At 40.4% G+C, this 72,089-nt stretch overlaps 1 protein-coding gene across 1 annotated transcript; it reads right to left on the bottom strand.

Moving 5' to 3' along the window:
- Positions 1–45,426: 45,426 nt before the first annotated feature.
- Positions 45,427–68,935, bottom strand: Mtpap (mitochondrial poly(A) polymerase). Its single transcript, XM_069998218.1, has 9 exons — positions 68,753–68,935; positions 61,579–61,751; positions 60,311–60,544; positions 58,348–58,572; positions 51,641–51,852; positions 49,381–49,607; positions 48,420–48,512; positions 48,259–48,332; positions 45,427–46,141 (listed from the first exon to the last, which is right to left on the bottom strand). The coding sequence occupies exons 1-9, from the start codon at positions 68,904–68,906 to the stop codon at positions 45,791–45,793; spliced, it is 1,743 nt and encodes a 580-aa protein (XP_069854319.1). The 5' UTR covers positions 68,907–68,935; the 3' UTR covers positions 45,427–45,790.
- Between the last annotated feature and the right edge of the window lie 3,154 nt (positions 68,936–72,089).

Raw genomic sequence — 72,089 nt, 5'->3', positions numbered from 1 at the left:
GATTCTCAAAGCCTTTCCCCACCTCTCACTCCTCATGGACACTTTGCAGTAAGTAACATAATTCTTAATTGGGGATACCACTGCATACCATGGTTGTCAGTTCTCAATATTCCAATAGCAAGGAGCTCAGCATTCATTTCCAGAATAAAGTCAGAGTGAAATCAATTTTGAATTTCTAGCTTTTGAGGTCTGTGCCTGGACCCTGCCCTGCTTCTAGTACCCTAAGTTTAATGTGGATCAGGTTCTAGTCAAGAAAACCGATAGCACATTAGATAGTTCCATGCACAGAATCACTCTATCATGCCTTGGAAGGCTAAATGAAGAAAGAGCAAATGCTCAGGTACAGAGATGACTTACAGCAGAAAATAATTTACAGCCAGAAATAGTGACCATCGAGGGTTGGGAGAATAAAAGAGAAGGAGATGGTTGGAATTGAGTTGGGTTCTACTTAGAATATATAGTTGGTGAGGAATCTCTGTACAGCTAATAGTTAACCTCTGGGTTCCATTTGCTAGAGCTTGGATTTTGAGGGGGGAGCTCTGTCCTGTGATGTAGAGAGCTCTGAGTTGGGGCATTCAGGGTAGCTGACACTTGTGTTCTGAGGTGGGCCTTCATTCTGGTGGGTATTTGTGCCTTGAAGGAGGTCTGGATATGGCTTGGATCTTTGAGGTAGAAGCATAATCCAGTGGGTTATCTGATAACCAGTGGGCCTACAGATGCTCAAATGATCCAGAGGGCCTTCCCCAAAAAGGAAGCAGCACAGCTGGAAGACTAGCCACAAAGGGAACACAGCCCAGCTGCCTGGAATCTCTCACAGGCCCAGCATGGCCTGTGTTGGAAGTTGTAGTAAAAAGGGGATATCTGTGACTATTGTCGGTGGTGGCTCCAGCAATGCTGATTGGAAATTGATAGCAGGAAGGGAGCCCATTTCACCCCTCTCCAACATCCACAGATGTCTCCTAACTGCTTCCCATTGGCAGGACCTAACAGGGATCCAGTTGTCAAGGGAATGTGCAATATGGTGATTGGACATCTCCAGCCCCAAATACAGAGGGTGGGCTCAGACCAGAGAGCCAACAGGCTGATGATGGAGAGCAGAAGATGTGGACCCAGAGACCTGGATTCTGCTATTTATTGGCTAAATGGCCCTGCAAGTCACGGGACCATTCCTAGGTCTTCATTTGCTCCTTTAGAAAGGTAGGCAAATCCATTGTATGGCAGTGAGTTAAAATCGAGACTTTGGCACAGTACTTATTTTTCTACCTCCTAAGAACACATCTTGGTTTACTGCCCATCCTGAGGTCAACATATTTTTAGTTCACTCTGGAACTTGCTCTGTTTTCGCAGCTTTTCTCATCTACTTTCATTTCCTACCTACTAACATCCTGATCCGCATGATTTATAGATATCAAAAATAAGGAGGTGAATCTGGATTCAGAGAACCTGCCTACGCCAACCAGAACATAAATGAATTCCCAGTTTGGATGTTATCACCAAAGCATAGAGACAGTGGGTCTTGGAATAGATTAGAATTTTAAAAAATGCTTTAGAATAAAAGGTCTCATGTCATGGGTGCCTTTGTGAACATTTTCTATGCTCAATTACCAGGCACCTTCTATTTTCAAACTGTGTTATCCATCTGGTAAATTGCGTATTACTTAACATTAATGATAGGGGAGAATGGGAGAAAGAATGCATACAGATGCTTTATGAAAAGATTAATGTGCTTTTTCCTGCACTAGTGAATTTTAGTCTTAATTCCTGACAATGGCCTGTTTGATGTGTTCTGATTCTCATGAACTGACAAACGTGAGAAAATAAAAATTCCCATTTAAGAGCCAGGCACTGGTGGCTCACGCCTGTAATCCTAGCTACTCAGGAGACTGAGATCTGAGGATCACTGTTCAAAGCCAGCCTAGGCAGGAAAGTCTGTGAGACTATTATCTCCAATAAACCTCCAGAAAGCCAGAAGTGGTGCTATGGCTCAAGTGGTAGAATGCTAGCCTTGAGCTGAATTGCTGAGGGACAGAACCCAGGCCCAGAGGTCAAGCCCCACAACTGACCAAAAAAAAAAAAATCCTTCCCACTTAAGAACATGAACTATTTTCCATTTGTCCATACTTTGTTTTAGCATTCAACAATATTTGGCAGTTATTGTTGTAAGTATTCTGAACCTTCTGAAAAATTAATTTTTAAATATATTGTGATCTCTTCATATCCAAATGATATTTCAAAACTTTTCATCTTTTACCTCTGGCATCATAAGTATTCATTTTGTGGGTTTACTTTGTTCTGGCTAGCTTATAACATTCTCTTGGTAGGATCTCTGCTTATCTGGATTCCCTGAAACTCTTTTTTTCTGCCTTCAGAGTCATGGAGTCAGCCATGAGTACCTCAGTTTTAGTTGTTTTCATACTGCATGGGACAGGGCAACTTCTCCTGGCATAAAAAACAAAGAACAAGTCTCTAAACAGTGTAGGCATCTGCTTTGAGAAATGGGGGCTCAGGGACAGTAGTTCCTAGAACAGACAATAGGATTCGAAGTGAGGAAAAGCTAAAAAAAAAATCAGGAAAGGGTGGTCAGAACAGATAGGAAGACATCTTTAAATACTGAGAGAGGAAAGTTGTCACTAACAAATTCTCTATCAGGTTTACTTATGTGTCTGGAATCAAGGAAAAGAAAAGACACTTTCAGATGAAGAAGGGGGTGGGGGAGGGGCACTTACTGCCAGCATATCTTGACTATATTAAATGGTAAATAAGGGAAATAGGAACAGAAACCTGGATATTCAGAAAACAACAAAGAGTACTGGAAATGATCAAAGTCATAGTACTGTTGTTTATCTTTATTTTATAAAATGCATCATTGTTCAAAACAAAAACATATTTGAAGTGTATAATAAATATAATAAAGTATTATATAGAGCAGCTGTAGCCTAACATAGGGCTAAGAGGAAAATTTTAGGACAGTTAGCTATTCCATTTATGACATGGTACAATAACAATTCTAATGGGACCTATGGAGTTGCCCAACCCAGCAATGTTGATCTTGACCATGTGACTGTGAACAATTTCAGACACATCCCCTGATTCCACTCACTCCCCTGAGACTTTTTGACCTTCGTCATGAGAATAAGATGTCTAGGTTGCCACAACCTTTCAGTAGAATAAAACACATGGGTCAAACTACATTAATTCTCAACCTGAAGCATGCCTACCCAGCCTACCTACAACACCTGTAAGAGAGGAAACAGATGTTTGTTGTTTCAGAACACTGATATTTTATAGTTTGTTATAACACCAAAAGTTGACTAACTAAGTTGACTAATAGTATTTGAATAGAAATAGAAGCAATAAAATTCAGGTAAATCTCTTTAGGTTACTGGCTTTACCAAACATTAGTCTACTAAATAAAACAAAATCTGAGGCCTACACGAAATAAAATCTGAGGCCTGCTAAGATGTAAACCCATAACTAGTGATTTTTATCTATCACCTCTCTGTATGTCCTCAGCATTTGGAAGAGGGCATGTAGTCTGTAGAAAGCACCTGTGCAGTGTTGTGGGTTCTCTTTTGGCCCAGCTCTTCTCTTCTCAGTTATAAAGCCCATTTGTCAAGATTCTCCTTTTGATCTTTTTTTTTGTCTTGCTTTCCAATGTCATCTTCTCTCATGATTTTGGATTTGGATCATATCAGTGATCTGCAATTCCTGGGTCCATTTAGAAGCTATCTCTGGAAATCTGAGCTCCTAGCCTGAACTTTACACATGGATGTTGTGGCTAGGGTATTACAATCAGCATTGCCTAAAACCACCAATGCCCTGGAGATCTGCTTCTTGGCTATCTCCAGCCCTGTGACTAGATTTGCTTTCACCCACTACTTTTTAATCTGTTGTCAGGAGAACTGATAATGTCGGTATAAGGTCTGTCTTTCTCTCTGTTTGCACTATTTTGACCAGATCCCTTTGGCTACTCTCTCCGTGGGTCTCTCTGCCTTGGGTGTTTTCATTGATCTCTCATATCTTGTATTTCTTAAAGACTTCCATTGGTCCTGTGACACCTCTGCTCATAGATCTCATTATTATGTGCAGAGAGTCTACTTTCCTTAGTAGTATTTTCAGGGCTCTTACAATATATCTCTGCTCTATCTTAGGCTAATTCTTCAGACTAGCCAATCTCTTCTCTGCCTAGTCAGCAACTTACTCCATTAAAATTCCTACTTCATTGAACAATGAACTATTGCATGCCTCTTGTAGACTACACACTCTCTTCCAAATGCTACATGTATATAGCACATCTGAGACATGTATGTCACATGTATAAAACACGAGTGTGGCACATGTGACATATGTCACACTGTTGCATGTATTGACACATGTGTGACATGCATGTGGCAGGCAGGCAATCATGTGTGGTGTGTGGCATACATGTTGCATGTATAGCTCATATATGATCTGTATTGGCATGTGGGCAAGTATGTGCCATGCATGTGTCACATGTGTGGTGTGCTGCATATGTGCCATGTGTGGTGCATGTGTGACCTATGTGTTGTATGTGTGATATGTGGTGCTTGTATGTAATGCTTGTGTTGCATATGGCATGTGTGTCATTTGTATGTTGCAATGGGTCATATGCATATTGTGTGTTTGCATGCATGTCATGCTTCATGTGTTACATGTATCTTGTGCATGCCGTGTGTGCCGCATGTCATGTGCACCATTCATGTTGTGTGATATGTCATGTGTGTTACATGTGTGTTGCATTACAGCACATGCATATTAGTCATGTGCATGTGTTGTGTAGCATGTGCCATGTGCATGTGCCCTATGTATTAATTGCATATCATATGTGTACTGCATTATGTCATGTAAGTGTCATGTATGATCCTACATGTGCTGTAGATGTCACTTGCATGTCAGACATAACCCCTGTAAGATATGTATGTGACACACATATCATATATGCCACTCATGCCATGCATGTCTGCACATGCAGTATGTGTGCTGCATGATTTACATATATGTCACATATGTGTAGCAAGTGTGCCACCCATGTGTCACTTGTGTACTGTATGAGTGCCACCTACTTTATGCATGATGTGCATGCAACACATATACCACATGTGCCATATATCACATTGTGGTGTGTATATGTCATATGTGTGGTATGTATGTGACAAGTATGTCACACTATGATGTGTGTGTCATATGTGTGGCATGTTGTCATGCATCTGTAACATGTGTAGTGCATGCATTTTGCATGTACAATTCATGATATATATCACATGTTATGCATGCCACGTGTGTGTCATGCAAGTCATGCTTGACATATATGTCTCACATGCCAGACATGTTATGTGTTATCCAGATGTATGTTACGTGTATGTGTTGCTCATGCCATATTTGTTGTGTGCATGCAGACATAACCCATGTAAGACATGCATATGACATGCATATCATATATGCCATACATGTCATGCATGCACCTATATCACATATTTCATACATTTTTATGACACAATATGCTATATGTGACATGTGGCCATATGTGACATGTGTGTGGTATCTATGTGGCATGTATGTGGCATGTGTATGTCTACCATGTATGACATGTGTAACATGGATGGCATACAAATACTGTGGCACATATGACCCATTTGTGACATTTATGTGGCCCATGTGTAGCATATATGTGACGCATATGTGATGTGCAGCATGTGTGGCATAAGTGTGACATGTGTTGTACATGTCATGCATGCCATTATGTGGCACATGTGACATGCCATTGCCTGCATGGCATGTGTGGTATGTGCGGTACATATGTCACATGTATATGACACATGTGTGACATGGAAGTCCTGCCCATACTTCAAAGAGTAGCTTAAGAGCAGGGTTGGTGGTTCCTAATAGGTCATCTTTTTGTACCATCAAATCTAACCTGAGAGCTGGAACAAAGGAAAAGAAGAGCCCTAATTGACAGCCTTCCACACTCAAAGCTCTGAAAACCCATTCATTCCTACACCCTCTTTCAGCAGGAAAGGGGACTGGTATTGTTCTACCAAGTCTGAGGGCCTGAAATGTAAGTATAGATTTGAATGTCAAAGTCAAAGTCAGGAAAGAAGTTCTTGTTTCCTGTTATCCTCTCCCTAGCCCTGAAACTGCTCTGCAAATCACCCTGGGGATGCAGACCAAGGGAAAAGCTTTCACACACACACACACACACACACACACACACACACACACACACACACACACACACACAAGCTTTTTAACAGTTCCAACAAAAAGACTTAGATTCTCTTAGTGTCTTGCATTTGACCTTGATGTTTTTCCTTGAAGATAAACCACAGTAGCACCAAGGAGCAGAAGGGGAACAGATGGACCATGAGATAAAGGATTTTGGATATGCTTATGAAATATAAATCAACCTTGAAGTAGTGTTTCTAAGTGTGTAGAAACTGCCAATAACTGTTTTAAGTATCAGGAACTATATTTAAGAAGCATTGTCTAAGCCAGTTGCCTGTGGCTCATGCCTAAATTCTTACTAATCAGGAGGCTGAGATCTGAGGATCATGGTTCAAAGCCAGCCCCATAAGGAAAGTCCATGAGACTCTTGGTTCCAATTAACTGTCAAAAAGCCAGGAAATAGATCTATGGCTCAAGTGGTAGAGTACTAGCCTTTAGCACAAAAGCTCAGGGCCAGCACCCAGGCCCTAAGTAAGATCAAGCCCTAGGACTGGCACACACACACACACACACACACACACACACACACACACCACCACCACCACCACCACCACCACCACCACCACCACCACCACCACCACCACCACCACCACCACCACCACCACCACCACCACCACCAAAAAGCCTATAACTTTGGTCTAGATGTCACATTAAGGATTTTCTATGTACCAAGAACTATACTAGTCATTTTACACAAGTCTTCTCAATCCTACTGAGATTCTAAGGCAAAGGTAGAGCTAGCTTCCTTTTCATAATATAAATGAAGAAAATCAGGCTTGGATCCTAAGTGGTGGGGCTGGGATTCAAATTCACTAGTTTGCTACCAGAGCCTGATGTTAAGTATACCAGGAGGCAGTCTCAAGGATATATATTTATCACTTTTCTTCAACATACTGGAAAAATACAAAACATAAATTGAATTTGGTGATCTTGTAAAGCTTTCTATATGATATAACCAAATGAAGATTGATGTAGATAAGTCATTTAGGTCAAAAATATAACTCCGTGACTTACATAGTGTAAGGTCCACTCCTGGATGGTGAGCAGACTCCACCCTCCTTGCAGCAAAGTCTCCACCCAGTACCTGCATTACCTAGGCAACTGGGACACTTAGAGGAGATCACATCTCCATCCACTGAGGTCACATCTGAATTTGATATGATCACACCTTTCCCTGCCCATACCCTAGATAAGGCCTAGCCCAGGCCCAGACGCTCTCTCTGCTTTTCTCTAGCTCTTCTCTAGCTCTTCTCTTTTCTAGCTATTTTCTCTCTTTTCTAGCTCTCTCTCTGCTCTTTTCTAGCTCTCAGCTTTTTCCTTCTCTTCTCTTTCCCAGCTCCCTTCTCTTTTCTAGCTCTCTCTCTCTGCTCTTTTCTAGCTCTTTTCTCTCTCTTTCCCAGCTCTCTCATTCCCAGGCCTTTCCCAGCCACATGGAGTGCCAACCTTGCCTGGTCCCAGCAGGTCTACTGAATAAACCTACCCCTTACCTGAATACCACATGTGTGGTGCTGTTCTTACTCAGCTACCTCTTTTTAAAAACCTAACATAAATGGTGCCGTGACTTGGATTCGAACCGAGGTGCTGCTGTTCTTACTCAGCTATCTCTTTTTAAAAACCTAACACATAGCACATCACTACCATCCTTCTTTCTTTTTCTTTTCCATTTTTTCCCCAGTACTGGGCTTTGAACTTGGGACAGGGCTTAGACACTATCCCTTAGCTTGTCTCTCCAAGCTAGCACTCTACCACTTGAGCCACACTTCCATTTCCAGATTTTTGGTGGTAAATTGGGGATAAACATCTCCTGGACTTTCTCAGGCTGGCTTCAAACCTGGATTTTCGACCTCAGTCTCCTGAGTAGCTAGGATTATAGAGCCAAGTCATCAGCAACTAGCTACCATCTTGTCTTCTGAGTATATGGCATAGAATTGCATGTAGGAAGAGAAGAATGCAGCAGCTGCCACCTATACCCATTGTTTCCTAAACTTCATGGATACACAGAAATAGATTCCTGGAACTTAGGAGCAATTCATCCCTAGAGCAGCAGTGCTCTAAGTGTGGTCTGAGGAGCTCTTGCAATTCACTCACTTGAGGTGCCTGTTTGCAATGCAGATTCCTGGCCTTGACCTACTACTGCCCAATTCTTTCATATATTAGAGAAATGGTACAACCTGAAACCAAGGCTTTGATCATTGCTGTGCCAGCCGTGTCCTGGGATCCCCACACTGAATGCCCTTAGGTTCATTTATCATGCCTTTTCCCAATGGGAAAAAGCAACTTTCAGGATAACTAAGAAGAGAATTTTCCAGCATTTTGTTGGCAGAACAGTGGTTTTCCTTCAATCCATGGACTTGGCCAAGAGTCCCAACCACTGCTCCACCTATTTCTGCCTTTGTGGTAACTTTATCCCCAGAGTCTCCATTGCCCATGTCTGCCACCTAGCCTGAGTCACATCCAGCCTAACTTTTAGCAGTCTGTTCTCTGGGAACGTCTGACATAATCCTTGCCTGAGGAACCCTGATTGCTAATGGACGTTCACCACTCCCACGCTGCATTTCTCCTCTCCACTGGGGTTTTTTGTGTTTTTTTTTCCAAAGATGGAAAATTAACCTCAACTCCATCAGATATTCTGTTATGAAACTCTATTGTCTTTTGGAGTGATATTGAAAAATTACACATACTATTAGAGGCTCTCCTTGAAAACAAGTCTACTGAGTTGTTGAAATTCTGAAGACATGCTGGTAAGGGCTGATATTTTTTTAAAGCCTGAAAATGTGATATACATACATATATATATATATATAATATAGGTATATATTATATATACACCATATTTCAGGTATATAAGATATATATAATATATATTATGTATATAATATGATAATATACCTATATTATATATAATATATAATATATACCTATATTATATATAAGTGGAATTCTATGCTTCCATCAGAAAGCATAATGTTGACCATCCATGAGGAAATGGAAAGACTTGGAAATAATTGTATTAAGCCAAGTAACCAGACCCAAAGAAACATAGATTGCATGGTTTCCCTCATTTGTAATCATTAGAATGTGCCTATAAATCTACAAGTAAACACAATGGATCGTAAAATACCAAAAAGAAATACACTTGGACCTGATAAATTAAACAAGACTCTAAACATTCACACAGTGAAACCAAAGTAAGCTATTCTTAGGAGGAGATCACAAAGACTCAATAGCTATGTGCATATGATCATATAAAATGATCATATAAATGATGCTTATCAAAATGAACTCCAACAAATGGACACAAGAGGTTTTCTGTTTTACTTTTTGTGGTGTTTTTTTTTCCTATTTTGCCCCTTTTGTTGCTGATTTTGATTTCTGTACCTTTTGTTTTGCATATAAGTGAAAGAGAAGCACAGAAATAGTGAGATAAAGGTTAAACTAATTTGGCAGTGATACTCAGTATAAACTACATTAGAAATGAACTATACATCTTGTGGGGAAGGATAGTCAGAAGGGAAAATACTGGGAGAGAATGAGGAAAGGGTTGATACTGTTCAAAAGAAATGCACTCATTACCTGACTTATGTAACTGCAACTCCTCTGTTCATCACCTTTACAACAAAAAATAAAATTGAAAAAAACCAGTCTTCAAGTAAATTGCTGAGTAGAGTGGACTCCTCTAACAGGGCTCCTGCTACTCTTGTTTTTGTCTAGTCTACTTCTCTTGTGTAAAGATTGGCTTTAAGGACTATGTCCTAGCAAAAAGAATAAGCCAAAGTGGACAGATCGTCATCTTTGTTATTATTATTGTTGTTGTTTATTATCACCATCATCATTACCAGTACTGGGATTTGAACTCAAGGTCTTGTGCTCTCAATTGGCTTTTTCACTGTTTCTGGCACTCTATCAATTGACCCATACCTCTAGGCTAACATTTTACTGGTTAATTGGAAATGGAGCCTTGTAGACTTGTATGCACACAGTGACTTTGTACCTCAGACCTGCAGGTCTCAGTTTCCTGAGTAACTAGGATTACAGGCATGAGCCACCAGTATAGAATTGTCATGTTCAACAGTTTGTCACAAAAAGACACTGATTCTTTGTCACCCTGTTTCTCCGTTTCTCTAAAATAGAGGACTATTGAGGGTGGGAACCTGTAGGATGGAAAGGGGGAAAGGCTGAAGTGGAAGGTTGACTATAATCAAAAGTACTTCAAATGCATATGTAAGCATAGAACAATGAAACCCATTAAAATCATTTCAAGGGGCTGGGAAGGTGGCTCAGTGGTAGAGCGCTCGCCTTGCATGCCTGAGGCCCTGGGTTCGATTCCTCAGCACCACATAAGAAAAAAGAAAAAAGCTGGAAGTGGCGCTGTGGCTCAAGTGGTAGAGTGCCAACCTTGAGCTGAAGAGCTAAGAGACAGCGCCCAGACCCAGAGTTCAGGCCCCATGACCAGACCCCAAAAAAAAAATCATTTCAAAAGGAGGGAAGAGAGGTCAGAAAGAGTCACAGAGGAGGTGAATTTGATTAAAGTACTCTACATACATTTATGGGAAATCCTAATAAAATACCTTTGTATAGGTATTATTAATACATACTAATTTTCAAAGGAAATAAATAAAATTAAACTGGATTCAGTGACTTCATGCCTGTAATCAAAGCTACGTAGAAGTTTGAGATCAGGAGAATGGCAATTTGAGTCCAGTAATCCCTAGGAAAAAGTTTCCCAAGACCTCATCTCAGCCAATAAAAAGCTGGGCACAGTATTGTTCAACTATCATTTCAGCTACATAGAAAGTATGAACAGTAGGATCCAGGTCCAAGCCAGCCCAGGCAAAAGGTGAGATTGCATTCCAAAAGTAACAGCAAAACCATAATTAGGCTGAGGGCATGGATCAGGCGGTAAATGGCCTTCCTAGCAAGCATAAAGACCTGAGCTCACAACTCCAGTATTGCCTGGTATTAATGAAACAATGGTCAGGGTCCCTGGCCAATACCAGCTAGGCTCTGAGGCCTACTGACCAGCAGCCACAGCCAAGGCTTCAGGTGTCTAGAACCAGAACCAAGACCAAGCTCCACCTGGGCCACCCTATTTAGCCTGAAAAGCATGATTGGTTGAAACCACCCAGAGAGCAAAAGCCAGGGCAGAAGTGCTGTACTGCAGCATGAGTTTTCAGAGTCCTCCCTCTTCCCCCTCCTCCACCATCTCCTCCAGAAAATCTTTCTGAGGATGTCTTGGCTTGTGGTGATGAGCACTTCCCCGGAGCACGGGGGTGGGGCACAGGCGGAGGTCTTTCCTGCTATTACCAATCCAGCTGAAGCTGCTTGTCTGCACAGTAGACAAAGACGCTCCCCCAGGACTTCCTGTGTCCTGTTCTCCAGGGTGTCATCCTTGTAAAAGAACGCTGAACTTCCAGAGGAAGTGTGTCGACTAAAATAGAAACAATACTTAAGTTATGTAAATCAAAAAGCAAGATACGGGGAGAAATATGAACAATAACAAATCCAATGAACCTAGGCTAACTACAATCACATTCATATTTGGTTAAATCACAAGAACAAATGTATTTTTTCTCACTTTTTTGAAGTGTCCAAAGTGAACTTGCCATATATTGGTGATGAGGAATGGAGGGGAAGGGTCATAGTTCGAAGCCAGCCCAATCAGGAGACCATAATCTTGTTTTATGGACTCTCCCGATCGGGCTGACTTCCAACTATAAGACTCTTATTGCCAATTAACCACCAAAAGACCAAAAGTGAAGCTGTCAAGTGGTAGAGCTCTAGCCTTGAGTGAAAAAGCTCAGGGACAGCACCCAGGACCAGAACAGAGACAGACAGACAGACAGACAGGAGAGAGAGTTCAGTTTAGAAAGACTTCTACATAGAATGCAATTTATTATTTTATTTTTTTCTTTCTCTTTTCTTCTTTCTTCATTCGTGGCAAGCTTGTATCACCCACTAATATCAGAAACCATTTCAGATGCTAAAAGAAACTAGTCCCCAACTGTCACCTCTGCAACATTCTTATCAAAATTATTTAAGATTAATGTATTCATGCTTTTTATGTATGTGCTGGTACTGAGGCTGGAACTCAGGACCTCATATTCTGGCTTAACTTTCTCTACCACTTAACTAAGCCCCTCTTCCAGATTTTTGGTGGTTAATTAGAGATAAAAATCTCGCAGACTTTCCTGCCCAAACTGTCTTTAAAGTTCAATCCTCAGATGCCAATCTCTTGCCTTGCTAGGATTACAGGCATGAGCCACTGATACCCACCTGGCCTAATCATACATTTAATCATTACTCTTTGTTGCTGGGGGAGGGGGGACTATTAAGAATAAAGAATAAGGAGAAAGATCAAAACACAGGGATATTTTACAAGACAGTTGCGGGGCGGGGTGGGGGAGGGGGAGGAGTTCTTTAAAAAGTACAAGTTCCTGAAAGACATAAAGGAGGTGGGCTGTTCTATCATCGGCAGTGCTTGAACCTTAATAGGATCCTGAGTTGAACAAAAGAATGTGGACTATGTTGAAATCATGTAAAGAAATTAACTTCATTAAGTGTTATTATGATCTCATTGATTCTAGGGAGATTCACGCTGAAGTATTTAAAAAGACACTGTTGTAACAACTACAATTTGCTTTCAAAGATTCAATTAAAATATGTATATACCCATCAGGAAGAAAAGAGGAAAGCAGGGGATGAGAGAGTGAGAGAGAGGAGCAGAGAAAAGTACAGAGAAGAGCCCAGCAAATTAGATTACATTGTTGGAACAGTTTTGTTGTATAAATCTTTCCCTTTTTTGTATGTTTGAAAATTATCAAAATAGGATGTTGGCAAGGGGTTTCATGATAGTGCTTAGGGGAAAAAAAAAAGGAGATATTTGCTGTAAGAAATGCCCAAGATTGGACTGAGCTGGGAGAGCAGTAACTTCCGTCATGGCTGAGAAGTCTGGCCACCACTTCCCAGGGTCACTGGGATTTCAGGTCACTTCCCCCAGTCCTCCTTGTCCTCCCAAGCAATCCACACGGGAACAACACTGCTTCTCAGTCAGCCAAGTGCTCTGGGACCCCAAAGCTCGCAGAATGAGAGGCCCTTTTCAGAACAAAGGGTGGGGAGGGAAATCATACCTCCCTGACTCTAACAGGTGCCGTGTGAAAATGTCACCCATACCAGCAGGAAGACCAGGAATCCATGCCTAGAGGGAAAAAAAGTGGGTTCCAAGCCTGTCTCTTAGTGTCATTTTATACAGAACAGCACTATTCTCTCATTTCTGGGAGAGTACTTTGATTACAATGAACAGAAAACTTTCTGTAGCCTCTCAAGGAAGTGGAAAGATCAGGCCACATGGTGGATGTAGGGTCTGGCATCTTGTCTTCATGGTGGGGGAAGGTGATGGGCGTGCCTGAATCCCTGGAGGCAGGGGCAGAGAGTTGGACGATAGGTTACTAAACCTGTCAATCCAGTGTCTGGGCCAGTTTCCTGTGACCCTGTCCTCTGACCTGATCCTATTTAAGCCTGGACCTGCTCAGGCACCATTAGGCCATGCCACATGTTTCCATGTTTGGGTCCTGCCTCCTGTCTCCTGGCTCTTCTCTGATCACCATGGTGTCCCCCTTCAGCTTTCCACTGGAGCTGGTTTGTTGGTATTGTTTTTGCTCTTTCTTTCCTCTCCTGCTCAGTTTCCTAACAGTGTTAAATGTATTTGCTGACTACTGGTCTTTGAGAAAGGAGTCCACCATGCAGTTGCCGGCCTTAATAAAGACTCCTGATTTGACTTCTCAAAATGCGGCTGCTCTGATTTCTCACCAGAGATTCATTTCCTCCACTTGTTTCTGCCATCTTGCTTATTTATTTAATTATATTTGAGGTTACTTTTTAATTGTATGTTACTCTCCTTTTAGTGCCAGGACTGGAGCTTGCGCTCAGGCCTAAGTGCTATCCTCTGTTCAAGACTGGAGCTCTACTGCTTGAGCCATACCTCCACTTCTGGCTTTTGGGTGGTTAACTAGAGATAAGAGTGTCAAAGACTTTTCTTCCCAAGACTGCCCTGCTTCTATCTTCTATCTTAGAGGTAGTAGACCTTTGCTCTCCTCTCCCTCCTCTACAGCACTGAAAAGAAATACCGACTGTGGATGCTGGTAACTTAACCCAGAATCCACTGAGGACTTTAGGCCCAGCCTACCCCTTAAGACCTTTCCATGTAACAGAATTTGAAAAAAAACACTTGTAAGCTTTAGAGAGTCCCCAACTGGATGCAAAGAATACTGGGCCCAACTACATGATCCCATCTGGTTTAAAAACCCATACAGTCAGACACTGAGTGGCTCATACCTACATCCTAGCAACTTAGGAGGCTGAGAGCCAATGATCATGGTTCAAAGCTACCTGGGAAAAAGAAAGTCTGTGAGACACTTATCTCCAATTAGCCAGCAAAAAGCTGGACATAGAGCTGTCGATCATGTGACAGAACATCAGCTTTGAGAAAAAAAAAGCTAAGGGACAGCACCCAAGCCCTGAGTTCAAAGCCCTAGTACCAGCACCAAAACAACAACAACAACAACAACAATAAAACCCACCCTGGCTTTGTGGAATGAGGTGGAAGAGCCGCTGCATGACTGTGCAGTTGGGTTAGCGCTCTGTGAGATGGGGACAGCAAACATTCACGGACAGATCCGGCCCACGGGTGCTCACGCGTGTGTCACACAGAGTCATGGCGACTCCTGAAGAAGCCTTTCGGCCCACTTGAGACTTTCATAACCCCAGCATTTAAGCACTGCCCTGGGGCCACCAGCGAGGTAGCCACAGTGTCAAAGCCAGCACTGTGCACTGTCAGCCTGGATAAAGAGCCCTGTGCACAGGGGTGGAAAACAGGACACAGAGAGCCCTCCTCACCTACCTCTACCCAGCTTCCTTTCCCCTGAGCCATGGCCATTCCCAGCTAGGGCTGCGGACACTGAGGAACTGACCGACCTTAATGCAGGCCACAGCTACTCTCCCTCTGCCTGGTCACCACTCAGGGAGCTACTTCAGGCCTTCACACTTTCCACATCAAGGCAAGTGTGGGCAGTCGTATGGCTAGAAAGATCTATCTTCCCCTCCGAAAAGCATTTGTGCACCTCCAGGCCTTTTTCTGCTAGCTGTGGGATCTTTTTCCCTCTTCTATCGTCAGCTATCTGCACAGGTCTCTGAGTTTTCCCCCATCCTGTTGCAGCTCCAATTTGGCCTTCACTTCAGAGTCATTCTAGTGTAGTAAAGCTTCATTTGTGAGCAGGCCTGTGGATATCCCCAAACAGCTTTCCGCTGGAGTCCATCATGCCCTTTTGTTCTTTAACCACTGTTTAAAGCTGACTCTGTGTGCGTGTGTTTGTGTGTCATGTGCTTAGGCTTGAAATCAGGGCCTCATGCTCACCCTCAGCTGTTTTTCTCACAGGTAGCATCTACCTCTTGAGCTATGCTTCCAGCCTGGCTTTTGGATGGTGATTTCTGCCCAGATTGGCTTTGAACCACAGTCCTCCAGATCTAAGCCTCCTGAGTAGTTAGGATTACAGACGTGAGCCACCAGTGCCCAGCTTGTAATCATAATTTACTGTTATTCTCCCCCATGTTACACTGAGTTTTGAGAAGACAGGAGCCACATGTGTACTGGTCGCTGGTCATTGTCTAAAGAAAGCCTGACACACAGCAGGCATTCTGGAAATGTGTGGTCAATGAATGAATGCTAAATTCAGTGGATGAGTGAATGAATGAAACCTCTCAAAAATGAAGATCTAACTCAGGCTGATCCTATGACAATAGTCATTGTAATAGTAATTATAAAATACCTTCAGATTTCTGTGGTACTTAAAAGGGTTTAGAATAACTTAAAAAGTTATATAGTTTTATATATATATGTATATAGTTATATAGTTTTTATATAACTATAACTATAAATAAATAAATATATATATATATATATATCCCTGTAATTCATTAAAGCCTTGCTTTTTCTTTTTTGCAAAATCTTTCAGACTTATTAGTAATTTTTGCTTTGGAAATGGTAGCAAGTCTTCACTTCCAGCTCCTTAGAAATTTTAATTTAGATAACTACCATTTATTTTGTCACTTTACTTAATGTTTCTTTTTCTTTCCTTTCTTTTCTTTCTTATATTCTTTTCTTTTCCTTTTCTTTTTTTTTTTTTTTTTTTTGTGGGTCCTGAGGCTTGAACTCAGGGCCTGGGCACCATCCCTGAACCTCTTTGTGCTCAAGGCTAGCACTCTACCACTTGAGCCACAGCACTACTTCTGGCTTTTTCTGAGTAGTTCATCAGATAAGAGCCTCACAGGGGCTGGGAAGGTGGCTCAGTGGTAGAGTGCTTGCCTTGCATGCATGAGGCCCTGGGTTCGATTCCTCAGCACCATATAAGCAAAAAGAAAAAAAAGCTGGAAGTGACGCTGTGGCTCAAGTGGTAGAGCGCTAGAGCTGAAGAGCTGAGGGACAGCGCCCAGGCCCAGAGTTCAGGCCCCACAACCGGACCCAAAAATTAAAAAAAATAATAAAAAGAGCCTCACAGACTTTCCTGCCTAGGCTGGCTTTGAACTGCTATCCTCAGATCAGTTAGGATTATAGGTGTGAGCCACCAGTGCCCAGCATCTATTATTTTCTTTTCTATACCTTTCTTTTTGTTTTTCAAGACAGGGTCTTACTATCTAGTCCAAACTGGCCTCAAACTTACTATATATCCATGGGTGCCCTCGATCTTGTGTTCTTCCTTCTTGCCTCTACGCTTCTCCTGAGTGCTAGGGGTGCAAGCATGTATCACTGTGCAAGATTTCTTACTTAAAACTCACAGAGATCTTATGATCCTGATTTTATACATGAAAAGAGTAAGGTCATGAACTAATAAAATGCTAGGTTCACCCTGCCCCTGGGCACGGTGACTCTTCAGTCAAGGGCGATGAGTAGGCCAAATTCCCATTTAATCATGGGATATCTATTTTTATGTTTCTTTCTTTGTATATGCTATAAAGAAAGAGCTTCCTTGCATCCACAGTTTTGGAAGTGAGAAGTCCAGACAGGATGGTGCAGGCGCTTGCAAGAGACCTATAGGCTGTGTAGCATTCTGGCAGGCATGCACGTGGCTGTCTATCAGGGACCTATCCTGAGGCTTCATGCACAGCTCACATGGCCTCTGGGAATCCCATTCACCGTGGTGCCATGTACCCACATGACAAGCGTGTGGAAAACTAGCCTCCTTGAAGTCCAATCTGTGCACTCATTCATAGTGCAAAATATGATGTTTTAAACTTGGTTTTCGGCAGAACCGAAGCTACTCAGAATGAATGGTGTGGTTGCCATTGCTTTGGAGGGCGATCTAATGTGTTGAGTTGCCAATAGAAATGAACTATTTGCTCCCAAAAGAAAATAGACACGAAGCTTTAGATTCTTTCCCTCTTTTTTTTTTTTTTTACTATTACCTTTAAGTTGTACAAAGAGGTTTCAATTCAACATGTCAGTTTAGGAATATAATACATCTTGATTAAGGTCACCCTTTCCATCATCCCCGCCCCCATCTGTCCCCATCAAGTGACCTTAAAACGTAAGCCTCATTCAGAAATATAACCTAGATCGACCTAGAAACAGTATCCCACCTGAAGTAGCCCCCAAGGCCACACCTGGATGTCATTATGCTAGTTGGCTTAGTAATTTCTTCAATTGATCAAATAGGCTAACCCAAGTGTAGGGCACCCCCTGCTGGGAATGCTAGTCATTGCAGCAGGGCAGAGGACAGAAGGAGTTCCCAGTGGAGCAGCTGCAGCTGCCACACAGATCCTCTCAGAGGGGCAGGAATTTTTCCCACGTTCACCTCAAAATCACCCAGAAGGCTTTTCTTGTTTAAATAAATACATGTTAGTTTACCACATAATGGACAGCCAATGGCGAACTAATTCCATCCCTAGATGCCTGTCATCCTCAGTGTGATTGGCCAGTAAGATGTCACTGGGGAAATGTTGCTAAAATGTCTGAGAAAGAGGCCTGTGGTCCTGTTATTCTCTCCTAAATAGCCTGGATTACAGATGTGAGCCACTGGCACCCAGATCACTGGCTTCTGCTTTGTGTCAAGTTGAGCACAGGGACTCCAATGATACAGGCCACAGCTCACCCCTCAGGCCCCACAATCCATCTCTCAGGTCCCCTCATCCACTGCCAGCTGCTAGGCTATTTTGGCTTTGTTTGGGGCCTCTCTGGAAGTCCATCTCTCCCCAGATTTCATTTTCCTCACTCAGAAGATTGCAGCCTTAAGTTAAGCAAACAACATGTCCAGCAACTCTTATGTGGAAAATGGGAGGAACAGGGATCTGTAAGGGAGAAGCATCTCTATCCAGAAAGATCTTTGCTAGTCCCCACTAGCAGCTGAAGAGATTTTCTAGCCAGTGTGTATGAACTGGTGATATTCTATCAGAGAAGAACATGGGCCTTTGGAAGAAAATAAAATAATGTCCAATGTAGCTGTATAGGACAGAAGTCACCATTTGTTCAGTCCAAGATGGACAGAACTCAGGTGATTTCCACTCACAAACTCAAGACTTGCTTGGGCTGAAAATGAAGAAAGGCATCAGGGTAGTAACTTCATCTTCATGAGAGGTGGGGGTTTGGGAAGCTGGGAGACTATCCCATGGAGGGAAGGGGTCTTCTGAGGCCATAGGCTCACAGACTCACCTAGCTCATGTTCCTGGGAAGTGGGTTTCTGTATTCCTGATGTGTGTGTGTGCACGTGCATCATTCCTGAGATTTGAACAGGATTTGACACTCTCCCTTAGCTTATTTTCTCAAGGCTGGCATTCTGCTACTTGAACCAACATGCATTTTTGGTATTTTACTTGTTAATTGGTTACAAGGGTCCTGGGGACTTTTCTACATAGGCTGGCTTCAAACCTGGATCCTCAGATCTCAGCCTCCTGTACTAGTATTACAGCTGAAGTATTCCTGCCTTTTTTTTTTTTTTTGGTTTATTTTGGCAGAGAGGGTTAACCTGAGAAGAGAACACAGGCCAATAACAAATAATCTGATGTTCTAGCAATATTTAACAATCTTTGAATCAGGTGTCTCCACTGTATTAGAAGAAAATATTTAGCTATTGGATTCAAACCTACAAGTCTGTAGAATAACAATAAATAAAGCACAGTGCCACAGCAAACCCCAAGCGCAGACAGGAGGTCTGAAGGCTTGGTACAGAACTGCAAAGACAAGCCTGAAATCTCTTTGAAGTGCTTTGCTCTTTGAAATTCATCCAATCTTGCATTTTATCCATTCATGTTTGTTTTATTATGAAAATAGTGTTCTTTCTTCTCAAAAAGTAAATAGAAAGATCTCCAAATCAAATCCAGGAAGGTGTGGCATGGGAATATGTAGCCTAGGTTCAGATGCCCACAGATTTGAATTCAGGCATCTGAAGTCATGGGGGACAAATACTCTCTCTGCTAAGAGAAAGATCAGAGATCTCAGAGAGAGAGAGAGAGAGAGAGAGAGAGAGAGAGAGAGAGAGAGAGAGAGAGAGAGAGAGAGAGAGAGAGAGAGAGATTCCAGAGAACAGAGATCTCAGGCTCTCCATAATGAGGAACCCTTTCACAGGTTGCATTGGGAAAAAAAAATAATAATGCTACCTACACAGGAGTGTAGTGTTGCCTACACAGGAGTTTCTTGGGGCTGCCTCCTGCCCCCTGGCATCCTGGATCTCTTCTATCAGTTCAGAGCACAGACCATGCCTCCAAAACAGATCCAAACATGCAAGGACTGAACAGGAAGGAAAGGCACAGTGAGTGAATACGTGCTCAAATGTGGACTCAGGCTGAATGCCTTTGCCATGTTTAATGTGTGCCATGGGGCACGTGCACGCAAGTGCACATGCCAAAAATGCAAAGGCTACGCCTGGCAGTGCCACACACATCTTGTTTCAAATTCCATTCCCAAGCACCCAATCACGTAAGCACCCTGAATGGACAGGAAGTCTAGGACAGGAAGTCTAGTTGGAGACTCAGGAAAGGAAACATAGGCTCTGAAGAGCACTGCTTTTGCCTTCAATAAATGAAGCTGCAGAAATGCCATCAAGCTGTGCACTTGAACTTCAGCTGAATAAGAAGGGAGCTTTTCTGGCTGGTCCTAGGCCCTCTGTGATATTTGAATATGTAAAGAGATTTTGAACCAAGTCACTGAGCCCTGGAAAGTTTACTGGTGCTCTCTCTTAAGATTCAATTGTTCTGTTTTGTCCCCACAAAAGTTTGATTTGATTTCAGGCTCTCTGTAAGAGATTTAGTAAAAGTATTCGTTACTCTTTGGAATTGATTAAATCCACCAAATAAGGACTATAGATTTTCGTTCTAAACGTCTCTCTTTTCCCTGTCTCCTCTCTCCTCTCTCCTCCCCTTCTTCCTCCTCTCTCTCCTTGTCCTCCTCGTCGTCCTCCTCCTCTTCCTCCTCCTCCTTTTTCTTCCTCTCAAAGTGCACAGGTAGGTAGAACACAAATGTGCTTTGTACTTTTGCAAGTTGTTAGTTAGTTAGTAGTTAATAGTTAGTTCGTTAGTAATATATAATACCATATTATCACCACACACTTTCCTCTAAACTGAGACATTTTCTGTTCAGATTCAGAATGAGGACTTCAATGGATTTGGTTTCTAGAAGCTTCTGAATAAAGGGTGAGGGTCCCAAAAGCCAGATAGTAATGTTTGTTTCCCCCTTTTTTTCTTGCCAGTCCTGGGGTTTGAGCTCAGGGCCTAGGCACTGTCTCTGAGCTTCTTTGGCTCAAGGATAGTGCTCTACCATTTGAGCCACAGCACCACTTACGTTTTTTTGTTGGGGTTCTGGGGGGCGGGGTTTGAGTAGTTTATTGGAGGTAAGTGTCTCACAGGCTTTCCTGCCAAGGCTGGCTTGAAACTTCAGTTCTCAGTTCTCAGCCTCTTGAGTAGCTAGGATTACCAGCTTGAGCCACCAGCACCCATGCTTCATTTTCCTTTTTAAGGCCAAGAGCATCTCTGGACTAGACTGCTTCCTCTCAGGACATTTGTTTGCAAGAGGATGGGGCTGAGTACAAAGTACAGGACTCAGATAAGGCCCCTTGCTGTTGCTCTGTGCTTCCTCTCAGTGACTGGGGAAGCACAGCACCGGGTTAAGTGTAGGAGCAATACAGTTGGAGCTGCACTCTGGACCTTCACCCAAGGTCACACTTCACACAGCCCTGTGGAGAATTGTGAGCCCTGCGCCAGAAGATCCTCTCCCTTCTCAAGAGCAGGAAGACAGCATCTGAATCGGGCATTCTTGAAGCTCCATTGGCATCTACAAGAAGAATTATGTCAACTGAAATGAACCAAAAAAGCAGGGAACTTCCATATTTAGTGAAAACATTTGAAAAGCAAAGCATTACAAACAGCTGGTAATAAGAGGTAAAACAGGAGAAATATGATTTTAAATGCAGCCTGCAGGGAAACAAAGGAAAATCCAGAAGCCAGAATTAAAGAATATGCTGAAACCCAAAGCAAGAAGCCAGTGAGCAGACACTGGCTACTCAGAGGTAGCCACTGGAAATCAGTTAAAAAACAAATTCTGGAGCTGAGCACCTGTAGCTTATGCCAGTTGTCCCAGCTACTCAGGAAGCTGAGATTCGGAGGATCATAATCCAAAGCCATATCAGGCTTTAAAAAAAAAAAAACAGTCTATGAGACTCGGTCTCCAAAATAACAACCAAAAGGAGGGCTGAGCTATGGTTCAAGTGGTAGAGAACCAGCAGAGCAAGAAAACCAGAAGAGAAACAAGCTAAAGGCCCTGAATTCAACCCCTGATGTTGACCTTTCTGGGAATTTATATCACATCATTCAGATTCCTACCACTAGTATGGTTCAGGAAAACCTACTTTAAGAAAAGAATATGAAGATTGCTCTAGCCAATGAAAATCTCCCGAGAACTGAATTTAGGCTATATCTAATTTTCCCAGAAAATAAGCTCACATTCAAGCCCTAAAACCACAGAAGGAAAAAATCCAATATGATTTAGAAACAAGACATTATAACCAATGGTATTAGAACCCAGAACTTCATAAAATTGGATAGATTTTAAAATAAAAATATTGATACATTTAATGTCAGAACGGAAGATATCCAACAAACATAAAACAAGACAACATCATTAAAATAAAATCAGATAAAAAGGAAAAGTAACCAAGTAAAAATCTACCATGCAGGGCTGGGAAGGTGGCTCAGTGGTAGAGTGCTTGCCTTGCATGCCTGAAGCCCTGGGTTCGATTCCTCAGCACCACATAAGCAAAAAGAAAAAAAAAAGCCAGAAGTGGAGCTGTGGCTCAAGTGGTAAAGTGTTAGCCTTGAGCTAAAGAGCTGAGGGACAGCGCCCAGGCCCAGAGTTCAGGCCCCACGACCAGACCCAAAAAAGAAAAAAAAAAATCTATCATGTAAATGAAATTGAAAACTTTATGAACTGAAAAGCAAACATCAGGAAATCATGCCAGAGACAAGATAAAGAGATGGAATGAGCAAGGCACACTGCTACTTGAGAGGCTGAGATCTGGAGGGTTCAAGGCCAGTCCAAGCAGAGACTCTATCTCCAATTAACCAGCCAAAAGTCAGGCTAGGGGCATGGCTTAAGTGGTAGAATATCAGCCAACAAGCACAAGGCCCTGAGTTCAAATCCCAGAACCTGCAAAATGTTAAAATAGCAGAAGGTCCTTAAAAATAGAACAGAACTCTTAATAGAAAAGCTCCCACCAACAAAGTAAGTGGAAAGGAACAAGAAAACACAGTTGTTTCAGTGGAGAGCCAAAATGGGCAAAATAAGGAAAGAAACATATTTAATATGCAAACAAATACTACAAAAAGAGCACAAAATAAGATGACAGAAATACAATTCTTTTTCTTTTTTGGGGGGGGGGGTCTGGCTGTGGGGCCTGAACTCTGGGCCTGGGTGCTGTCCCTCAGCTCTTCAGCTCAAAGCTAGTGCCCTACCACTTGAGCCACAGTGCCACTTCCGGCTTTTTTTCTTTTTGCTTATGTGGTGCTGAGGAATTGAACCCAGGGCCTCAGGCATGCAAAGCAAGCGCTCTACCACTGATCCACCTTCCCAGCCCCGGAAATACAATTCTTAAGTCATATAGAAAATACATGACATACATTAGACTGTAAGTGGATTCAATTTATCTTTTAGAAGCTGAGTGTTGATGGCTCTTGACTGTAATCCTTGCTACGACTTAGGAGGGTGAGATTTGATGATCAAAGTTAGAACTCCTGGGCAGAAAAGTATGCAACGCTTCATCTCCAATTATCCACTCAAAAGCTGGACTGGAGGCCTGGCTCTAGTGGTAGAGCACCAACCATCAGCAAGCAAGCCAAGTGAAAGCTCAAGATTCTTAATTCAAATTTAGATCCTGGTACTAGCACACACACACACACACACACACACACACACACACGCATACATACGTGGATATATATAAATTCATGCACATAATAAAAATACATGTGCACACAGGCAAACATGCATACAATTTTTAATGAAGTCACACTGGGAGGGGCAGGTGACAATCCTGAGAGTTGAAGTCAGCCAAGTCATTCTTTTCAATGTTGACTGTCAATTTCATCAGTACAGATTTCCTGGAATGCAGCTGGCAAAATATACCACAAATCTTTAACATCAACGCTCCCAGTAATCATAGTTTAAGGGAAACAATAGGATACATGCGCAAATACTGGTACGATGTCCTAATTAATTATTGATAATATCAGAAACTCGATAGCTTACTATCCAGTGATTATCAGTGCTGCTCTTACTAATAGTAATAAACAATATACCAAGCTTATATGGGCCAGACACGTTCTAAGCACTTCACTAATGAACATGTTTTCATCTTCTGTACACCCTAGGAGATTATAGTCTTAGCTTCCTCATTTCACAGACAAGAAAACTTAGGCATACAGAATTTAGTGACTGGGCCACTGGAAATGAATTCCAGGACCACTGAGGCACCCGAGTTGCTTAGCTATCCAGCCCTACAAAGTATATGGTAGGAGATGATGTCTTGATTACACTAAAGATGGAAGAGAACATGTGTCACATATCCTCCTACATTAAACACACATGTATGAGGGTAGTGTGAAAATCATGTTCTTATATAGGCATGCTTGGCTATAGGAATGAACTTGTACATCGTCACATATCCCCACCCCAGGACAAAGTTTCTCTTACATAGAAGGAAATCTGCTGGGCAGCATGGACAGTACATGTAGTGGTACACTTCAGACTTGAAGGTTTCTTAGAGAGATCTTCAGTATTTCCAACACACACACACACACACACACACACACACACACACACACACACACAAAGTATGTGAAGTTAGCTGGATTTAATCGTTGCACACAGATGCATATTGCAACACAGCATGTTGTACACCTTCAATGTATTTGTTAATTATGCCTTAATAAAGCTGGAGGGACTCATGTGCTCATTTGAAAAAGAAGGAAGGACAAAATGACAGCCAGCAGGAAGCCTCTTTGTTCGGAGGCTTCCTGACCCAGCAGCCTGAGACTGGGTCGGCAGCACGGAGCCAGCCTCCTTCTTCCCTCCACCCCAGGAGGCCCAGCTGCATCTCTTGGCAGTCAGTTGGCCCTGGTCAGCTGCCTTCCTTTGTTCTCTGATCCAACCCAAGAAGATGCTATAGTATTTATGGACTCACACAGGTATTTCCTATATGACATCTGAGGAAACAGGCCCAGGTGTACAATCCACAGTGAATGACAATCATTTTCCACTAAATCCATTCAGCAAATATTTTTGAGTGTTTACCACATGACAGACCCCAGCCTTTTAGGTCATGTAACCATGAATTCAAGGACATTGACTTAAAACAATAACAACAAACAAACAACTTTATTAGTTTCTACACTATTCTCTTCTAGAGAATAAAGGTGACAACACCACAGGTGTTTCTTAGTCGGGTCATACCAGGATTTGGACCCAGAGCTCCAGGTTGCTAGGCAAGTGCTCTACCACTTAAGCCACACCTCCAAACCTTCTTTGCTTTTAGTTATTTTTTTCACAGAGGATCTTGAGCTTTTGCTTGGAGTGGGTCTTGAACCATGATTCTCCTACCTATATGCCCTGCATAGCTAGAACCACAGACACACACCTTGCCCAGCTTGTTGGATGAAAGGAAGCCTCACTAACTTTGTCCCCAGGCTGGCCTTGAACTTCAATTTTCCCAATCTCTGCTTCCTAAATAGCTGGGATTATAGTCATGTGCTACCAGACTCAGCATAATACAAATGTATCTGACATGGACATAAACCATGATTTCCTCTTTTGGCAGATTGTAAGAGCTGAGAATAAAATTACCCTGATCCAGAGATAAACCTGGCTTACTGACAAATGTCCATGCAATTATTTACTTGTAGTTCATTCCGGATTCTTCATTGAGTCCTATAGTCTTTAACTAGGGTTCTATGGAATCCTTTCCTGTTACATACATAAAATGCTCACCTATAGGATGACTTCCTAGCCTCTTCTGTATTTTATTTCCCCAGTGGTACTGGAATTCGAACTCAGGACCTCACACTTGCTATGCCAGCACTCTGTCACTTGAGCCACACTCTGGCTCAGTCTTTTCTGGTTATCTTGTGGATAAAGTCTCACAGACTTTTCTACCTGGGATGAGCTCAAACCACTATCCTTCAGGTCTCAGCCTCTTGAGGAACTGGAGATTTGCAAACATGATCCATCAGCAACTAGAATCCTTTTACTTTTCTGCCTTCCTTCCTTCCTTCCTTCTTTCCTTCCTTCCTTCCTTCCTTCCTTGCTCTCTCTCTCTCTCTCTCTCTCTCTCTCTCTCTCTCTCTCTCTCTCTCTCTCTCTCTCTCTCTCTCTCTCTCTCTGTCCCTCTTTCTTTGTGTGTGTGTGTGTGTGTGTGTGTGTGTGTGATAGTGGGGTTTGAACTTGGGGCTTTGAGCTTGCTTAGGCAGGTGCTCTGCCATTTGAGCTATATAGTCAGTTGGTCTAGCTTTTTAACCAGAGAAGTCTTAGAGCTATTTGATGAGCCATCTTACATAACTGAAGCTCAGAGACATTTTCCTGCTGAGAAACAATTTTCATTTCAACTTGTCTATGGTGAACCTTGAGTGTGAGGAAGGCTGACGGCTCCTTCTGGGCACCTCGGAAGAACCTCAGCCTATGTGGCTGCAAAATGTGAGAGGCTGCTTTAGAAACAGAACATTCTTCTTTCTTGCCTTAGCTTCTGCAGGACCTCCTCTTCCCAAAGTAGTATCTAGGTCGACAGTTTCCAAAACTCTTTGCAGCATCCATGCAACTTGAATTCAAATGCTCTGCTTAAGATAGATTTACCTTCCCATTTATTATGAGGGCCATGGCTCTAGATTGTGGAGAAGAAAAAAGAGGTCTTGACTCATAATGCAGGGAAACATGTTATCCACAAGAAATGAATCTGAAAAAATGTAAATTAAAAAATCACCAGTGATTTTCCCCCTTGTCCTTAGTCTGTGCTCCAAATGTGATGAATTTTTCACATGTTATCTGCTCATTTTATTATTTAGATATTTCATTTTCATTTAACTTAGAAGGCAGGCAGGTTATCTTTAGAAAGATACCTGGGCTAAACTAATTTCACTTAACCTCAGAGGAGATGATGGCTTAACACCTGAGAGTTTTCCTTCTGTGTCATTAACTGTTTATAAGAAACCGGTTTGATTTTTTTTTTTTTTTTTTTTTTTTTTTTTTTTTTTTGTCGGTCGTGGGGCTTGAACTCTGGGCCTGGGCGCTGTCCCTCAGCTCTTCAGCTCAAGGCGAGCACTCTACCACTTGAGCTACAGCGCCACTTCCGGTTTTCTGGTGGTTTATTGGAGATAGGAGTCTCACGGTCTCTCCTGCCCGGGCTGGCTTTGAACCGCGATCCTCAGATCTCAGCCTCCTGAGTAGCTAGGATTACAGGCATGAGCCACCAGCGCCCGGCTCGGTTTGATTTTTTAATTAATTACTTTTTAAATGGCTAGCCCTCTTCTTGCAATAGTGAAGAGACAGAATAGCAGAAATATCCCACAAATGCCTGCCACCCATTAAGGAGATCAAAGAATGAAGAAATATTAACTAATTTTTTTATGTTGTGTCAGGCCTGGGGCTTGAACTCAGGGCCTGGGTGCTGTCCCTGAGCTGTTTTACTCAAGGCTGGTACTCTAGCACTTGAGTCACAGCTCCGCTTCTGGCTTTTTGGTAGCTCATTGGAGATAAAGCATCTCACGGGCTTTGCTGCCCAGGCTAGTTTCAAACCATGATCATCAGATCTTAGCCTCCTTAGAAGCTAGAATGACAAGCACAAGCCACCAGTGCCATGCCCTCTCCTCTTTTGCTAGTGATAGGCATGAAACCCAGAACCTTCTGCATGCCTGACATGTGCTCTACCACTGGACCCTATATTAACTTTATTGAGACCCACAGTCTCAAGGGGCCTCAAACTCATGATTCTACATTCATCCCCGGTGTTGTAAGTATATACTAACAATGGTAGCTGGACTACCAGTTTTTATTTTTAACTCTTCTGTGTTCCTTCCTCTTATAAGTACATAACTATGTGCTGGGCATCATAGTTCCTTCTTATAACCCAAAGACTGAACTAATATATGTCCTCTCTGAGGACTGCAAGTATTAAATTTTTTTTCCACAGACAAGAGTAAAAGCCAAAGGTACAAGTCTCTACCCCTCTTAATCTCTGCTGAGCAAACAGTAGTAAACATACCAGTGGCAGGCTAGACAGAGTTAGTGTGTTGAGTCACATGTGATCACAATAAATGTTACCTTCGAAAGCAGGCTGCCTGTGTTCTGTTGTGTCACAGACTGCTTTATGCCTTCACACTGACAGCCCAAGGATCCTGAGCTAGATTTAGCATTCTAGGCCAGACAGGTGGGAAAACTGAGCCAGGAGAGACCCTGGAACAGCCATTCTCCCTCAGTTTACCAGCTAGGTTGTCCGCAGAGCAAGAGAGAAGGTCCTGAGGGGATGCGAGGCCATTTCCACCCTCATGTCCTGATTTCAGGGGAAAAATACTCATGACATCTTCAATGAAAATCACTGAACCTCAAACCTTTATGACATGTAGAGAGACCTGTGAAGAGACTTGACAGGAAGATGTGAACAGAACTAACATGTAGGCTGGAGGTTAGGGGCTACCCCCCTCCCGCTTCTCTCTCTTGAGTGTGTTTTCCATTTTCAGCATTGTTTGCCACAGGTATGAATTCTATTTCTAATTTTGAAAACTAATTTTAAAAAAAGATGGCTTGTGACGGTGGCAATTATAAACAGAAGCAGCTTTTCCTTAGGGACCCCAAGCATTCTGAGCTCTCAGGAAAACAGGAGGCTTCTTGCAGTCAAAGTCCCTGGAGGGAGATTTTTCCCTATGCAGGGTGACAATTGTCACAAAGTGAAGCTGCAGGGAAAGGGATGATCACCTTGACTCTCCAAAAGATACTGTTGATGAGCCCCTGTTAGGTCAGGGCAGTCCTAATTTCTCCCTCAGTTTCCAATGGGCCAGCAGATACCTTCGAGAATGGAAACCAGTGAGTGCCCCCTGCAGGTCTCAGAGAGTAATAAGTGGCTACCTTTTCAATTCTAAGCTTCCTCAAAAAGAAAAACAAACAGACAAACAAGATCCTGGTCTATAAAGCTTCAATTATTTTTAAATGAAATGTGTTTGGACCTACATGTATATGTGTGTGTGTGTGTGTGTGTGTGTGTGTGTGTGTGTGTGTGTATTCCTCATTCTGTGGAAGTTAAGCAAACCAGTTAAACAAGCACATAAAATAGAAACAACCTTCATCATTTCAGTGTCTTGCAAAGATTCAGTAGAGATAGGGGGAGAGGTGTTGCGTAAAATAGTATTATTAATTAGAATGTAAAGACCAAGGGGGCTGGGCTTCAGTGCCACAGCAGTATGTGTGCTTAGCATGCATAAGGCTCCAGGTTTAATCCCCAGGGTCATGGGTACAAGATGGAAAGGAAGAAAGGGAGGGAGGTGGGCTGGGAAGGTGGCTCAGTAGTAGAGTGCTTGCCTTGAATGCATGAGGCCCTGGGTTTGATTCCTCAGCACCATATAAGCAGAAAAAAGTCAGGAGTGGCACTGTGGCTCAAGTAGTAGAGCGCTAGCCTTGAGCTGAAGAGCTGAGGAACAGTGCCCAGGCCCAGAGTTCAGGCCCCATGACCGACAAAAAAAAAAAAGAAAGAAATGGAGGGAGGGAGGGAGGGAGGGAGAGAGGGAGGGAGGAAGGAAGGAAGGAAGGAAGGAAGGAAGGAAGGAAGGAAGGAAGGAAGGAAGGAAGGAAGGAAGGAGTCTGCAAGGCCTTATATCCTATCATGAGCTAGGGTTGCTCACATAACAACATGCTCACATAACAGGGAGGAAACAGAAGGCCATGCATCTATTTTTTCCCCTCTGGCACCTGTGAATTCTAGTTGGTTTCTTGGTACCTGCCTCAATCTCTCATTAATAGATGAGTTAAAGCAAGAGCCTGCTTGGTTTCTTTAAGGTCTAACAGAAAAGTAGAAGCCTACTAGCAACCATAGGGATTTGCCACCAAAGTAAATTGTAACTAGTGATAGCAGCTATTTGGTTGGCTTGGGATGTGATCAGAACAGGAATCCATCTTCACCACTTACCCACGGTGAATCACCTCTCTTAGATTCAGTTCACTCATTTGTAAAAATTGGAACTCTAAAAACAGTTGGCCTCAGAACATAATAGAAGAAAGACTCCATTTTCATATAGCAATGGAAGACAGTGACCTGGGAGTGAACTTAATTGGAGATGGAAATGACTGATATAAAGAACTTTAAAAATAAGACTGAATGTAAAAAAATGGAATGTGTCCCATATTCCAAGATAGACAAACATACATCTGCAGACAGTAACTTTTTCCTCATTGATGTATTAATTGCTAGAATTCATTGACAACTACTTAAAGATTTTTTTTTAAAAGATGGAACTAGAGACAGGGTTCAAGTAGTAGAGCATCAGCCTTGAGTGAAAAAGCCAAGCAAGAACATAAGACCCTGAGTTCAAGCTCTGGTACTAGAACTGGGATGATAGGCATATGCCATTGTGTTGGACTTACACGGTTGAGATGAGGGTCTTGTTAGTCTTTCCCTGGGCTATCCTCCAATCTGGATCTTCCTGGTCTCTGCCTCCAAAGAAGCTGGGATTATAAGCATGAGCCATCCCACTCAGCACAGCAATCAAAACTTTTTAACACTTAAGCCTTGGGAAACATGAACTAAACAATAGCAGTTGTTAAGAAGTTAACTGTCTTAATATGTAAAAGATGATTGTGAAATACAAAAGAGACAATAGAAATTTTAATAAAGGATAGAAATAGTTGACTGAACAGAAAATTCAAATGAGTCTAAACTGGTGCTGGGAAGGTGGCTCAGTGGTAGAGCGCTTGCCTTGCATGCCTGAGGCCCTGGGTTCGATTCCTCAGCACCACATAAGCAAAAAGAAAAAAGCCAGAAGTGGCGCTGTAGCTCAAGTAGTAGAGTGGTAGCCTTGAGCTGAAGAGCTGAGGGACAGCACCCAGGCCCAGAGCTCAGGCCCCACGACCGGACCCAAAAAAACAAAAACAAAACAAAACAAAAAAAAACAAAAATGAGTCTAAACGTGCAAGATGCTCAACCTCATTTGTAATCAAGTAAATGCAAAGTAAATCTGTCACCATTTTTTAAAAATTATTTTATTGTAAAGGTCCTGCACAGAGGGGTTACAGTTACGTGAATAAGGTAATGAGTACATTTCTTGTCCAGCATTGTTACCCCCACCTCCTTTGTTTTTCTCTTACTATCTCTTCCCTCCCCCACCCCACCATCCCCCAGAAGTTGTAAAGTTCATTTCCAGCATAGTGTCTTCTGAGCCTCATTGTGGCAACGGGTCAATGGAAAAGTGAAAAATGATTAACATGTTCTTGGTGAGTGTGATGGTACAGGCCTTTGCACACACTGTTCCAGAGTAGTCCAGAAAGAATTACACATACCAAATGCTTTGACCTGGAAGGTCTACAAACACCTCAGTACTGAGACCAGTAGCCATGGTACAAAGATACTGTTTGTAATTGCAAAAGGTTAGAAATAATCTCTGACAAGAGTCCAATGCTTAAATTAAACTTTGCCATTCAATGGAAATTGGTCTCCTCCTCCTCCTCTTCCTCATTCTCCTCTTTTTCTTTTTTAAGCACTAATAGGGATTGTACTCAAGGCCTAGGTAAACACTCTAAGCCCCACTCACTCTATTTTTGACTTTGATTTGTTTTTGTTTGGTTTGGTTTTAATTTGGCTTTGGTTTTGTGCTGGTACTGGGCTTGAACTCAGGGCCTTAGACTCTCACTTGGCTTTTTCACTCAAGGCCAGCGTGCTTCAGCTTGAGCTATCCCTCTGGTTCCTTGATGCACTTCTAAGAATGGATGAGGAAAGACTTACTATTTCTAGACAGAATAGCAATGGAACTGGGGAAAGGAAAAGAAGTGGAAAAATAAATGATCACAAATGTCTTACAGCATCAAAAGTGCCTGGGAGAATACTATAAGAAGTAGGTGCCCTGGGTGGCATGGGACAGGTAAGTGAAGACCTTTCACTATGATTTCATTTTATATCCTTTTGTGAATGACCAGTGGCTCAAGAGCATTAATATTAAGAGGGGTATGTAGTCAGGCTGGTGCAGGAGAAGGGTTGTAGGCGATCATCTATACCAAGTGCACAGTGTACACCTAGGAGGTATTCAACAGAGGGTCATCATGCAAGGAGAGCCATACTTTCCACAGCCACAGACACCTATATGCCTGTTCACTCTCTCCCAGGAGGAGTAGCCCACCCCCAGACATTCAACAAGGGCTGAGAAACTTTCTCCACCTCTAGAGTCATTTCCTTTAACATCAACAGTTGTTTCAAAAGTGTGTAAGCCAGAAGGGACATATGTACAAATCTTCCCACTCAGAGAAACTAGCTTCAAATTCACCAACAACAAAGCAACAATCAGGACAAATAATCAACTTGCAGCCTATGTGCACCTGAGTCTGACTTAGAGCATCAGTGATGGCTCTATGAATAGTGTAGTAGACCTCCCTTACCCATGGGAGATGCATTCCAAGACCACTACTATGCCTGAAACCAAACCCTACATATTACCATGTTTTTTCCCTCAAAAAACATAACACATGATAGAGTTTAGCATATACATTCAATATCAGGGGCTAGAAACAATAATACAATAGTGAAACAAAATACTTGCATTAATCAGTTTTCAGTCATTTTGAAGAAATACCTGACCTAAACAGCTTGAAAGGGGGACAGGCTTATTTTGGCTTATGGCTTAGAGGTCTCAGTGCGTGGGTGGTTGGCCATTTTCCTTTAAGCCTATTGTAAGGTAGTCTATCACACAGAGCAGGAAACAAAGCTGATCACTTCATGGTATCCAGAAAGTAATAAGAAAGAGAATAGAAACTAAAGCCATTTCCTCTTAACTCAGGAACAAGACAAGGATGCCCACTCTCTCCACTTCTCTTCAATCTAGTATTAGAATGCCTAGCTACAGCAATAAGACAAGATGCAGACATAAAGGGGATCCAAATAGGGAAAGAAGAAATAAAACTCTCCCTCTTTGCAGATGACATGATCTTGTATTTAAAGAATCCCATAGACTCCACTCCCAAATTACTCAAGATGATTCAAACCTTTGGCAAAGTAGCAGGTTATAAAATTAACCCCCCATTTGTCCAACCTTTCTTTGATTTGTTGTGTTTCTGGGTCTCTATTCAGAAAATTTCGGCCTGAGCCAAGGAGACCTAGGGTTTCTCCTATTCCATCCTGTAATGTTTTCAGAGTGTCTGCTTTGAGTTCAAGGTCTTTGATCCATTTGGAGTTGATTCTGATGCAGGGTGATATATAAGGATCTAGCTTAAGTTTTCTACATGTAGTTAACCAATTTTGCCAGCACCATTTACTGAAGAGGTTGTCTTTCTTCCATTCTATTGTTTTAGCTCCCTTATCGAAGATTAGATGGCTATAGGTCTGTAGGTTCATTTCTGGGTTTTCAATTCTATTCCATTGGTCCTGAGGTCTGTTCTTATGCCAATACCAAGCTGTTTTGATTACTATGGCTTTAAAGGTTGGACAAATGGGATTGCATAAAGTTGCAGAGCTTCTGCAGGGCAAATGACATAGCTAGCAAGATCAATAGAAAGCCCACGGATTGGGAGAAGATCTTTACTAGCCATACAATGGATAAGGGTCTCATATCTAAAATATACTTGGAACTCAAAAAATTAAACCCCCCAACAACAAATCCTCAAAGAAACAACTGCCCAATAAATAAGTGGGCGAAAGACTTAAAGAGAAACTTCTCTGAAGAAGAAAGAAGGATGGCCAATAGACACATGAAGAAATGTTCAACATCCCTAGCCATAAAAGAAATGCAAATCAAAACAACATTGAGATATCACCTCACTCCAGTTAGAACGGCAAAAATCAAGAACTCTAACAACAGATGCTGGAGGAGATGTGGACAGAAAGGAACCTTACTGCATTGTTGGTGGGAATGTAAACTTGTTCAACCACTTTGGAAAGCAGTATGGAGGTTCCTCAAAAGACTTCACATAGATCTCCCCTATGACCCAGCAATCCCACTTTTGGGCATTTACCCAAATGTTTACAAACAAGACCACGCTAAAGCTACCAGCACAACTATGTTTATTGCAGCATTATTTACCATAGCTAAGATATGGAACCAACCCAGATGCCCCTCAGTAGATGAATGGATCAAGAAAATGTGGTATATATACACAATGGAATTCTATGCCTCCATCAGAAAGAATGACATTGCCCCATTTGTTAGGAAATGGAAAAACTTGGAAAAAATTGTATTAAGTGAAGTAAGCCAGGCCCAAACAAACATAGGTCCCATGGTTTCCCTTATTTGTAATATCTAGTAGATGTATGAGTCAAGCGGAAAAGGTCAGATAATGTGATGTCAGGAAAATGAACCCTTAGATATGTATTTTAATGTTTTTTTCTTTCATGCATGTGTTTCTAACGCATTTATAAGATTATCTCTTTGTTGCTTTATATGTCCCTCCCCCCACAGTATAACCCCTGCTTTCACTATATTTGATGTCAGTATAACTTGTGGAGGAGATGGGGAAAAACCAGTTGTTTAAGGATACAGGTGGACCTGTTGCAACAATGAGAAGTACAAGTTGTCATGTCCAAAATGAGCTTTACAACTTCGGTGCACGGGGGGGGGGGGGGGGGGGAGGGAAGGGGGGGAAGGAGAAGGATTGGGATTGGGGGGAGGGGGGAGGCTGGGAAGGGATGTGAAGGGTAAACAAAGGAGGAGACTGCAATGCTTGGTAAGATATGTACGCATAATCCTGCCCATGTAATTGTAACTCCTCTGTACAGTATGTTCACAAATAAAATTAAATTAAATTTAAAAAAAAAGAAAGAGAATAGAGCCAGTATCCCAAATCCCTTTCAAAGGCACACCCCTAATGACCTAACTTTCTTCTGCTAGGCTCCACCTCCTTCCTATGGGATCTACCACCCTTCAATCACACCACAGGCTGCCTTTTTCATAGGAGCCTTTGGGGGACACTTAAAATCGAAATAATTAATAACACTGTCATGAAAGTGAAGGTGTTCTTTTTCTTAAAATATCTTAGTATACTTTCACATTTTCACTTCAGGTTAGCACTTTGCCGATTTTCTTTGGGATATCTGAATTACCCACACTCCTCATCCTTGTGCTTTGGGGGGTCATGTGAAGTCAAGCAAGATTTGAATACAAGTACTCCAATAGAGTGATAGTTTATCTGATGACCAAGATGGCTACTAAGGGACTAAGAGGCAAGTAGCAAGTAAAGTGTGAAGTCACTGGACAAAAAAGGACGGTTAGAGTCTTCGCTAGGACACAGGGGATAGTGTTACTCAGAACATGCTACTCAGAACAGCACATGATAAAACAAAACAAAAAAAACTTTTTAACTATTTCTGCAATTTTCCATGTGTTGACTAGGGGTGAGTGGAAACTAAACTGTAGATGAGAAGGGGCTACGGAAGGGAGGAAGGAACGTCTGTACCTTTGTGATTCTGAATTCCTGGAGGCAAGTATCAGTGGTTTAATGCATGATTACCTCAGCTTTCAGCTTAATCATTAGCCAGGCTGACTTAGAAGAGCCTTTTTCTATCTCAGAAGCCTCCTTCTCACATTTTCGATCGGTTCTTTCACTGATTGCACTGCATTTGCAGGTCAGATGGCTACTGGGGTGGACTTGCCCAAGTCTAGATGCACAATGGCAACAATGTTGATATGAGTCTGTCTGTTTCCCAGGTTAGCTCAGATTTAGCAATGGTTTCCATGACATTCTGGGGGCAACCTGGTCATGTAAAAAGTCTGTCTCCTGGAATTAATATCCCTGACTTTGTGTGTGCATGTGTGTATGCGTGCGTATGTATGCACATGACTGTGTGTGTGTGTGTGTGTGTGTGTGTGTGTGTGTGTGTGTGTGTGTGTGTGTGTGTGTGTGTGTGTGTGTGTGTGTGTGTGTGTGTGTGTGTGTGTGTGTGTGTGTGTGTGTGTGTGTACCAGTTCAGAGGCTTGAACTCAGAACCTGGCACTGTCTCTAACTTGTTTGATGGAGGCTTGCGCTCTACCACTTGAGCCACAGCTGCACCTAGGGCTTTTTGGTAATTATTTGGAAATGATTCTCACAGACTTTCCTGCCTAGGTTGGCTTTGAACCACAATCCTCAGATCTCAACCTCCTGAGTATATAGGGTTACAGGTGTCTAACCCTGACCTTTTTTGTTGTTGCTGTTATTGTTGGTTGTGGAGCTTGAACTCAGGACCTGGGTGCCTTTTTCTAGCATTCTACCACTTGAGCCACAGCACCACTTCTGGTTTTTGAGTGGTTAACTGGAAGTAAGAGTCTTACAGGGACTTTTCTGCCCAGGGTGGCTTCATCAACTTCTTTTTTTAGGTACTGTTCTGGGATTTTAGATGTTACTTTAATAGCCTAGCCATGCTGTTCCTTTACAACATGAAGATCCCTTCTTCAAATCCAGCAGGAATTTTCTTCTAGCCTGTTCAAGAGTGGTAGCATATAATCACAAACATCACTACACCACCTTTGTCTCTTAATGCTACCAAACCAAGGGAGTGACAGTCTATATCCATGGATACAATCACACTCCAGGAAAGCATTGGCCCAGGATGTGTTGTTCCAGGGGGTGAGTTTCCATTGCCATTGTAAAATGCAGTCTGAGACACCATGCATTCATTTGAATTTATTTTAGAAGAAGCTTCAAGATTTAGAATGGAAGCTGAGCTCTCTTAAGTTTTCTTGGGACCATTTTCTCACTAACACTAAAATCATGGACTAAGAATGTGAGCAGATAAGGGAAAGAAAGCATGTTCTTCATGACCAAATGTGTGCCTGACATTTGTGTCCTTGATAATTTATTCATCAGACAAAAGCACTGTTCTTGAACCAAGGAGATGGTGTTAGAACTATGTACCCTGATCACAGTGTTCTTAAGCACTTTAAGTGTGGATTAGAAAATTAAATAATGATAACAACTGTCATTAAGGGGAAAGGCTAAATTTAATATTTCAAAAATTTCCTATATGTGTGACTGGGTATGCCTTTGGTTGTCTAGAAAACAAATTCTCTACATTTCCAAATATATTTTTTTTTCTTTTTAAAGCAAAACAGATTTTTGTTGCACAGAATTTAAAACAGATTGTAGCTTATGTAACTAAATTTAATGACCTAGAATATTTCCTCCTAAATCATGCTCCACATATTTTATTAATTTATGAATAAAATCGATTCCAGGATGGTACTGAACCATATTTAACCAAAGTCAGATCTTTCTTCAGCTAGAAGATCAAATATAGCTAATATTGCTTAGGAAATGGGAACTACAAAAGACTTTAAAATTAAGAATATATTTTAAACCACAATTCAAGTCAAATATTGCTTACCACAACTTTTCATCCTGAAGCATCAAGCATTTGAAGCACTGACTTTATCCAGAGCAATCAAGATAAAACATCCAATAAGTTTAGTGTTCACATTTTATTAAGCATTTGAAGATTTGAACTAAAGTTTCTAACAATGCACTAGTGGTAGAATACATATACCAATTATAAATTCAAGATGAAAACTAACTCAAAATAATGACACCAATTCCTCTGGTTACTTAAATGTATGCTGCTAACATAGTGAAAAAATATGAAATAAACTGGGCTCCGATGGCTCATGCCTGTAATCCTAGCTACTCGGGTGATAGCTCTGAGGATCATGGTTTAAAGCCAGCTCAGGCAACAAAGTCTGTGAGACTCTTTTTTTTTGGCGGGGGGAGGCAAGCGCTTTACCACTGAGCCACCTTCCCAGCCCCTGTGAGACTCTTATCTCCAAGTAACTACTAAAAAAAAAAAAAAAAAAAGCAGAAGTGGCCAGGCACTGGTGGCTCACACCTGTAATCCTAGCTACTCAGAAGGCTGAAATCTGCAGATTGCAGTTTGAAGCTAGCCCAGGCTGTAAAGTCTGTGAGACTCTTATCTCCAATTAACCACCAGAACACCAGAAGCCATGCTGTGGCCCAAGTAGTTGAGTGCTAGCCTTGAGCACAAAAACTCAGGGCCAGGGGGCTGGGAAGGTGGGTCAGTGGTAGAGTGCTTGCCTTACATGCATAAGGCGCTGGGTTTAATTCATCAGCACTACATAAGCAGAAAAAGCCGGAAGTGGCACCATGGCTCAAGTGGTAGAGCTCTAGCCTTGAGCTGAAGAGTTGAGGGACAGCGCCCAGGCCCCACAACTGACCAAAAAAAAAAAAAACCCTCAGGGACAATCCTCAGGCCTTGAGTTCAAGCCCTACTACCAACACAAAAAAGAAACAAAAAACTAGGAAGTAAAAAAACCAATTTAGAAGAATAAAACAATAAAAATAAAAGCTATAAAGTAATATACTATAAAAATAACTGACATTACACAAAATATAAATTATTTCACTTAGGTTAAAATTGAACTAATTTGTTGGTAAATGAATAATATATCCTGATAATTAAATGTGCTTAAGTCCAAATAAGATTTTCTAAACTCTTTCAAACTATAAACATTTCAAGAAGCTTTTTGGTTTAAATTGTTCATCCTTGGTTTTAACCCAGATAAATATTTCAGAAAACTGGAAGAAAAATTATATTTCCTAATTGTTTGAGATATCTCAATATGGTTGAAGAAAAACAAAAAGATGTTTCCCCATTCTCATTTGGATATTTGCACACATTCCCACATGGCATGAATTTGAGCTGTGAATTGGCATGCATGAAATGAATACTCTGTAAGGAAGTCAAACCAAATGTAAATTTGGTGCTTACCCATTTCTGAAGAAGGGAACAGCGTACCTGCACTATGCTTCTTTCCTTAGTGGTAAGCTAGGCTATCATTCCAGCCAGATGTTTGTTCCATAATCTATACAAGGCCCAGCTGATTGAACTGGTGTTTCGGAGAACATGGGAGGCTCCTTAAAAGGAAACAAACTAAATGGACAATATACATCCCTGTTAACACTAAGAAAGCATAGAAGACTTGGTGCTGGTGGCTGATACCTGTAATCCCAGCTACTTGAGAGTGTAAACATGGAAGGATCTCAATTTGAGCCCAGCCCAGGCAGAAAGTCTGAGATCTGTCTCCAACCAAAGCTTGGTGCAGAGGTATGCACCTGTCATTTCTAATCCAGATGGGAGGCTGAGATAGGGAGGACCACAGTTCCAGGCCTCTCCAAGCAGAAAAGTCCACAAGACGCCATCATGATGAAGCTAGACATCATGGTGTGTTCCTGTCATCCCAGCAAACAAGGGAAGGCTAAAATGCAGGTGTGTTTGAGGCTGGATGGGAAGCAACATCCTATCTTTAAAATAACCATCAAAAAATTGGGCTGGAGGCAGGCACTGGTGGCTCATGCCAATAATCCTAGCTATTCGGGAGGCTAAGATCTGAGGCCTGTGGTTCAAAGTCTATGAAACACTTATCTCTATTTAACCAACAAAAAAGCTGAAAGTGGAGTTTTGGCTCAGGTCATAGAACGCTAGCCATAAACAAAAAAGCTCAGGGACAGTGCCCAGAGCCTGAGTTCAAGCCCCAGGTCCAGTACAAAAAAAGGTGAGGTGGGGGGTGGGGTGGAGCTGAAGGCAGGATTTAGTGGTAGAGCAAATACATAAAGCCCAAGAGTACAAACTCTAGTAGTAAAAGAAAACAAAAGCATATAGGAATCAGAAACTAGGCTCAAAAGATCTCAACAGCTTCTAGTAACAGCAAACTAGGTAATAATATAGTATCCATCAATTCCCTCACTGAAAACAACTAGAAAAACTGGCAAAAAACAAACAAAATCCTCAGCTGCTTGAGTATCAGAATTCTAGGGAGTGATGGGTGGCAGGATTCAAGAGGGTAATGCAGTTTGGGGTTGATGAGGTAGATTTCAGGGGATTCACAGAACAGTGGACAAGAGTGCCCCTGGTAAAGGACTGGGATCTTCCTTACCACATATTTTCTAGCAGAAAATATGAGCCAGAATCTGAAACTGCATCTCACTGGAGCCCTTGCAGCAATGCAGTGAGCCAGGATCGCAGGTACCCACACACCCTCTGGAGTTAAGTCACACCTTCCGGCAGGAAGACACCCACCGCCTGAAAAGGAACATTTTTGTGTGGACACACACAATAGCCAGGCACAACTCTTAACAGGTACTTGTAGGGAGAATCATTATCATATAAAAAAACAGAAACAGACCCACAGGGGAACCAAGGTAACTGAGCCAAGACACAGATTTTTCAATAACTATGCATAAATAAAAGGAAGTAAAAAGCTTTGGACAGAATATTGGAAACAAAATTTTGGGGGAAAAGTACCAAATGGAAATTTTAGAACTGAAAAGTTATTCAAACTGAGAATTCAATAAATAAATATATTTTAAAAATTAGACACAGATGTTAGGAAAATTGGTAAACTACAATATAGATCAGAAAATGAAGAAAGACCAAAAGATAGAATATATTTTAAAGCATGGAAGAGATGGATTTGGGCAGAAAGTCTTAAATGTAGCTGGAATCCCAGAGGAACAATGGTAATGATGCCAAAGGTCTATTTGAAAACTACTTCTAAAACTACTTTAAAAAAGACACTTTCAGTCACTTAGTGATGTTGAATACCCCTTCTAAGACTCTGGCATAATTAGCATAGTTCATGTTGTAGGAAACTCTATAACAGACAATTCTGCATCTTTAATAAGCACAAGTGATGAAGGGCAGAAGTGATGAAGCAGGAACTAAGAGCTAGAGACTTAAGATGTAAATCAACTAATTACAGGATGTGAACCCTAATAGGGAAAAAAGCAACTGTGATATCCACAAAACCACCAGACACTTGGACAGCAATTAGATTACTTAAAAAAAATAGTTTTTGTTTATTCCATCCAGGTTTGACAATGGTTTGTGATTATGTTAGAACAGAAAGTTGTTTTTGAATGATACTGACCTATTTACAGCTGAAATGGCAGAATGACTGGATTTGCTTAAAAATAACACAGAACTGGTAAGCTTATGGAGTTATAAACTAGACTATTTGCATGAGTTAACTGTCAAACAGGATTTATCCAGTCTATTTTTTGCCTGTGTTCAAAATTCTCCATTGTGGAGCATAACTTCTCACAAGGCATCAGCTAGGAAAACCTTTTGCTTCTAGTTTTAACAGTGGAGAACTACAGAGAACAGGGCACCATGGTTTTTCATTCTCTAACTTTTACTAAACTATCACTGTAAGCCACATCCTAGGAATTTTTTGTTAGGAAAGACTCCACAAATAGGCTTTCATCCTATTTAACACATTAAACAGGTTTTAATTTTTGGTGACAATGAAAACAGGCAGACTTAAATTTGTGGTCTTATTTTCTCCACTTTATGTGACCAAATGCAGTTGGGCAAGCTTTCTATGTTGCACACTTCAAAAGAAATAGACAAAAATAACTCAAATTTTGTTTTTCATCATTATACACTTGACCTATTTCAAATTAGGTTCAGGTTGAACATCCTTTATCTGATATGTTGGGACCAGAAATGTTTCAGATTGAAGAGATCTGGGAATCTGGATTATGTATATAGATTTTACCTATTCTTTGAACATATGGAACCTAAAACTCCAAATTCAAACATTTCAAAGTCAAAACATTTTGAGCATGAATGATCTGCAACTTGTTTTACATTAACACCTATACAACAAAGAATACTGTTTATAGTGTCATTTATTTCTTATCTTCTCTTTAAAAGTGCGGATATAACCATGAAATCTCTCCCCTCACCTTGTATAACTAATAATAATAACCAGGTCTCAGCACCATGTTATGAAAACTAGAAACTGGGAGGTTGGAGGGAGCAAAAGTTTAAATATATTCATCCAGGAATAAATACAAAATGTAAACAATGACTTTAATATAGCTGACTCCACTGAATAAAAGTGGTTGGAAAACACAGATACCATAAAACATGAGCAATCACATTTAAAATATGGTATGTTTTTTAATAATCTGTGGTGATTTTATGCATCCTGTATTATCATAAGACAACACAGGTGAAAGATGCTCTGTAGAGCAGACGTTTTCTGGGAGTTGCTCCATGGGAATTCCACAGAACAGTGTAATGTTTATATTCGTTGGAATATAAACATGGAATTGAACACAGCATGCAAACCAAAATAAAGTCTTTCAAGTATTTAAAATAAATTTCCCAACATCATATCAAGGTGAAAAATGATTTCTGGTCATGTTTTCATACCAAGTATACAATTTCAAAGAATTTCTTATTTATACATAATATCATATGTAAGTCACAACCTGGCACTTCCCATTGATAGCTTAAACCTCCACCAGCTTTACTTTCTTACTAAAATACTAGACTTTTCTGGTACGAAACTTAGTCAGCTTCTGGACCTTAGTGTAGAACCGTCAGCCGAATTCTGTCTAACTTTATGATGGGATCTGTGACACTCACCTTTGCTTTTAAAATGTAAAAGCTACTAGCTATCAACAGGTATTTATCCATAAACACTACTCTAATTTTTATTCCTTTGCACAAAAATCCATCAATGATTACCAATTTTTTAAGCTATATTTATCCTCCTTAACTTTTAACTGGCAGTCTCCGTATCTTGTTCAACTCTTAACTCCTCTGATCATCCTAGCAAAACCCTCATCCCAGCATGGCTGGATCTCCAAGTCTCCAAACAGGATTCCCTTCTTTCTGACTCTAACAAGCCTTTCTCCAGAATGATAATCCTTTGAAGACTCCCCTACCTTGAGTGTCCCAGGCAGAAATGGTGTCTTCCTTTCTATGGCAGTTTGAACGTTCCGGGCACAATGGCATGATGCCACGCACACATAGCCAAGCTACATCTGCGTGTCGGCTGGCTTTACTGCACATAGCTGCTAGGCTTGCCTACTTAAGACCTGTAAACACAGCCTTTCCCTCATGGCACCAGCAGGCTGGCAGGAATAGAATATGGCTATTCTTTGATGGCCAAAGAAAAATGTAGGAACATGAAAAGAGGTGGGCAGTAACTTTACTTCTACTCTCAACTGACTATGGAGGAAGAGCAAAAAAAGAGCTCAGTCATTAACAGCAGAAAGAATGTCTTATTCCAACTGTTCTTTCTCTTCTTTGGGATCAGTGATGGTTGGTAAGTGTGATAGAATGCACACTGATAGAATGTACACTTTTCTAGAATGTCTTTGACTAATCCTCTGGTTTCTATTTTTTGTTCGAGACCAGGACTCAAATCTGATGCTTTCACTCATTGACCGGCATTCTACCAGTCATACCTCCAATCCCATCTGGTTTCTTAAAGATGGATACCAACATCCAGAATTATAACTTCAAAACTAGAAAACATGGGATGATACATGGCTGAACTAGGTAATCTCATATCAAAATTACTTTTGTATACTGAATAAAAATCATTGTAGAGGAAAGCTACTGAAAGGAAGGTCACCATAAATAGGTAGCAGATTGGGATGGGAATGTAGCTCAGTGGTAGAGTGCTCGCCTAGCATGCATGAAGCCCAGGGTTTGATTCCTCAGTACCACATAAACAGAAAAGGCCAGAAGTGGAGCTATAGCTCAAGTGGCAGAGTGCTAGCTCAAGTGGCAGAGTGCTAGCTCAAGTGGCAGAGTGCTAGCCTTGAGCAAAAGAAGCTCAGGGGCAGTGCCCAAGACCTGAGTTCAAGCCTCAGGACTGGCAAAGAAATAAAAAGGTTTTTTAAAAATTAAAAAAAAAATAGGTAGCAGATTAAAAAAAAAATTATGGAAGAGCTAGGAGAGTGACTCACATAATAGAGCTCCTGCCTAGCAAGTCTGAGCTCAGTTCAACTCCCAGAACTGGAGAAAAAAAAAAAGGAAAAACAAAACAATCTAATTTTTTCTTACCATTCTAATTCATTTTACTTAAGTAATAGCAAGGGCAAATAACTGTTGGTTTATCCATATGATGCAATTTTCAAATTACATTATAAGAAATATGTGTGTGTATATACACACACACACACACACACACACACACACACATATATATATATATATATATATATATATATATATATATATATTTGTTGATAGTCTGTGTTTCACTAACTGGAATTTAAAACTGTATTTTAAAAATTGCAGATTAAAATTCAACAGTTAAACCTCATCCTGAAAAGTAAAATTGACCTAGAGTCAAGGTAGTCTTACAAATTACAAAGAAAATGCTCACACATTCACGCGCACACACACACACACATACTCTTCTTGTGTTTATATAACCATTTTGAGGCAGTATTAAAAAAAATCTGATCAAATATTCTAAGAGAAAAATAATTTCTCTTAATAACTCATAAATAGGTACTTTGAAAAGTTTCAAAATCAGTACTAATTTCTAGTGCAATAAAGTAAACTTAACTGCAGAAGAAATGGAAAATGACTATTAGTTCCAAGACTGCCCTGTAACAGGAGACACTTGCTTGGCTAGCATGGGAGATGCAACAGCACAGCCACGTGGTCAGAGAACACACTTGCTTATAGTACTTCAGTTACTCAGGAGAGTTCAGTAATCCATGACTAAAAACTTAGAAGTACCATAAATCCCAAATTTGGATTCTGGATAAAGAAAATAATTACATATCTCAAACACTGAAAAGCATTATCTAATGGCTGGGATGTAACTCAGGGCAGAGTGTCTAACATATACAAGGCCTTGGGTTTGATTGTCAGCACTACCAAATCAAGAAAACATCAGCTAAATCTACAGTGATCTTGAATCAACAGATTAAGGTACATGATCCAGTCCTACAAATAGAAAATTCTAAACCATGAAATTCTATTTCAAATATAAAATTATTTAAAAAGACACATAATTACTACTAACCTATGTATACAAGTATATAAAACACAAGTGAAATTTGTGTTTAGACTTGTGTCTAACTTATAAGGTGTATATATATATAGTCACCTATTTAAACATCCCCCCAAATCTGAAAGTTATGGTAGCAAGCACTTCAGCACAGCACAATGACCCCGTGACATTCCCCATGTGCCAGGCCCCTGCCCTAGAGTCTCACAAAAAGTGAAGTGGGCACGGTTTTCCTCCCCATGTTACAGAAGAAACAGCCAGACTTGGGGAGAATGAGCACTTGCCAAAGAGCCCAGCTGTCTCAAGTTGATGTTCACAAACACTACAATGACTAAATGACAAACACTAAAATGAGTACATAAAGCATGTGAATGTATTTCTGTAAGGATCTCTTTCCTACAAGGAGGGAAGTTCCCAAAACCAAAGGGAGAAAGTTTGGAGAAAACCAGGCAACGGTTTAGTAGAAATAGATTTTATACCTAAAGACAGAAAAACTACCCTTTAAAAAGACTTACCAGTATTTTCAAATATTGGACCTTGAACACCTTGAATGCAGTGAATGAAACAAACCTACATTTATGTTTTAAAAGCATAAAACAACTAATTTTACTTTATGTATAAATAAGAGCACTTTGTTTGGAAAACAGAAAACTGCATATTACAAGAGTATTACCAAGTTCAGAAGCTTTATTGCATTCATTGCTGGTATATGTACATAACTAGAAGTCCTTTGAAATGCTTCCCAACCAGGGTCTGCCATGGATTTCAACAATGGTCTGATTCTAAGACTGATTTTTGCCATTAAGTGTGAAGTTTATTTGAAAGTTCATTCCAGTCTTTGCATTCCACTGCTGTGTTTGCTGTTCAATTAAATGCTGCCTGGGTATCACACTGGTCTGAATGAAAACGTCCAGAAATTGAGGCCAGGTAAAGGAGCCAATGAGGAGATGAAGAATAGATGACAGCTGCCTTGGAGAAGTCTACACCAATCCTCCCTGGCAGGCCAGGGGCCAACTTCAGCCCTGCAGCTGAACTATGTCTGGGTATTCATGGTTCTTTCCCCATCGGTGCTGGCAGGATCTGCTGTATTGCCTTGTTTAATGGATTCTAGCAAGCTCCTTACTCTTTCACTTGCGGGCTTGTTCTTTGACCTCTTAGCATGAGATTTGCTGATTATGGAGGGTAACAGAAGGGCTGCCAGGCCCCAGGGCCTATCATCTGAGGAAGCTCGGTCTTCCTGATCTAAAATCCACGCACTTTCTCTGGCCAGATCTATAAATTTTTGCATCTGGCTTTGACTTACATTTTTGCTTACGTTGAGAGAAGTTTCAAAAGGATTCTGAATGTACAGAGGAGATGAATCAGGTTTATTTTGTTCCTTTCCCTACAGAAAGAATGAGCATATAAAGGGCTTGAATATCAAAATACCATAAAATACCAGTACTACCTTTACAAACTCTTTCCTAAGAGAGCTGAGTATGTATGAATGTTACATGAGTATGTATGTGTGTAGTTTATATACTATGTGGTTGGGGTTTTTTTCCTTTTTCTTCCTGTAGTTTTGAGTATTCTTTGGAGAAAAAAATAGTTTAGGTTTATGATCTTTGACTAATGTCACCACTCAGATGACAGGTATCTGGCCTAGGTCAAAAATAAAAATATTTTGTCGCCAGGCACCGGTGGCTCACACCTGTGATCCTAGCTACTCAAGAGCCTGACATCTGAGGATCTCAGTTCAAAAACCCAGCCTGGGCAGGAAAGGCTGTGACACTCTTATCTCCAATTAACCACAGAAAACTGGAAGTGGCACTGTGGCTCAAGTGGTAGAGCGCTAGCTTTGGGCTGAAGAGCTGGGGGACAGTTCCCAAGCCCAGAGTTCAAGCCCCATGACTGACCAAAAAAAAAAAAAGTGAATAATCTACTTTTACCTAAAAAGGTAAGAGTTTAAAAAAATCAAAACAAAAAGGAAGAAAATAAGACTGAGCGAGTTATCGAAGCTCTTACCTGTAATCCTAGCTACTTGGAATGGTTAGGGGGGAGTGTGGCAATTCAAGGACAGCCTGGGCAGAGAAATCCTTAGGACTCCACTTCAAAAAAAAAAAAAAGCTAGGCATGGTGGCATGCACATCTGTCATCCCAGCTAGGGTAGGAAGTGTAAAACAGGAGGATCATGTATCCAAGCAAATGTATCTCAAAATAACAAATATTAAAAAGAGTTGGTTCAAGTTGAAACACTTGCCTAGCCACTGGGAGGCCCTCGGTTCAAACCACAGTACTGGGAAAGGGAAAGGAAAAGGTGTGGGGCTGGGAATGTGGCTCAGTGGTAGAGCACTTGCCTTGCATGCCTGAGGCCCTGAGTTCGATTCCTCAGCACCACATAAGCAAAAAGAAAAAAGCCGGAAGTGGCGCTGTGGCTCAAGTGGTAAAGTGCTATCCTTGAGCTGAAAAGCTGAGGGACAGCGCTCAGGCCCAGAGTTCAGGCCCCACAACTAGACCCCCCCCCCCAAAAAAAAAGAAAAGGTGTAAGAGGAGAATCCCATATATCCATCCCAGGGGACCACACAGAGGCAGGCAGGCACAGGAGAAAGATTATTATAAGGTTTATTAGAAGAGCCATAATTCCCCCAAGAAGGAGCACATGGCCTCTGTCCCCATGTAGCAGGAGGGTCTGAGGGAAAGGAAGTGAGGTAGATGGGAGTCCAGGTGGGTCTGGACTGAGAGAGGGAGGGGCCAGCTGTATGGAGGGAACTCCAGGAATGGGAGGGGGGGCCCAGGTCTGGGTGGAGCTAAGGACCAAAGGTAAGCACCAAAGGTAATCATAATACCAACAAAAGGGAAAGAGAAAGGAAAAGGGAAAAGAAAAAGAGGCTGGGTATGGTATCACATGCTTGCAATCCCAGCACTGAGGAAGCTGAGATCTGAGGAACCCAGTTCAAAGCCAGCCTGGGCAGAAAGCCCATGACTCTTATCTCTAATAAAGTACTCATAAAAAGCCAGAAGTGGTGCTGTGGCTCAAGCAGTACAGAGCTTGCCTTGAGCAAAAGAAGCTCAGGGACAGAGTCCAGGCCCTAAGTTCAAGCCCTTGGACTGGCACCAAACAAAAAAATGAAACAAAGATGAAAATAAATTTATTTTTGAGACCTAATGAAAAATATATCTTTCACAATGGGAACCCAAATTCACAAAATTAGAATTCTTAAATAATAAATGGATTCATGAAAGAAGTGAGGACACACAAGTCCTCACCATGGCTTCTGAATATTTACATGTTGCCTGTGGTCACATCTGAAAGAGGAGAAGATAACAGGCATACCACCATTCATAACCCCAGCACTGAGAAGTCACAGGCTCAAGAACAGTGAGGCCAATTTTGACCTGTTTTGGAAGGCTGTTCAGAATATAACTGTACATTTGAAAGACAACTGGTTAGAGTACTTCCAAAACCAGACTAGCTAAATATTAATTAATACAGTGGAAACCCCATACTAAAACACTATTTACCTGTCGAATATTTATGGAATTTTTATTGAAAGCGAAATTGCCGAAATACTCAAAAAATTCCTTCAGTAGTAATTCTGCAAGACAATAAAATAAGGAAAATAAGAAATCTGCTTGAATGAAAAAAAGGAAAAAAAAGAAAGAAAAAACCCTAAAACAATTACCTAGTGTTTCTGTGTTTCCTGAAGGTTTAATTTTATTCAAGTCACTAAGAAAGGTACAATTGTTGCCTTCTATTATACATTTATCTTCAGCACCTTCAATAAATAGAAAGGAAAAGTTTTCACATTTCACAGACATTACCTCCTTCACCCAAAGAATTATGAATAAATCAATTGTGCCCTATTACTGTTGCTATTTATAGTTAATAGAATTTAAAACTACACTACAAAAGATTTGAGGAATTATACTCATTACAGTGAAACCAACAATTACATTTTCTTTAGAACAAAATTATTGTCTAACAACTCAGCAATTCCAAATAATCTTCTGAATTAACCAGTTTTCTCACTGTAAATGAAAATGCATGAAGTTCCTATCTTTTACCAAACTAAATTATGACACATCTTTGTCCATACTTAAATTGACATCTCCATTTCTATTCCTAGGACTATTCTGTGCTTTGAACTGATAATGTATACATGACACAAACTGCACATTCTAAAAATCTTTTTTCAAACTTCCAGTAACTTCCAAAATACTCTAGTGACAATTCTCTAATTCAAAAGTAATAACAAACTAGACCTAGATGTTCATATTTTTTTATTCTCATTCATATTTTTAGAGGTAAACATTTTCCTAATTATTGATGAATACACAGCCTCCATAAACCACATATTCTAAGCTAGCTTTCGCTAGAAAATGTACAGTATGTTCTTGGAACATAAATTCTGCTCTTCACAAATCTAAGCAAAGACATCTTCTATGCAAAGTTCTTGGGAGGTAGTGGAAGCTTTATGAAGTGGGAATAAAAAAAGCACTTAAATGTCAGAGTCACAAATGCACTTCTATTTAATTTTGGGCCTTAGAAATCAAGAAGACACATTATATGGCTTTGCGCACACAAGATAAATGTTTATATAATGTCAAGAAGAGAAGAGAGAGAAGGCTGATCTTAAGTCTTACCTGCTAGGGATTTTAAGGAATCCAGGGTTGGAAGAATAGGAGGTGATCTTCTCTGGAGGAAGAAGATGACCATCATTGTAAGGGAGAAGTTCGTAATCCAAGCACCAGGAATACTACTTGTCAATGAGTGTGTACGAGCCCAGTGTCGTATACTAAACACCAAGGCTCTTACTCTTGAATCCAAGGCACCATAGATATAAAGAAGCTCTGAACTTTTCAAAGCAATCCTTCAGAAAAGAAAAACAGAAAGAAATTTCAAATTCCTAAATGCAGATCCACATCTTGGAACATAGCTAACTATCTCACTATATCTGAAAACATTCAGAATACCATGATTAATCATGCAATAGACATTAGGATTAAATATATAAGCATTATGCATTTACAATATAAAACAATGTAAATGTTTGACTATCAATCATATTCAATACCACTGGAACATTTTTAAATTCTGACAATCACAATGTTCTAAAACTTACAAATTTTAAATCCAAGTTCCTAAACATGAGTTAAATGTGTGTGGACAGCGCTCTTCATAACTATTTCTAAAGACAAGCACATTGGTAAGTGTCTTTGTATATAAGTTCTACATATTGTTTAGCCAGTCCTTTGGTAGACAAGTTAACTTAAACAGGAAAACATTTCACTCACTTGTCAAGAAAGAATTTAGTTGAAACTCTTACAGTATGTGAGATAGCCAAAATTATTTAAGTCTAATATTTGTAAGAACAAAAGCTGCCTAAAGAATCAAACATCAGAGCAGGGACATGGGAGTACTGGGCCATGGTCACCAATACTGAGGAGGCTTACATGGGGGAAGGTTATCTGAAGTTCTATACCCATCTGCACAGCAGAATGAGACTCTATCTCTGTCTTTCACTCTCTTACATGCACACACAATAAGTGAAAGAAATAAAAATTTAAAATTCAATTTTTAAAATTCAATTCCTACTGATTGAATCATGTCTTGTAATTTCTAAAAGAACTGGCAGAGGGCACAAAATCATTTCCTAGTATTAACTGATGCTATCACTGAAGTGTCACCAAGCATCTACATCGAAGTTTCAAAAGAACAGAACATATGGTAAATAAATTCATAGTATCTAAGAATTTTGTACTTATAAATAAAGCTAAGTTAAATATTCAATAAGTAGTAGTAATATATAAATGAATATTGTAAGCAATAAATAGCAAATAAATAGTAGAAGCAATCTGATATGAAGAAACACTGCACACTTACAAAAACCTAAAGAAATCACGTATAAACACATAATTTCTGAAGTAAATTTTTATAAACCTGTCCCAAAAAGAAAATTATTATAAAAATGTCCTGTTTTAGACACTATAATAAAAAATAGGAACTACAACATGCATTTTTATTTTTATATTAGAATTTGGCAAGAAGCGATAGCCTGCACCCTGGGCTACTTGAGAGAAACTGGACACTTCAGTTTAACCAAAACTGTTCTAGGCTGAATTTTCAATTGTTTATTCTAGCAGGTAAGTGAAATCTAACAAGTGAGACTACCAGAAGAAGAAAAAAATCCTAAGTTTAGAAGTTTTCCCTATTCTGAACCTGGGGTATACAGTCAGAGTATAACACATCTTTGTCATCAGGTCACTAGAACTTGGTCCAAGTCTTAAGCTGTTCAGACTACTTCTGCCCTAACCCAACACCATATGTCTCTGGTACTCAAAAGTTGGAGGTATCTCAGAACAATTCCCAGGGCAAACTCAGGTTGCCACTTTACTTTTTTTTTTTTTTTTTGGTTGGTCATGGGGCTTGAACTCTGAGCCTGGTGCTGTCCCTCACATCTTCAGCTCAAGGCCAGCACTCTACTACTTGAGTCACAGTACCACTTCTGGTTTTCTGGTGTTTTATTGGAGATGAGAGTCATAGATTTTGCTGCCCTGGCTGGCTTTGAACCGTGATCCCTCCTAAGATCTTAGCCTCCTGAGTAGCTAGGATTACAACAGGGGTGAGCCACCAGCACCCAGCTGCCACTTTACTTTCTAAGTATAATTTAAAAGATTATGATCATCAACAAATACATTTCTGCAAAACTAATGATTTGCAGGCTACACAAGTGAGAACATGAATTCCACTGTTATATTAATAAACTGTCAATACTGACTCAAGACATTATCATTTTGTTTAGGAAACTCTAAACTGCCAACAGCTATAACAATAATAACTCTTTAATCTCAGCTGATACTATATAACATTGACATTTACAACAGTAAACTTAAGAGATCATACCTATTGTTAGTAGTCAAATCACACTGAAATCCAGAGGGCTGGTGGGAAAATCTCACAAGTGGACACCGAGCATTTAAGATTTTTTGCAAGCCCACACAACCAGGACCAAAGTGGTCAAGGCATTCTCCTATCACAGACAGGATCTTCTGAGTCGCAATTCTTTCTGAAGGAACACTTTTCACTTGAAATTCCATCAAAAAATTTCCAACATTCTAAATAATATAAACATTTATTACAAGGATAATTTAGTACAAAGGAAAAAAATTAATTTAACTTTACCATTATTAAGGTACTATACAAAGGGGTTACCACCTCATGAATCATTATGAGTACATTTCCTAAGTCATAAGAAACCTGTTTCTTTTTTGGACAATGTCACCCTTCCTTTACTTTCTTCCAATTTCTCTCTCCTTTTCCTGCCCACATGTTACACAGTTCGTTTTCGACATAGTGTACACTGAATAGCACGATTGCATTTGTTGTAAAAAGGAATTTAATAAACTTTTTCAGAAGGGATGCTCTAAATTATTCCTGCCAAACAAACATATAAAATAACAATGTATGAATTCTTCATGTAAACATATCCAGAGAAACCTAAAAGATGTTTATTTGGTGATCTTATGTTTCTCTAGAATACATATGAAGTATATATATGCTAATTCCTTGAGTTTACATAGCTATCTTATGTATCACAGCATAGAATATACAAAACCACTTATTATATAAACTCTCTGAATAGACTCTGCCTTATCCTAGTTAGCCAATGCATTTCCATAGATACAATATAAAACCACAACAGTAGGAGAGTATAGGCAAAAGGATAATACATGAAGAAGAGAAAACAGACTGTACAGGGACAGCCAAGTATAGACATTATTTAGCAACATGAACTGAAAGGTACTTGGAAAGTCAAGAAAGTCAAATTACCATGAGAAAAGGAACTAGATTCTTAGTTCATTCCTAAACTGAAGTAAATCCAACACAGATCAAAACTTCAATGTAAAAAGTACATCAGCAAAGTACTAGAAATAGAAAACAAGCAAATATTTTAAGTATCAGATTATCAAAGGACTCTAAGCATGACCAAAAATAATAAAAGATGAAATAAGCATGATTGCATGAAAATCTAAAATATGTTAAGGCAAAGACACTGTCACTACTCAATAAAAAGCAAAACAGCCACACAAAAGGGCTAATTTATAAAGACTTTGTATTCTTCATAAGAAGGAAAAAACACACCAAATTTTTAAAGCAGGTAAAAAAAAATGAGTAAGAAATAAATATAGCTGATGAACACAACAGGAAAAAAAGATGCTCATGTTTTCTAGAAAGCAAAAAAGAAATTAAAACAGCAATGAGGTTCTTCATTAACCAGTCCAAAAAAGACAAAAAGGGACACACTTCTTTTAGAAATATCTACTGAAACTTAAAATGCATACTACTGTGATGAGAAATTATTTCAAAGAACGTGCATACACAAATCAATTTATAGACCCATTCATTCCTGCATCATTCATGTGACAGACACCTTTTCAACTCTTTCTGCCTTAAAAGATACTTTACTATCCTCAGCAGCCCCCTGCTCCTCTTCTAGCACTCACTCCTCCTAAAACATTCATGTTTACTATGAAATCTAGTCCCTTTGTTTCACCCATGTGGACCACTCCTGGTCAGCTAAGCACTACCACCAAAAGCTCTATTAGAAACAGGATTCAGAGGCAACCATGTGGCTGAAGTGTGTAAAGCAGAAAGTTTGGGGCAGATATGTTTATATGACAAGTATGAACAAGTAAAGAAGTGGAGGTAAGAAGAAAAGAGTGAAAAAGAAAAATAGAGCAAATATATAGATATCCTAAGTTCTTGGTAGTTTAAATTTCCTACTCTAGTTCTTTCCTAATATTCATCTTCATTTCTAGGTCTGGGTTCTAGAACTGGGTCCTCTAGTTCTTTCTTTGGCTTATGCTGGTTTGGGTTGCTTTTAAGTTATAACCTGCTGGGCTGGGAAGTGGCTCAGTGGTAGAGCGCTTGCCTTGCATGCCTGAGGCCCTGGGTTCGATTCCTCAGCACCACATAAGCAAAAAGAAAAAAGCCGGAAGTGGCACTGTGGCTCAAGTGGTAGAGCACTAGCCTTGAGCTGAAGAGCTGAGGGACAGTGCCCAGGCCCAGAGTGCAGGCCCCACGACCGGACCCAAAAAAAAAAAAAGTTATAACCTGCAAATAATTGTTTTAGGCCAGGCACCAGAGGCTGCAATCTGAAGAAGGTAGTTAAAAGCCAACCAGGGTAGAAGTGTCTGTGAGACTCTTATATCCAATTAACCACCAGAAAAGCGGAAGTGGCTCTGTGGCTCAAGTGGTAGAGCGCTAGCCATGAGCTACTTAAGTAGTTCACCATTTGTTAGATAATTAGAATGCTATCTTCTTTTCCTACTCTTCGTTTCTATTTGTTAATGTTCTTTGGTTGCAAAATGCAAACCAAAGCTGGGCGCCAGTGGCTCATGCCTGTAATCCTAGCTACTCAGGAGGCCGAGATCTGAGGATCACGATTCAAAATCAGTTCAGCTTGGGCAGGAAAGTCTGTGAGACTCTTATTTCCAATAAACCACCAGAAAACTGGAAATGGCTCTGTGGCTCAAGTGGTAGAGCACTAGTCTTGAGCTGAAGAGCTGTGGGACAGCACCTAGGCCCAGAGTTCAAGCCCATGACTGACCAAAAAAAACCCAAAAACCTATCAAAACCACTCCCCTCTATAAAATAAATAAAACTAAAGAATTCTTCAGAAATAGCTACTCCAACCTTACTAGTATTCACTATTCCTATAGCACTACCTAGTGGCAGACAATCTACTAAGGAAAAATAGAAAGGAAGCACACTATCCACACTAATTATTAGCAATTACTGTCACCACTACGGCCTAAGTCTCCCAAAATGCAGAATCCTATTAGAAAAAGCAGAACTGAAGGAAAAAGCGAAGGCATGTTTTAGCTTACAATCTTCTGCTACAATGATCTTTGTGAGAGCTAAGCATCTTTCAAATGTGAAGATATAAATACTAGTTAGAATTGGCCATTTTGGTGAATGAACAAATGAGTTCATTTAGTCATTAGCAAAAAGTCTGGTTAGTACCTGTCCTACCCAGGACATCATTCAAGAAGGTATGAGACATCAAATGGCTGACATATTATTCCTAACTCCTCTCAACTTAGGCTGAAGAACAAAACACAAAGAGTTATATATAAAACAAGATGGATTAAAATTAAAAAGGTATGGGGGGAGAAATCAAACACCAAAGAAAGATGGCTTTGTGAACTACATGAGTTTAAGAGGGCTTAAATTTTTCTTTTTTTTTTTTTTTTTTTGGGTCCGGTCGTGGGGCCTTGAACTCTGGGCCTGGGCGCTGTCCCTGAGCTCTTCAGCTCAAGGCTAGCGCTCTACCACTTGAGCCACAGCTCCACTTCCGGCTTTTTCTTTTTGCTTACGTGGTGCTGAGGAATCGAACCCAGGGCCCTGAGCATGCAAGGCAAGCGCTCTACCACTGAGCCACCTTCCCAGCCCCAAATTTTTCATTTTTTTAAACTGTCAATGTTCTTATAATTGCAAAGCTATTATAATTTAAATTTATATCTCAAAAGAATTCTTAAACACATACTTTCAAAAAATCTTAAACAAGCAGTACATTTATAACACTCTCCTAAGTTAAACCTACATATAAACTAATGTCCACTGGAGCAATGTTTTCTGGAAATGGGTTTTCTAAAAATCTCTCAGCAATGTAAGAGCTAAGCTCCAACTAAGTTTCCAATTATTCTCTGTACTTCCACTAGAGTAAGACAATGTTGCCTGCTTGCACAATGGTAAGCTCCTTGGTTATTTAGTAATATTCTTCTAGAATGTACCAGTAGCTACTGGGTAAGCTGAGATACAGAGGACTATAGTTTGAAGCCAGCCTGGGCAAAAGTTTTCACAACCCAATCTCAACAGAAAAATGCTGGGTATGTCGTACATGCCAAGTGTCTCATGCTAAGGCAGAAAGCATAAGAGGATGACGTTTCAAGCAAGTTAAGACAAAAAACAAGACCCTTTCTCAAAAAAAACCTGAGCAAAAAGGCTGAAGGCAAGTCAAGTAGCAGAATATCTGCCTAGCAAATGTCGGACCCTGAGTTCAAATCCCAGTACCTCAAAAAACAAAAACAAACACCAAAAACCTATCACACATAACCTATGTAACCCCTGCCAGGATCTCAATACAATTTTAAGCATATTAGTTTTTATACAACTGGCCCACTTAATTATGTTCTGTGCTCTATTCCTAGCTAGCTTAGTTCAGTAAGTGTACACTGCACACATTAAGTGCTAGCAGCAGTACTGTGAGATAAGTAAACAATAGACATGGCCTGTGCTCTGCCCAAGCTCACAGTATAGCAGGTGTATGTAGCAGTAAGATGAACTCACTACACATGAGCCATGAAGAACCTGGAAACAGAAATACTAGCGAAACTTAAAAAGAAAGAAGAATATGAATTTTGACTAAGGTTGAAAATAAAGAAAAGATGATCCAGAAAAGTAGAGTCAGAAGTAGGCCTTGAAAAGCTGCCTATCAACAGTGGGGGATGGAAAGATAATCCTTCTAACTAAAGGGACAGAATAACTGTTTAATCTTTCTATGCTATTTTCAAAGTGCCTCAGAATCCCAGATGAAGTTAAATGACCCAGCTCTAGAAAACTGCATACAAAGATGGAAGGATGCACAATGAGAAATTATGATTTAAACAGGAGACAAATCATTTCAGTACATGCTACAGAAAAGAAATTGTTTATAAGCTTGTGAGAACATCCAAACTGGGTATTAGGGTAAATCAGGGTTGACTGAAGGATAGTCTCAAGTTGTCACAGAAGGACACAAGGGAGTATAACAGCAGCTAAACTTGAGGACCTATTAAGGGAATGTGTGACCATAGATAGAAAAGGCAAAAGAGGAGAAGAAGTAAAAGAAGATGGCAAAGCTAAAATAGTACTAGCTAGTATCTGAGACATAGAAGAAATTTTATAAGGGCTCCAAAATAACATCTGCAGGGATGAAGTAAGTTTTGAAACATCATTAACTTCAAAGAGTCAACTGAATATCCGCAGAAACGTATCCACATGAAGACACACATTATTAGCTTGAAACATGAAAAATAATATAGCCATAAAAACCTAACATTAAAAAAAAAAAGGCTGTGATCAGAACAGCCATTCCAAGGCAATCTGGCCAATGAAGATCCTCAACTCAACAGAACAAGTGGGGCCTGGCAGAGTGTTCCGTCATCTCAGCTATAGCAGAAAGCATAAGCAAGATGATCATACATAGTCCAGGACAGCCCAGACAAAAATGAGACTCCTTCTCAAAAATACAGAGCAAAAGGGACGCAAGTCTGGTTTACATAGCAGCATACCTGCCCAGCAAGTGAGAGAATGAGTTTAAACCCTAATTAAAAAAAAAAAAAAAAAAGACTCAAAGACTGGGGTAAAGGCACATTGTTATTTATAAGAGATAAACACAAAATAAAATAACAAATATAAAGGCTGAAAATAGCCAAGCACTGGTGGCTCATGCCTGTAATCCTAGGGAGGCTGAGATCTGAGGATCGAGATTCAAAACCAGCCCAGACAAGAAAGTCCATGGGACTCTTATCTCCAATTAAACACCAGAAAACCGGAAATGGCACTGTGGCTCAAGTGGTAGAATGCTGGCCTTGAGCTGAAGGACAGCGCCCAAGCCCAGAGTTCAAGCCCCACAACTGAGAACAAATAAAAAACAAAGGCTGAAAATAAAGAATATATGAGGGCAGACAGCAAATGACCATTTTAGTTAACAAAAGACAACTTAAAGAAGAACTTACAGAAATGAATTGAATGAAAAATTAAATCATCCAATATGATATAATCATATACTACATACCTATATGTAGTCTTTGAATAAAACTTCAAAAGAATTTTAAAGAGAAATTGACTAAAATCTGTGAAAAATGTTTTGTTAACTACATCTGTAAGAAATGTTTTGTTAACTACATCACACAGATTAAAAACTAGTTCATCATAGTATTTAGTTATACACCATGTGGAAAATGAACCATGAAACTAGTAGACAGGGTCACACAGATTAAAAACTAGTTCATCATAGTATTTAGTTATACACCATGTGGAAAATGAACCATGAAACTAGTAGACAGGGACAGGAGAGGGTAACTGAGAAAAAGCAAAGAAAGGGGTGACATTGTTCAAAAAAGGAATGTACTTAACTGTACCTGCCTTATGAAATGGTAATCCCTAGGTATAACACCTTCACAACAAATTTTTATTAAAAAAAAATAGTTCATGTTCAAAATCAGAATATAATCTAAATGCAGAATTGTTATATACCTGAATAAAATGATTAACAAAATCCATAATAAAGAAACTTTAAAATGCCACAGTATAGAAGTGGTGTTGTGGCTCAAAGTGGTAGAACACTAGCCTTGAGCTGAAGAGCTCAGGGACAAGAGTTCAAGTCCCATGACCAAAAAAAGAAAAACACTGCAGTATTTTAAAGTCCACACAGTATTTTAGTTTGAGGATTGATAGCAAATAAGCCCTATTCTATTATCATGTTTACTAAGTAATTAATCCAAAGATGTCTCTTTTCTAATTAATTTTAAATTACAGCAGTATAAAGAAGAAATAAAATTTACCTTGTTAGTGGTGTTTTCTCTAAATTCATCTAGATCCAAAAACATGTCCAGATCACATCCTAATTTCCCAAAAGTGTTCACTGAGGAACCAAAGGGTCTGACTGTACAGCTGGGAAAATAAGCTGCTGCTATGTCTTCAATAAGGGAACAGGTAAGATAGCGAAGCTTAGTATTCTCCTCTGTGAGCTCAAATGCCTTCAGCAGATTGTTCAGCTGATCATCTACCTAGCTGGCCAAAATAAAACAACAAAACAGAGACAATGTAGAGGTCACAGAAAACAACCATCATTTTCTTCCTTTTTCTTTTTGAGCAGTCTGAGATCAAACCCAGGGCCTTGCACATTCTAGGCAAACAATGAGTTACATCCCTAACCCACAAAATAACTGTCCCCTTGCTTCCAAAGACCTAATAGCATATTTAAAATATGCCATGTTTCTCCTGTTTGCTCTTAAACTTTAAAAATAAAATTCTTTCAAAAGCACTGAGGAATGACAATAACAAATAAAAGCTGACTACAACAGAAGGTACTACTTTTCATAAATAATGAGGATAAAATATTGTTTTAGGTAAATTCAAGTGATAAAATGCTCAGGAAAGGTCAAATATATACAAAACTACTCAGTAAAGAAAAGCAACGTTAAAGGAGAGGAGATAACTTGAGCAGCCACAGTTCAAGCAGTCAAGGCCCAACATCTCCCAATTCCTTATAAGTAGCTCTGTACAGCACAGACTAAAATAATCAAGCCTTTGAAACTGTGCTAAAGGACATTTTTTGTTTGGTTTTTTTGATTCAGACAGGGTCTTGGTACATAGCCCAGGCTGACCTGAAACTCACTATGGAATCCAGGCTGGCTTTGATCTTTCAACCTGAACCTCCCAAGTGCTTATATGCATGTGACCCCCAAGTCTGGTCCTTAAGGTATATTTAAAGAAAGGTATTTAAAGTTCAACAAGATAACAAAAATTTCATTGCATCAAATTTTAAATCAATGTTGAAAATAATGAAAGCATTCAACTCAATTTTTTTAAAGTACAGAGTAGAAATGAGAATTTAATAAATTAATAAAACTAAAAGCATAGTACTTGGAGAAATGAAACCATAGATTGACTCTAAAGCCTAATAATAGAAAAAGTTTGGCAAGTTTCAGTAAGACAAATACAGTATTAGGAGAGATAACATTAGTTAAGAAAGAAAAATGAGTACTATAAAAGGGGAGCTTTTTTTGCAATACCACCATTTTTTTGTCATTTGTTGAAAACAGAAATAAAATCTGAATTATCCAAAAAGGCTAAAAACTTTGTTATCACTTCTGAGAACAGAAAAAACAGGACACTAAGTAGGTAAGGCTACTTTTACTTTTTAATCAATATATTGTGTACTTTGACTTTTATAAAGCATCCACTTTTGTCAACAGAGATATTAAACCTACAAAAACTTAAAATTCTGAATGCAAGAATAGTTTAACAAGAAAAATTTATAAATGTCACAACATTAAATACTAGCTAGGTGCTAGTGGCTTGCTCATGTCTACAATTCTAGCTACTCAGCTGAGTATCACTGCTGAAAAGCCAGCCTAAGCAAGCAAGTGCATGAGACACTTAGCTCTAATTAAGCACCAAAAAGGCCAGAAAAACTGTGGCTCAAGTCATAGTGCACTAGCATTGAGCACAAACACTAAGAGTTAGTGCCCAGGCCCTGCTTCAGGCCCCAACACTGGCACAAAAAAGAAATACAAAGAAACCAAATAACACCTAAAATCATGTACAGCTTATCAAGATAATCTCAAATGCCAAATTGCACATCTACTTGATAAAATTCTCAGAAAGCTAGAAATGGAATGTTGTGGGTCCATCCTCACTACCCATCTTGGTAACTCCCACATATTTCTTAAGAACTTCTATAATATGTAAAATGATGTCATGCATACTTTACAAGTTGAGTAAGTATACCTATAAACTTACACTTTCTGCATAATAAAGTACGTCGAAAAGTTTCCTGTTTGTAGGAGGCACCTGACTGCTTATCTTCACACAGGACTGTTCGGAACTCTGGTTGGATGGATTTCTCTGTCTCAGACTGAAGAAACGGGATCGAAACGGAATCGCAGCTTCTGTGCTTAGGCTTGGAGTATGACTTCCGTGCCTCAGTGAATCTACGCCATCCTTCTGGCAAAATTCCACAAGCGCATAAAGACCCTGTACCCAAAACATCAAAAAAAAACAGGACACATTTCACAATACACACTGAGTATGACAGCCTCAAAACAATTATCAGAATACTACAAAATGTAATTTTTTTAATTTTATGAATGATATAATTCTAATGTAAGCACTGGTTTTTCCCACTATAAGAATAAGGAACACTAGCTGAGCACTGGTGCTCACGCCTGTAATCCTAGCTACTCAGGAGGCTGAGATCTGAGGATTGCGGTTCAAAGCCAGCCCGGGCAGGAAAGACTGTGAGACTCCTATCTCCAATAAAAACCACCAAAAACTGGAAGTGGCGCTGTAGCTCAAGTGGTAAAGTGCTTGCCTTGAGCTGAAGAGCTGAGGGACAGCGCCCAGGCCCAGAGTTCAAGCCCCACAACAAACAAACAAAAAAAAAAGAATAAGGAACACTATAAAGTACTATCAGTCAGGAGAAACCAAAACAAAATTAAAAAATCAACAAGAATAGATTTCCAGCCCCACCCCCAATGGGCTTTATTTATGTAAAGCACTGGGCTAATACTATTCAATAATAATGATTCATAATGGGAACAATAACAAATTATTTATAATTCTAAAGCACTACTATAAGGATTTCTACTCTTGAATCTAAAAAAATAAAAACAAACAAAACCTCATTAAGGAAATATAAAGCCAGGCATATGCTATGCTGCAAACCCCTAATCCCAGCTACTCAGGAGGCAGAGGCAGGATTATGAGCTCCCAAATTCAAGGCTATCCCAAGCAAAGTTAAAAGATCCTCTCAGAAACAAACTAAAAGCAAAAGGGCTGAAGATGTGGCTCAAGTGGAGATGAGACTCATGCTTGAAGAATGAGCCCCTATGTTTCTATCACTAGTACACAAAACAAATAAACACAACACCACAGGTAAGGAAAGATATAAGATGTCAGAAGAGACCCTGACTTATACTTCAAAGGCAACAACAAAACATACAACAACCAAAAATATCCTTCAAAACCATGATCACTGACTGAGTTGGATTATTTGCTGAGATACGTACAAAGCTTTCATAGAAGAAATGATTTTTAATAGGTCCGTGTTGAGATAAGTATTTGAGAAACTTTTTTTCGCTGATTTTATTAGGGCAATGTATTAAGGCAGTCCGCTGTGCCTGTTCTCGTCTTTCTTTCTGCACCTCAGAGAATCTCTTTTTGGGAGTCTTGTCTTCAGTGCCTACAAATGAAACAAAAATAAGTATTTTCTGTCTCATACACATAATATATGCATGTAAATTTTAAAACATTTTGATAACATATAGAAAGATTGTATGCGAATAAAATAAGTTCATTCTTGGGGGCTGGAGAGGGTAGGTGGGGAGATGGGAAGGGATGGGAAGGGGAAACAAAGGAGGAGGCAACAATGCTTAATAAGAAATGTACTCATTACCTTGCCCATGTAATTGTAATCCCTCTGTATGGTATTTTCACAATAAAAAAAAAAGTTCATTTTGATGCCTTACTTTCTCTTCTCTTCCTTTAAGGCTTGTTCAGATATATTACTTTCAGTGTTCACTGTATTTTTCGCCAATGGCCCTCATTAAAACTATTCACTTCATCTGTTTTTTGACTGACCAGGCCTGAACAAAGTTCCACTGGGTTGGAAAAGCCAACCACAGTGCTGAACAGTTCCACTAGATCAAAAAAAACAAAAACAAAACCAGGAGAACAAAAAAACTCATTTAACACTTAACAAACACATGCACACATAGCCTAAAGTAAATGATTTCAAGCCTGAGTATGATGAAAGGAAGAACTTGGAAGGTAAAGAGTTTAGGAGTAACAAAGTAAATTATGAAGGAATTGTTCTTTGATGAGGTCCGGTCAGAAAATTAACACCAAGTTGCTCTATATCCATGGTTGCTATCCAAGAAGAACTCCTAACAATTTCACTAAGGAAACTAGGCTTCTTTTTTTCTTTTTCTTTCTTTCTTTTTTTTTTTTAACCTAAAACAATCTAGTGCAAGTAGTTTTACAAACCTAGGAAATAAAGATAGATGCTATGACAGTCAAGAATGAAACACTAATCATCCACTTGCCACAAAAGGAAAATCAACAAAGAACTAAAGTAAACTACAAGAAAAAGAACCAATCAAGTTCTAAGAAAACATTACAGCCAACAGTATTTTTTGGCAGATGGGGGGAGAGTCTCACTAAGTAGGCTAGCTGGTCTCAAAACTCAAAGGATCTTCCTGTCTCCACCCCACCCTGCTGAGATTATAGCTATGTATCACTACCACACACAGCTGAACCTTTAAAATGTATATATTTATATCCATTCATTCATTCATTCATTGCCAGCACTGGGGTTTCAACTCAGGACCCAGACCAGTTTGCTTGCTTGGCTGATGTTCTACTACTTGGGACACACCTCTAGTCTGGCCTTTTGCTGGTTATTCTGGAGATGGAATCTCATGGGATTTCTCTGCCCAGGCTAGTTTTGAACTGTGAACCTTCAGATCTCAGCCTCCTGAGTAGGAAGGATTACCGGCATGAACTTCTAGTGCACGAATTTTAGTTTGGGTTTTTTTTTTTTTGGGGGGGGGGGGTCAGGTCATGGGGCCTGAACTCTGGGCCTGGGCGCTGTCCCTCAGCTCTTCAGCTCAAGGCTAGCGCTCTACCACTTGAGCCACAGAGCCACTTCCAGCTTTTTTCTTTTTTCTTATGTGGTGCTGAGGAATCAAACCCAGGGCCTCAGGCATGCAAGGGAAGCGCTCCACCACTGAGCCACCTTCCCAGCCCTAGTGCACGAATTTTAAATAACTCTTATTTTCCCCAAGACATTTAACTTCTAGTTGGATAGCTCTGTGATTCCTTTCAGTCTGGAATCATAGATGCCTGAAATTACAAACCACCAATTCTGATCAAAACTCTGTGAACAAAGTTTCAAAAAGACTAAATAGAGCAGAAGAAATAACTGACATGGAAATAAGGAGAATCTTTTCTCCCTTTCTCTCAAAAAGCTGTAAAATTGATGGATCAAGGAAATACTACAACATACTATTTGGATTTCAACAAGGTCCTTTCAAGGACAAGACAGAGAAATACAGGTTAAAGACAGTAGGAGAGCTGCTAAGCCTCAGACTGCTTCTTTGTCCACCCAGAAACAAGCCTCTAATGACACACTGGGAATTTGGACCATGATTTGCTCATTATTTTCAGCCAGTGACCCAACACCTACAAATGACTTCCTCAAGACTGTCATAAGGCTGAAAATAATTTTTAAGTATGCGACCTCCTTTCATTACCAATGCCTGTTTTTTAACATTAATCTCTTACTTAGGCCTATGTCACAATACTAACGTAAATTAGTCTCCATTATTCTAGTTTTGTCTTTCTCAAGCAATCCTCCATACTGCTGACAATGTGGTCTTTACAATAAGATTTTTAAAAAAAAAAAAGCCTCTGACTTGTCTACTGGCAGAAAAGGCCAGTACTGGGGTTTGAACTCAGGGCTTCAACTTCAGGTATGAGCTACAAGTGCTGGTTTGAAGATGCTTTAATAACCCATGGTCTTTAAGACCATACCATGTCTGTCTAAACTCTGTAGCTGCCATCTTTGTTCATCTCACCTCTTCAACCATTTTCTACCATTTCTGCCTCTTGAACTTCTCATATACAATAATGTATACACAATACTCTCACATACTATGAATTCCTTGTCTTCATCTCTCTGTTGGAATGCCCATCTTCTTGTTTTCTGTCAGGAAAACTCCCATTCATTCTCCAAATTTTGCTCAGGTGTGTGAAGACTTCTGCCCCCTCCATGGTAGTCTCTTCCACCTCTGTATTCCCTTACTTTTGCATCTATGAAGGAATGCAACCCATAGTATTGTTACAAACTTATTTAATTTTAAAATGGAAGATATCTTCCATGTTGAGATCAGTCTACTCTACTCTTCCTCAATTTCTCAGTCCACTGAGTGCCCCCTTTCTATCAGTCCTACTTCCTTCTTTCTTATTCTGCAGGCTCTACCTGAACCACTCACCACTCACTTTCTCTCTCACTTGGAATACTACTAACATATTCTTGTCTCTGATTTTTACTGAGTCTGGCAAATGTCAAGTGCTTATTGTAAAAAACTAAAATAAGTGGAAATATGTCTGTGTGATGTAAAAGTAAAAATTCTTCCTACAGATCTCTTACTCTTATAATATTTAGCTGTTAAGCTTGGTACTTACCTCTCCAGACATTTCCAAGGCATATTAAAACAAAATAAAGACAAAGGATTTAATGGGGAAAGTTAACCTTGCAGAAGTTTAATCTGCTAAGAACATGGAGAAGGTTTAGCTAGCTATTTGGATAGGCCTGTTTACTCATCTACAAAATGGAATGAAAACTTTATCATAGATACAGTAGAGATTTACAGCCTAAAAAACAAATACAAAAATGAAACAGGCAGAATACCTACAAACTGAAGGCTGTCTTCAAAAACAATATTATTACCTTTTCTTTAAGCAGTACTTTATAATCCCCACAACTTTTCTGAATCTCCTAATTTTTATTTTTTTGTCAGTTGTGGGGCTTGAACTCTGGGCCTGAATGCTATCCCTCAGCTCATCAGCTCAAGACTAGCGCTCTACCACTTGAGCCACAGCGCCACTTCTGGCTTTCTGGTGGTTTATTGAGGATAAGAGTTTCACGGACTTTCCTTCCAGGGCTGGCTCTGAACTGTAATCCTCAGATCTCAGCTTTGGCTAGGATTACAGGCGTAAGCCACCAGCACCTGGCTCATACTTAAAAAAAAAAAAAAAAAAAACAACTTTTAAAATAGGCAAGTATCAATGCAGAAAAAAAAAACTGTACAAATACAAATAAACTAGACATCCTCCAATAGTGGTAAGCTGCTGTTTAGCAGCTGGCACTTGTCACTCCTTATTCTGGTAACAGCACACTTCTGCTTTTTTTTTTTTTTTTGCCAGTGCCAGGGCTTGAACTCAGGGCCTAGGCACTGTCTTTTCCTCAAGGGTAGCACTCTACCACTTAAGCCACAGTGCCATTTCTGATATTTTCTGTTTATGTGGTACTGAGGAATTGAACCCAGGGCTTCATGAATGCTAGTCAAGTACTCTACCACTGAGCCACCTTCCCAGCTCTACACCTTTGCTTTTAAAAAGACAAAACAACAAGATACTCTGTGGCTGTGGAGCTGTCCTTCTGGTAGACTATGATTATCACATGATTTTGGATACTTCCTCTTGGTCTAGTAAGTGAGCACAGAACCAAACAAAAGCTTCTTGTGGTTTTGCAAATTCAGGTTAGAAGAAACCATTTTATTTTTCCCTGTAGAGAAAGCTTTGAAACTGTATACAGGGATCATGGCTACTATCACCACCTCTACCAATCTCCCACAGAAGAATCACAAGCCAAAGCTGAGAAGACCAACACCTGACTCTGATTACCTTAATGAAGTGGTTTAAAGCCCACCCTCCAGTTACATGGGGTGCTACATCCTCCCCATTCTACTTAAGCTACTTTTATCACTGCATCCAAAGAACCCATTCTCTTAATACTATAGCTCTTTTCATTACTTTTATGAAAGTCATGTCAAAACAGACAGGAATGAGAAATTAGGTTTCACCTGATTATTTTTGACCATTATAGTTGGAGCTAAAGTAGAACTGGCTGACTTATGATATACTTTTACTAAAAAATGTTATTGTCAGGCTGGGAATGTGGCGTAGTGGTAGAATGCTTGCCTAATAGGCATGAAGCCCTGGGTTTGATTTCTCAATATACAAACAAAAAAAGTTTGAAGTAGCACTGTGGCTCAAGTGGTAGAGTGCTAGTCTTAAGCAAAAGTGGTTCAGGGACAGTGCCCAGGCTCTGAGTTCAAGCCCCAGGACTGGCCAAAAAAAAAAAAAAAAGTTACTGTAAATGTGTTGACAATGCATTCTTAAACTCACTGTCACAAATACTGTTCCCGTATAATTTGTGGAGGGAAGGGAAAAAACAAATTGTTTAAATAGGGATATAGGTGGACCCATTGCAACAATGAGATGTACAAGTCATTATGTCAAAAATGAACTTTACAACTTTGGTGGGAGGGGAGAAGAATCGGGTGGGGGGTGGGGGGAGGGGAAACAAAGGAGGAGGCTACAATGCTTGATAAGAAATGTATTCATTATCTTGCCCATGTAATTGTAACCCCTCTGTACAGTATTTTCACAATAAAAAAAAAACAAAAACAAAAAAATACTGTTCTCATGCTCATTGAAAAAATGAGTCTCAAGTCCCTTTAAATTATAAAATTACATGTCTCTAAATCAGAGTAAGATAGTTATTCTCTTCCCTTTTGAGCATTTTTAATGAGTCTCTGATTAAAAAGTTCTATTTTCATGACACTAAATGAAATATTTCCTTAGAAAAGAAAAGCAACAAGGCTTGTAGGAAGTGAAGAAAGCCCTGAAGTCAGAAGGGGGTCAACTGTTACTGTTGCCCCTGGATACACAGAACAGAGCTGGCCATTTGCACTAGCCTGTTTTCTCATCTATAAAACAGAATAGCAGTTGAGAGCCAGTGGTTCATAAACACCTATAATCCTCACTACTTAAAAGGCTGAAATTTGAAGACAGAGGTTAGAAACTAGCCTAGACAGATAAATCCACAAGACTATTTCCAATCAACCAGCAAAAATCTGGAACTGAAAGCATGGCTCAAGTAGTACAGCACCAACCAGAGTGGAAAAAGGTGAGCATGAGGCCCTGAGTTCAAGCCCCCCATACTTATACCAAAAATAAATAATAATAATGGTTTGCTTTGTGTCTCAAAAAGCATATGAAATATTCTCAAACTTATGGCACTATTCAAAGGCTAAATTAAATAGGTTCTTTGGCAGATTTCCCATACAAATTTGCAGGGTTACTTTAAAATTTTCAAAAGCACCTTCGACTAAACACAATCCAGTATCTCAATGAGATGTCATATAAAATAGTATTTCTCATTCCCTGTCAATATCAGTCTTTTGTAGTCTGATGAAGACAGTGCTTTATTTTAGGGGAAAATATATTCTTCATTTAGTATACTTAGAAACGTTCATTGAAATAACTTTGCTCTTAAAAACTATTGCTCCTAGAATCAGAAATCAATAAATACATTCTGTTTGGCAGTTTGGGTCATTATCTAAGCTATAAAAAAGGAACACCAAGAAGCTGAAGCAGGTCTTGAGAGTGGGTGGAGGCTAATGGGAGGGGAAGCAAGAGATATAAAGAGTACTCAAGGAACCTATGTGCAAAGTGAACTAAGGGGATGAGACAGATGAAGGCAGGGACAGAATGATGGAAGGGGGTACACATAAGAGGGCATGTTCAATTGAAACCCCTTGATCAAATTATATGAAGAAAGCAATAAAGACTATATATATACTGAAAGGCCGGGCAAGGGTGGTTAAGGCCTGTAATACTACTCTGGAGGCTGAGGTCTGAGGATCGGTTTGAAGCCAACCAGCCAGGGCAGGACAAGTCCCTGAGACACTTATCTCAGATAAATTACCAAAAAAAAAAAAAAAAAAGAGCTGGAAGTGGAGCTGTGGGGTCAAGTGGTAGGAGCTCAGTCAACAACAACAGAGACCTACGTGGTGTGACCCTGCACGAAGTTACTCGGCTGTTTGAGTATCGGTCTAGGTAGATCTTCCGAGACTGAGGAACTGTACATACCACACGCAAGCTCTGGGCCACACCAGAGAGAGAGAAGGAGAGAGGAAGAGGGAGGAGGAAGAAGGGGGAGAGGGGAGGGGAGAGTGGGGAGGAGACTGACTCAAAGCAGCAACCAAACTTAGAACGTCTGCAGGACGACTGGCTGCAAATCGGTTACCAAAAACATCGGGCTCCAAAGGGCCAGAGGAAGACGCAAGAACCGGAGTCCTCCTCCGGAGGGCCGGGAAAGCAGGGCGGCGCCTCCCCGGCCTGTAACGACACTCGCTAGGAGAGCACCGCGGGAGGCAAGGGCCGCTGACCAGGACCGCAGAGGGCTCCCGCCCGCCCGCGCCTGCCCGCGCCCGCCCGCGCCTGCCCGCCCGCGCCTGCCCGCGCCCGCCCGCGCCTGCCCGCCCGCGCCCGCCCGCGCCTGCCCGCGCCCGCCCGCGCCTGCCCGCGCCCGCCCGCGCCCGCCCGCGCCCGCCCGCGCGGCCCCGCATGGGCCCTTCCCCTCCCGCCGCGGGCCGGGCCTCGCGCCCTCACCTGGGACCTCGCTTCCCGGAGGCTGCTCGTCCCTCCCGAGGTCCGCGGCCGCGGATCCCGCACTACTGGCAAGCCTGAAAACAGGGCGGTGGACTCGACCTCTCCGAGAGCAGAGGGACCACCGGGTCAGCAGACCCACGCCGCGAGCCGCCATGGCAGCACACACGCGGACCCCAGAGGTCGGCGAACTTCCGCGCATGCGCTTTGAGACTGGGAGCGGAGTTGGGGGGGGGGGAATCACAGGAAGCAGCGTGGGTCAAACTAGGCGAAAGACGTTCCATTTCTGAAACGAGAGAAGGCATGCGAAGTTTAGAACGGCAATCCTTCACTCCACCTCACAAAAGAGGAAAGTTTCCGTCACGTTCTATGAATGATCGTCTTTACGGAGTTCGGCTTACTTGTTCAGTTCAATAATTTTACAGAAGGAAAAATAAAAAGAATGACTGCTATGGTTTTGTCTCCCAAAGAAGATGAGTTTAGGACACTGTGATCTTTTGAAAATGGTACCATCCTTGTGGGCTTGCATCACCTAAATATGTGTATGATTGGCTCAGCTTTGTTTGTTTGTTTGTTTTGATGTAGTTGCTCCACAGGTTGATGGCTGGGTTTGGAATATGCCAGTGTCCCAACACCTCAGCCCTAGTCATTTCTACCTGTTTCTAAGAAGTAGATATAACTGATAGGACTACATCCCTTGGACCACATTCCTTCACTCAACCTCATAAAACAGGAAAGAGTCAATAAAATGCCATAAATGTCATTAGGAGGGAAAAAAAAGAACAAAGCTTAAAAATCCAAAGTAAAGATTTCTAAAGGGCCTCAAACGCAGTATACTTAAGATTACTCCATGTTATTATTATGTCATATTAAGATATTATGTCAATCATTCATGCTTAAGATTACTCCATGTTATTAATATTGTCATATTATTTACAATAGTGAAGTTGTGTGGGGGTATAATGTATTAATACAGTGGTTTCTGGGATACAGAATATAATACATGGAATATGTTTTTGTTTACATTGTTTATAGGTATTTCATTGAGATGCCATAAAAATATTTCTAATGCAGATTACCCATTTTAATTGGTTTGTCTTTTTAATGACTGAGTTTTAAGAGTTGTTTATATATTCTGGATAAAAGATACTCACCAAATATAGATTGGCAAATACTTAATCCTACATAGTTTATCCATTATTTTCTTCTTGCCTAACCCAAATTTGTAAAGATTTACTCCTATATATTTCTTTAAGGTTTTTTCTTAATACTTTAATATACTTTTACGTCTTCAGCCCAACCTGAGCTCACTTTTTGTATATAGAGGTCGGGCCCAAACTTCTTTCTTTACATGTGGATATCTTATTATCCAGGACCATTTATTAGGAAAAATTCCTCTTTCTCTATTGAATATACTGTCATCCTTGTCAATGTCAGTGATTACAAATATCAGGATTTATTTGGGGGTTCCCAATTCTACTGCAGTGATCTTAAAGTCTACTCTATGCCAATTTCACCTTGCCTTTGTTGCTGTGGCTTAGTAGTAAGCTTTCAAATTGGGAGGTAAACGTTCTCCAACTTCATGCTTTTTCAACATTGGCTATTGTAGGTCCCTGAATTTCTAGAGGAATCTTGGAGTCAGCTTGTCAGTTGTGAATAAAAGACAGCTAGGATTATGAAAGGGATTGTATTGAATCTCTAGATTATTTGAGGAGTATTTTCAGCTTACATCAAGTATCCTACAGCTTACTGACTTGCTTATTAGTTCATGTATATGGTACATGAATGGGTGTGTGTATGAGTGTGCATGTACTCAAGTGTCAGTACCAGGGTTTGAATACAAGACCTCATGACTCTTGCTTGTCTCTCTCGCTCACAGCTGGCACTCTACCACTTGAGCCATGCCTCCAACCTGGCAGTTGTTGGTAATTTTGGAGATGAAGTCTCATAGATTTTTCTTCCTCCCGTATAGCTAGGATTACATGTATGAGGCACCAGGGGCAGGCCATTTATTAGTTCTAATGGTTTGGATTTGGGGAAGGGGGAACAGATTCCTTAGGATTTCCATGTACAAGATCATGTCATCTGAAAACAAAGATAGTAGTTTGTCTTTTTGGTGGCACCGTGGTTTTTAACTCAGGACTTTGCATTTATTAAGCATATGATTTTTCACTTGAGCTATGCCTCCAGTTCTTCTGCCTTATTCTTATTTTTCTTGAGCCAGTCATGAGGCTTGAACTCATGACCTGGGTGCTGTCTCTGAGCTTTTATGCTTAAGGGTAGCACTCTACCACTTGAGCCACAACTCTACTTCCAGATTTTTGGTGACTTTTGGTGACTTCCCTGCTCAGCTCCCTGAGTAGCTAGGATTACAGACACAAGCCACCTTGCCTTAGTTATTTGTAGGGTCTCTGATGGTGCTCAGCTTGCCTAGTCCAATATCCTCTTACATTTCCCTGGTAGCTGGATTACAAGTATGTGCCCGTGTCCAACTTTCTGTTAGTTGAGATGTAGTGTCCTGAACTTTTAAAAAATAGTTCTTTTGAACTTTTTGCCTGAGCTGATCTGAAACTTTGATCCTTCCAGTTACTGCCTCCCAAGAATCCAAGATGACAAAAGTGAGCCACTAACTTTGTATTGTTGTTGGTTTGGAATGGTTTGGTTTGGTTTTTGAGACATGGCATGGTTATATTCCCCAGTCTGGCCTGGAGCTCATCATCCCTGTGCCTTATCCTATTCCCAAGGACAGATTTCAGGTGAGAACCACCACATCTAGTGCAATTGAAAAAACAAAACTATTGCAAATAATTTTTTTTCCAAGATAGATATAAGAAGGCCAAGAAACCAATCAGGACACCATGTAATGACAAAGACAAAGAGTGTAATTGAGCAGCTGCAAGCTAAAACATCAGAGATGGCAGCAAACCAGTTGCTTGCTGCAGAGGGAGTGGTGCATGGCCCTGCCAACACCTTGGCTTTGCACTTTTGGCCTCCACATTTGTAAGACAGCATGTTTCTCTTGCTTCAGGCCACTCCATCTGTGATCCTTTGCCTAGGACACTAAACCATTTGTCCTATCCTTAGACTTACTAAGAACATTGTGACAGCTGATCATATTTGTCAATCAAATTCTCTGTATTTCCCACCTGTGCTCGTCTGTCTGGGAGATGTCTGGGAGATGCTCTGTCACAGAGCTACGTGAGTGACAGTTCAGTTTCTCTGTGTTTCGGAAAGTGTATACGGATATTCTCCAAGTCATTGGCCATGGCTATCTCTGCAGAGGGAATATTGAGGGCATGTAGAAATGAGATTTTCAATTTATTGAGTTAAATAAATAGAT

The sequence above is a fragment of the Dipodomys merriami genome, unplaced genomic scaffold (genome assembly GCF_024711535.1).
Source record: "Dipodomys merriami isolate MVZ:Mamm:240054 unplaced genomic scaffold, mDipMer1.0.p SCAF_51, whole genome shotgun sequence".
NCBI classification, from domain to species: Eukaryota; Metazoa; Chordata; class Mammalia; order Rodentia; family Heteromyidae; genus Dipodomys; species Dipodomys merriami.
Note: the sequence above shows the minus strand (reverse complement) of the source record. Positions and strands in the feature narration are given on the sequence as shown.

What these genes read in the sequence shown, in the direction of transcription:
- Mtpap (XM_069998218.1), bottom strand. Translation starts at nt 68,906, where the DNA reads ATGGCGGCTCGCGGCGTGGGTCTGCTGACCCGGTGGTCCCTCTGCTCT. An exon ending in TACTTTATTATGCAGAAAGT is followed by an intron (nt 58,573 to 60,310) that starts GTAAGTTTATAG and finishes TTGGCCAGCTAG; the next exon opens with GTAGATGATCAGCTGAACAA. An exon ending in AGGAAACACAGAAACACTAG is followed by an intron (nt 48,333 to 48,419) that starts GTAATTGTTTTA and finishes ATTGTCTTGCAG; the next exon opens with AATTACTACTGAAGGAATTT.